This window comes from Coenobita brevimanus, chromosome 40 (genome assembly GCF_032717465.1).
Source record: "Coenobita brevimanus isolate Jiangsu-jjx chromosome 40, ASM3271746v2, whole genome shotgun sequence".
In the NCBI taxonomy this organism is placed as follows: Eukaryota; Metazoa; Arthropoda; class Malacostraca; order Decapoda; family Coenobitidae; genus Coenobita; species Coenobita brevimanus.
The window spans coordinates 5,968,233-6,040,321 of NC_136993.1; the positions used below are offsets into that span (position 1 = coordinate 5,968,233).

At 40.8% G+C, this 72,089-nt stretch overlaps 1 protein-coding gene across 1 annotated transcript; it reads left to right on the top strand.

Annotated features, from left to right (window-relative positions):
* The first annotated feature begins 9,063 nt into the window (after positions 1 to 9,063).
* On the top strand, positions 9,064 to 58,686 carry LOC145397267 (ionotropic receptor 21a-like). The gene is made up of 8 exons (XM_080270464.1): positions 9,064 to 9,287; positions 24,614 to 24,742; positions 30,036 to 30,222; positions 42,457 to 42,693; positions 49,396 to 49,661; positions 57,601 to 57,738; positions 57,954 to 58,140; positions 58,441 to 58,686. Exons 1-8 carry the CDS (start codon positions 9,064 to 9,066, stop codon positions 58,684 to 58,686), a joined length of 1,614 nt encoding a protein of 537 aa, XP_080126590.1.
* The last annotated feature ends 13,403 nt before the right edge of the window (positions 58,687 to 72,089 follow it).

Here is a 72,089-nt window from a genome sequence, read left to right on the forward strand (position 1 = left end):
ATGTGGCAGCCATATGTTAATGTAAATCATTTTGGTATTAAGGCTGAGATATTATTCAAACTATTTTGTACAGTGCGAACAAATTTCCACTCAAATAGTCATTATTCCTGCACACGCGAATTATCTATGTTATGTCTTGTCAGATATGTGTGTGAGTGTGTGTGTGTGTGTGTGTGTGTGTGTGTGTGTGTGTGTGTGTGTGTGTGTGTGTGTGTGTGTGTGTGTGTGTGTGTGTGTGTGTGTGTGTGTGTGTTTGTGTGTGTGTGTGTGTGTGTGTGTGTGTGTGTGTGTGTGTGTGTGTGGACATCTCAGATCCAGAGTCTTTGAAAACAACTCTAGAATCAAGGCTATATTGTCAGTATACACAGCTCTGTGCCTCTCATCCCTCTTATAGGAAGCTGAATCCTTGATTATTTACCAGCGTCACATCAAACAGCTTGAGTCGTTTCACATCCGATGCTTATAGCGCATCCTTGGACTCACATGGGGGGGATAAAGTCCCTCACACACAAATTTTCCAGCAGGCAAAATCAACCTGCACAGAAATCATACTGGCTAAAAAATAACGGAGATAGGTAAGACAGATATTCTGCATGCCTGAGCACCGCCTTCCCCGCTAGGTTCTTTATTACAAACTCCCTGCAGCATGCCACAACCCAAGGGGGTAGAAAAAGAGGTATAAAGATCATCTAAGGACAACTTTGAAGAAATGAAACATCATACCATAAGATCTTTAAACCAGTGCCTCTGACATAAAACAATGGAGTGCTCTCTGCAGTGAAGAAACCATTCATCTCGAGGAAGCTCTGAATCGAATCTGGCCAGAGAAGAGCGTAGACAGTGGAGGCACAACCAAAACAGACTTCTACCAGCAAACCCGGACTTGATATGAGAAGTTTGTGTAAAGTTTGCGGATCCTGGATTGGTCTGCACAGGCACTGCAAATTTTGGCACCAAAGACAATGGAAGTACAACAGATGTCATCTTCTGTAGCAAAAGGACAGCTTTAAGTCAGTGTGTGTGTGTGTGTGTTTGTGTGTGTGTGTGTGTGTGTGTGTGTGTGTGTGTGTGTGTGTGTGTGTGTGTGTGTGTGTGTGTGTGTGTGTGTGTGTGTATGTGTGTGTGTGTGTGTGTGTGTGTAAACAACACTGTCTGATTGACTAAATAACATAAAAATGCTGGTGGCACAACTACCAGGGTTGTATGCCTCCTGACAACAGTGAAAAGGCGACAATAAAAAAATTAAAAGGAGAGAAAATGACAAAAACTACCTGGTTGTATGCAGCCGTACAACAGTAAAAAAGATGACAATTAAGAGAATAAGATCGGAGAAAACAACAAAATAAAAAGGCAGAGAAAATTACATAATGTCACAAAAGAACACTAAACACTAAACCCCACATCTCACAAGGGAGTTCAGGTGCCTACACAATGGAGAGGATTATTCCTCCTGTAAAACAGGCATCCTCTCCAAGCACCGACGAAGGACAGTACAATCCGTCACCCTCCCGGTGGCCAGAGAGGTACTGACAGCTTCATTTCCCAAGACTGGAGCACTCCATCAGCAAGTGTCTAACAGTCACGGGGACAAAACAATCCTCACACAAGGGAAGAGGAGCTCACGCCTCTGAAAATCCATGTGAGAACCGAGTGTGACCAATAATTCAGAACCAGTATAAATCTGTCACCCACCAGCGAGACAACACTTGGTAACAAAGGGAGCCCACCTCACCACAAATAACATGCATCTTGTTGTCCCCTCTTGCATCCGAGTGTTCTTGCCAACAATGCCAAACCTGTTCATCAAAATAATGGGAAAAAATCAGATGCACTCATCTGATCCATGGGATCCCATGGCAAGAGGGCGGGCTGATGCGGCCTTTGCCAGCTAATCAGTCTGCCCACTCCATGACAAACGCCCCCCCCCCCTGGAGTGGAACCCCACATAACCTCACACGACGGCCAAGAACAAAAGCCTATCTAAAATTAAAAAGAAAAAAAAAAACAATAGCTGAGATGAACATCATTTCTCCATTGGTATAAAGAGCACGGCACTAGTTACTGAGAGTCACAAAATTTGTCTAGAAGAGAGTAAAAATTATTTGATGAGCAAATAAACCTGAATTCTGTTCTGTCATAAGGACATTAGAAATACTAGAAACCTTAGCTGAAGGATCGAAGGACAACACCAAAGCCCACCGTGGTATCAGTATAGACAGGGTTGGAGCCCTCATGAGTACAAGCATGGTAAAAAATGAAAGAGGGGGACATCTGAAAGGGAAACGAGCTCTTTTTACGAGCAATGGACCTAAAGAATGTTAACTGAAGGAGTAGCCTGGGAGTCAATATGGACAAACTGTCAGTTAAAGGACAGAGAAGGCTGACAAAAGAGATCAGACCCTGCAACCAAGGGCTTCAGGAAACTTGGGCGAGTGGTATTAACATAAGACCAGGAATCTCTGGAGAGCAAGATACAGAGCACAGACTTCGAGAGGAGGCGAAGGTGATACCAAAATCTTATCATCAACAACTGATTGTGTAGGTTCCAATGAAGGGGATCCACATCCAACAACTATCCTGAATGCCCCAGTCGCAAGACGAACACGAGCATGATGCACCAAATCTAACATGCAGAGATGAGCATTCATAGCAGAAGAGTAGACCTCACCCCCATATTCAAGTTCAGAATGAAAAAGAAAGCTGTACAAAAGGATGAGGGTCTGACCCTCATCACCCTAGGAGATATAAACCAGAATCTTCAGGACTTCTGGCCATAGTACACGCCGCCTTAACATAACGGAAATGAGGAGCCCAGCTTAGCCATCTATCAAATATAAGACACAAAAGTTAAGTCTCTTCCACACAGATTTTGTGACCTAAGAGACATTGGTCTGGATTTGGATGAACCCCATGAAGACCACAATAATGCATAGACTCATTCCTGGTAGAAGGAAAACAAGACTCACGAGACTCAGCCCACTGGGAAGATATTAGGAGCGAACCGCATCTTCCTCTCAGCCAGAGACATCCAATCTGCAGCAATGCATATAGAAAATTCATCGACATAGAGGGAGCCACACACACCATCCAGGAGTGCACTGATTGTAATGTTGATGCCATAGCAAAGAGAGTGACTCAAATGACATTCCCTTGTGGTACCCCATCTTCAAGTGGACTGACATTAGAAAATATACGCCCACTCGGACCCTTACTTAGTGGTTAGATATAAACTACTGAATAAAAATTGGCAACTGGCTACGAAGACCAAACTCATGAAGAGAAAGTAAAATGCCATGATGCCAGGCAGTGTCATATGCCTTCTCTGGATCGAAGAAGATTGTGACCTCGTGCTGGATTAACGGAGAAAGCCTCACGGTCAGAAGATTCCAGGGATTGTAAGGCAAAAAAAGGTAGACCACATTTTATGAAAACCATACTGGACGGGGGATAAGAAGTCACTTTCTCCAAAAATCACATGACTTGGTAACTTGTTGCCTGCAAGCAGGGAAACCACCGATACACTAGGTCCCTTTATACAGTGACAGCATTAACGGGGACCCATCAGGTATGTGACAGAAAAAGCCATAAGTAATATTATCACAGCCAGGATGAACAAAACAGAGGTAAATCGTGGTTTCCAGATGACTAATACCCAAAATTTCATTTCTCCAAATTGCCTTATTTTGCACCATACTCCAATCGTCAGATCAATATCCTCATCTGTTTGAACTCTCTGTACCAAGTTTCATATGAAACTTATCTTTTAAGTCACTGACTGCTTCAGTAGTGTAGGACTGACAATTCCAAACCACAGTCACCGTTAAACATGCTCTCAAAACTGTTCGAATGAACCAAATAAGAAAATCTGAAGATCGCTTGAAAAAGAACATAGTATCTAAAATACTCTCAGAACTATGTGAACATCCCCATAATATCACTAGATTTCTTGATTCTGTAAAAAAATTCCCATAATACTGCTAGAATTCTTGCCCCTAGGCATTAAATATTGCTGCCAGATAGATGTGTTCGCTGCTAATTAACAATCTGGTATCAGTACATCATTGTTTTGTTTTGGCTGCACGATCATCTCAAAATTTTCTTATATATTCAGCTATGATTTTTATGTTGCTGTTCAGCATACATATCCATTGCTGGTATTGTGCTTTATATGCTCAGTGGCCATATTATAACGAAGTTATCACTAGTTCAGGAACAGTCTCTGAATAATCCCAGTTTCGGGATCCCCTTTTTATATCAACAGGGCAACTGGCTTAATTATGAAATCAGACCTGGGCCAACAAAGGCACGAGTTCAGACACACTAATTTAATGTTGTGTTACTGTGTATAGTATGATGTTTGTTGCAAGTACAGGGTATTGTGCAGCTATACCTGCTTATTGTATGACTTCTGATGAGGTATTGCATTGCTGAAAGTGAGCAATGGGTATAATATATTTGGATATCTACTTGTAGGTTGAGCAAAGTCATACAAGTGTATTCCTCTGTGGTTGCCTTATCGTACTATTTCTTGTATTTCAAAATTAGTCTTTTCCTCCCAAATCATTATCACCAAAGCCTGTAACTTAACTACTAAAATTCATACTCCACTGTCCCTCTCACGTTACCCATGACCAGGGAACAACTAAAGGCATATATTAAAATTATAAACTTATTTAAAAAATGCAAAACCTTAATCTTGATATCTAGAACCCCCCGGTACTTGCGTAGACTCGGTCGACGTGTCCTCCCAAGGAGCACCTGTGTCTGTATCTACTTTCACCGTGCATCACCCGGGGACGATATTTATCAGAGCTCGTAAGTCCTAATGACTAGTCATAAGTCGTTATTAGTTTTTAAATGTGTGCGAGAAATCCTAATAGCTATGTACGAAGCTCACAAGTGCAGGGACTTTTCACAGCTAGGGGCCCCAGAAAAGACTGGAGGGCAGCTGTCACAAGAAATTTGAAGTTTCTTGCAATCACTTGAGGAAGCGAGATGGCCAACCAAAAATAATCTAGAATCCCTCATATTTGCCATTTTTTACCCTTGTACTGACAATTTTGGTGTATACAATGATGATAAACTAAAAAAAAAAAAATATGATCATGGTGCTCCAGTGTAGTCTTTATGCCTGAATTAGTTCGAGAGCGTATGGTAACCGCTCTACTAGGAGTCAGGATTTAAAAAGAGATACAAGTTGCTTTAACATTGAGATATTTAGCCACTGAAAATGCAACAGTGCACCGAAGATGAAACCATTGCATATTCTAGAGGTTGCCATAAACATTATTTATGTATGCATACATAAGCGGTGTATTTCCAGAAGAGAGTGAGTGAATGAGTGATGTAAAATGCAGCAAGGAAAAGTCTCCTGACACCCGTAAGGCCGACCTCACCGGCTCTACAGGATTAATTTGAACTTTCTCATCACCACCAATAAATGCCGTCTATAGGCAACCTCTTTCAAACATAGTTTAACACATACTACTGAAATTTGCATTGAAAAGATCATAATCTACAGAAATTCATTTTTAAAAATCGAAAGTGAATGGAGCAAGGATAAACCAGATAAATTTTAATATATCCATACACCAGATGACAGGTGCTCTCCATTCATTAATAAAAAACAAATCTGTAACAGTTGGCCTTGAACTGCTGTAGACTGAAGTTTGGAAAGAAACTGTGGAAAGAAACTGTTCCGGGGAAGCGAGTTCCAAGAGATGCAGTTCGGAAATCAATATGATCTGATTGGGAGAAGTTCTGCAATAGGGCAGTGTGACAGTCAAGTCATGAGAGCTACTAGACACCCATGCAGCAAGGAGAAAGGAATGGAGAGGTTACACACTGGATGCAACTTCGACTGAGCATTTGCCATAAAAGTATCTGTAAAATATTGAAAAGGAGGCAACATTATGTCTTACTTGTAGGAGAGGTAGTTCATTTGTAATTGCTGGGTTACAGATTTTTCGTATAGCTTTGTCTTGAATTTTGTCCAGTTGTTTTAGTGCAACCTCTCCACATCCACTCCACAAGGGTGAACAATATACGAGCCGAGAGTGCACATAACTCTCGTAAACAATGGCTATCAGCTCGTCGGTGAAGAAGTTACGGATTCTGTACAATAACCTGAGTTTCTCTGAGGCAGTTTTTGCAAGTAATCTAATATGAGACTTCAAGCTGAGGGTATTATTAAATGTAGCACAGAGAATTTCTGTACTTTTAGAGATATAAATATTAGATGTGCTGAAGGTAATATAGGAATCGGGCAATACAGGTCTACTAGTAAATTGAATTTATTTATTTTTTTCCTACAATTAAATGAGACACTGTTATTTTGTTCAATTCAGTGATTTCTGATAAGGTCAGACTCAAGGAGATTGCTTTGTTGAGTTTGGATATCAAATTTTGTGAATATGTTTTCTAAATGTGAAGGAACTGTGAAGCATTGAACCATCTGCATATGAATGAGTAGGACTAAAGGTAAGAGACAAGTGACGTTAATATGAATGAGGAACGAGGCTGGAGGTGGGACTGATCATTGTGGCACGTGGGTGTAAACTGAGTGGAAATTGGAATAAATAATATCATCTACCTCTAATCTTTGCCGTACTTTGTACCAGCCACCAAGAAACAACTTACCTACTGCTTTAAGAATGGTTCAAAACTAGAGGACCCCCCAAACGGGGAACCACACCACCCGCTAGCCGATACATGCTAGCTCGGCTCGGAATATGACTTTAACCTTGACCTACTTTCACCAACTTCGAACTCGTTGGAGATTTTAATCCCTTCTACACACCTGTAAAATTTTGTGATGATATCTTGAGCGGTTGCGAAGTTATCTTGCTAACAGACACACCGACCATGACCTACATTCACCAATTTCGAACTCGTAAGAGACGTTCTTGCTTACTAGACACCTGTAAAAAGTTGTGATGATATCTTGAGCGGTTGCGAAATAATCGTATCTAATAGACACACACGTTATCCTACTGTCACCAATTTCAAACTCATGGGAGATTTTCATCCCTGTTACATACCAGTAAAACTTGGCGATGATATCTTGAGCGGTTGCGAAGTTATCGTGCTAATAGACACACAGACCCTAACCTTACTTTCACAAATTTCAAACTCGTTGGAGATTTTCATCCCTACTATACATCTGTAAAATCTTTTTATTTCTTCTGCGGCGGCAAAGTCATCATGCTAACCGATACACAGACAGATAGGCAAATTGAAAACAATACCAGCTTCGCTAGCGCGACTGGTAAAACTGAAACCGGTAACTATTTAATTACTCCTATTTGACAGGTACGGATGATTAAGGGCTTATCGATATAAGTGAAAATATGCATATCAATATGTTTACCTATTTGTATTTCAGATTCATTATTCCTACTAAATAACAGTCAAACAAGGTAAACTAGCCATCTACAAGGCCAACTGTAGCACATTTTCAATAAAGGTGCTCCTAATCACAGCTGTGAGGTCTTCTGAGAGCAATGATAAATGAATTCAAATTTTTTCACAACTGTGTGAGATTTGGGGAGATGTTTGTGGTCAGTTGTGAAAAATCATAGGAACTATGATAAATACAGGGTCTGATAACTACAAAACGAATTTAGAAAGGCCAGACGTGAACTCTGATATTCGAAGTACGTCTTACATACTCTCAGATGTAAGTACAGACAGATAGTCAGGGCTCAGTGAAGAGAGCTTCCTCAACGCTGGTCAGCAGCAGCAAGAGACCAATTTTCGAGATTTCATTCTAGAGGCCTGAGAGACGGAGGCTGGTTACTACACTACAATGAAGCATGAATACTTCTGCTACCAAAAACCGAAAAAAGATTCACTATTAAATACATGAGGTATAGGAACATTGCATAACACATAAGATACTAAATTTTACTTGTTAATAAAGTTAACACCCAAACCGCATTAACTTTGAAGTCCATTCCAAGTCACTGTTGGTGAAACTATGAAGTCTGAATACTCGAAATCCACAGTTTCTAATGGAATGGAGATATAGCTCCTGATTTCACAAATCATTATTAAATTTAACAAACTAGTCAGCAACACATTTAACATAACTTTGCCTGATCAGTGCTACAATTATTTTGGTATTCAGTAACTCAGTATGCGAACTACATTCCTTAACTCCTCTCGATACTGGAGGTTGTCTGTAACACGGTGTTTATTCGAAAAAAAAAAAAAAACATGATGGATGCTTTGAGAATCCGCCAAGACGTTAACTTTTTATTTAGAATAACAGGACAGACTTCAAGGTCATAGAAATAGGTCAGCATATGACCTAGCAAGGTCAATCTGAGTAGCTTTTTTCCGACTTACACTAATATTGATGGTAGGCTTGACGTTAAAAAAAAAAAAAAAAAAAGTATTCGAATTTGAAGACGATAAAAGGTCAAGATTACAGGGCAAGTTCAGCCTTCAGCCCATGTGTCTGTGTATGTAGAAAATAAGTAAGCCAAGAAGGAACACACAAAAACTACAAAACCTGAACCTACCAATTGATCTATTTGCTGAACATTTGTCTCTGCCAAGTGACCTGGACCTTTAATTGATAGCTCATGCAATCAAATTACGTTATTCTTGCGGCTTGCCCCACTCTTAACTATACTACGAAGTTTGCCGAAAATCGGATCAAAATTCTTTCATTTGATCTTGCCATGTGACTCAGAATTTTGACCTTTCCAAATTACTTGACCTTTGACTGATATCAAAATTGATTTCCTTTTTCCTCTTCCTTATTGGGATAAAGCTGGGTTACCATCATGCACATGTGATATACTTGCATAACACAAAAAGCTCGAAGGATCTGTGAAGATGGTTTATGGCTGTCGGCTGAAGATGATTTACCAAAATGAATGGGAGTGTGGTTTGCTCAATTAAAATCTATAAAGATTGCCAATACTCTAATAGATGAGATAAACCAAAACGACTGGTAAATTAATCAAACAGCTCTTTCTTAAGGTAGACGATCTTTGACGTTACTGCTAAGATTAATTCGTGTTGCACTAACGAAGTAATTTCCAGCTGCGGCAGATGTCGTGGTGCGTGACGGTGGTGTTGGTGAGTGACGACCCAGCCTTCCTAGCCGCCTTCGCCGACGCATCCCTCAAAGGTCGCCTCCTACAATGGTCCACCAGGCTCATCGTCATCACCCGCCTAGCACTCCAGCAGCTGAGGCCACTGATGTCCACTAAGTACACCTTTGCAAACATGAGCGTAGCTTTGGTGGCTCCATCTGAATCGAACAATAATTCCGGGTATGAGTAATATTTCCATGTAAAGCTGTTTTAATTAGATTATTATAGGTGTTTCAAAAGTGACATTACCATGCAAAAACGGTCATAAGACTGCACACGACCTTAGAGCCACCGGATTAATGAGGGATCTCTCTGAGGCCGTTGCACGAAGCACTAACAGGAAACTGGTGGTAGGTGGTGGCTTTATGTACTGTTGTCTACCTCTTCCTTCACCCTAACTTTTCTCTCTGTATGTGCCTTCCACTCCTTTTCCTCCTATTCCATGTCACTTTTTATTACCGTACTTTCACTTCAGGTGTCACTACACTGAATGATAAGGGTAATGGTTTCCTGTACACAGGAAACAAATTACAATGCTAGTTGGTAACTACACATAACCAAATAACAGGATGATGTGGAGTCTACTATGGTGCTCATGTTAACTGGGTGAAGAAACGCTAATCAGGGTCCATCCAGGAACCACACCTTCAGACTCTCTCAACTCGCTGCATCAGGGAGCTGTCTACCACAAGGAAACATCGGTTCACTACATGGAACGGCCCAGTAGGAACGTTTGTTTTCCTGTGGTTAAAGAATTAGCCTGGCCGGACTGACCGGGTTTATTCAGCAACAGCTTAACTTACAGAAGGCTAAAGCTGACTCAGTTTCAAAGGCGGGAGGAGCTGCCTTAATGCTCATCATAAGGTATTGTCTATTTTTCTCTCAATATCCCGACGTCTTAATCAATGAAAGGGATGACTGCAAACGAATCACCTCCATGTCACTCTGTCCTCCGCCAATAGGGTGCCCTCTCCCCAACTCACACTACGGCACCAGCCGTATATTTTCAATGGCAAAAACCATACCAAGCCTTATGTTACATCTATTGTTGCATCTGCTGTAATGTCATATCAGGGCAGTCAGTGTCATCTCATGCTATGCCAGACCTATCACGTCATCATGTGTCAAATCAGTGCAATCATGTCGTCAAGATATCTCAGGTTTCTGACTCAATGCTTTCATGTCATGTCATTTCATTGTTTTCATTACATTTGTGCTGTCATGTAATGTCACGTCATGGCAGTGATCCCATGCAGTGCCATATCCGTGATGTCAAGCCACATCATGCATGTAATGTCGGTGCTGTCTTTTCATATCATATCAGTGCTGTCATGTCATATCATATCTTATGTCATACCAGTGTTGTCATTTCATGTCATTTTAGTGCTATGTTATAACCTTGCTGTTATGTCATGCCAGTACAGTCTTGTCAGTTGTGTCAGTATGTCAGCCAAACAGGATGTACACTGTTGCAGTAGTCGAACAGGGCAGGACTCACAAGCTGGATGGGAAGCTGATGATAGGAGAGCTGGAACTCCCGTTTCATCAGCCCTCGGGACTAGCTTCTGATCTCCTTTGCTGAACTTTTTCAGTGTTTCAGTAACACAGAGTAGGCCAGCGTACTCTCCAATACAATTTCCACAAACTGTCAACACCAAACGACACGCATATTACACACCATACTTCATTTACTAAATAAAAAACGGCATCTCATCACCTAGCCTCTTAGCTCCCCGGAGGGGGGACCAATAAAGCCCCCAGTATCCCGGTGACGACCAAGAGATGTGCTTGGAACCACTGTCTGACACACTTCGCCTTCATTTCTGCAACATTTGCGGCCTTTACCTAAATTTTTTCCCTGCTGAACACCACCTCTCATCCTCTAAACCTCACCTTCTCTTCCCAAGTGAGGCAGCAGTCCCTTCTCTGTATTTTTTTTCTTTTTTCATGCTAGGAAGAGGGAACCAAAGGCCATGAGCCCGCAATAACTGTTCCTTCCAAGAGAAAAACAAAATACAAGAGAGAGCCAAATTCAAGATCCGATCATTTTGAGATGCCTGAACACACTGCATTTGAAGACTGAAGATAGTAGGAAGTAGGAAATACAGACAGAGGGAGACAGTTCCAGAGTTGACCTGTTGCCTAAAAGAAGGACTGGGAATAACGGTTAACTCTTGCATTAGAGAGTTGGACAGAAAAGGGATGAGAGTTTGCTGCTAGACGGGTGCTACGTGCCCGTCGTAGAGGTGGAGGAATGCTAGCAGACAGTTCCGAGGAGCAGTGACCATTGAAGTAGTGATAGAAAAGAGATAAAGATGCAACAGGCGAAGAGACAGAGGTTGAAGGGAGCCAGTAAGAAGAGGAGAGTTAATGAGACGAAAAGCCTTTGACTACACCCTATTGAGAATATCCCTACTGTCTCTATATTCACTTCGAAGCCAAAGGTGGATGTTGTGTATATGTACAGCTGCGGACATATCAGACAGAAACACCCTGTCCACCAGCAAGGTGGTGTAATGCTCTCCGCATCTGGATAACACTGACAGGTATGGAACTTCACCAGGTTTCGTTTGGTCGCTTGGACGAACAGAATGCAATGATCACTGTCGCTGTGCGCAGTTATTGGTGGTAATTTAATGTATATGCAATGTTCTGCCAGAAAACATATTGATTATAATAGTGTGTCATGAGGTGGTTTGGCCATGTGGAGAGGACAGACAGCAAGATGCTAACGAGGAGTTGTTTTTGTGAGTGAGGTGGAGGGGGGAGAGGGAGGGGGAGGCCGAGGATGACATGGAGGGATGGAGCGGAGAGGTATGAGAAAGGGGGGTGTGAGCTGGCAGCAAGGAAGTGAAATGGCGGGTGACAGGGCGACATGGAGGCGATTTGTTTGTGGCCACCCCTTACGGGATTAAAGGCAATAGAGAGATAGATATAATATGATAAAATTTTAAGATTATGTCACACAACACACCTACATAATGTGAATTATTATGAATGACATGGATTTCATTAATAGTTTAGTTTCGAGTCATGACCCATACAACAGTCAACAATTCATCATATTTGTCATAGTTATTAGCTTCCCACAACTATCAATGAACAGAATATTATCGTGACGCCCATCCTCCCTACCGTGAATCTGACATCGGAAGACCTTTGAAATCATAGCAAATTCACTAAATAAAGGAGGTGGTGCCACAGGAGGCTGCAGGGTGGGGGAGGGGACCTGGGAGACAGAATGAGGGCAGTAGGTGAGGAAAGTGGCAATAGTGGCCGAACTGGGCTCTAGAGGAAAGGGGTGAGAGCGTAAGAGACAGTGAACTTTGGTAGACAGCAGGAACTACAGTGGGAGGGGTAGATTACAACATGCAAATCATAGTTTCAGGGTGAATATGAAATTTTATAGTCAGTCCATGAAATGTTATGTTGACGTTACCATGTGTTGTAATTGACCTTCATGGTCTGTAAAAATTCATGACACACTTTCCATTGGGTGGCTCAGTACCCCTCTGTTATGAGTATGGTGCCTATTTGTTAATGTGCAAATATATGACACGGATCTACAGTTTGTCAGACGTTACAGCTGTTGCCATAATGAATGGGAATTACTCTTGTAGCCTAAATCCCCATCAAAACTAGGGGGCAGTGACTGGCAGACTGTGTCCACACTGGGCAGAGTCTGTCGGGCACGACTGTGATGTTAAAACTGTATGGAGTAGCTAGTTGCTGAGTAGGTAGTCAGCAGTGCTTGAATGCGATATGACATTGGCCAACACAGTTCATATGAGAAAAAAAACACCGTATCGCACAATACTTGTTAGACTAGTGTAAAAGAAAAGAGTGAAAAAAACAAAAAAAAAACAGACACTGTCAGACGATTTCACACAACAATGGGCACTGACTGCCCCCAGGTTTGCCCATCAAACTTTCCACAAATTGTCAAATGACGAACTTCTTACTTGTGCCAGCCAGTCACTGTCCGCTAGTGTGGACTGGGATTTACGTAATATCATTATGGATGACCACTGTGTCACAAAAGGAGTAGGGATAGGCCTATGTTTATTTTACCTTTATTAGCAATTAACCCACCGCGTGCCAGTGCCATTTTAAAATGGTCTGACATAATGCCGCGGCCAGTCCCAGTGCTGTTTTAAAACGGTTTAAAATAAAAAACTTCACTGTGACCGCATTTTTCAAGATTCGCGGGTAAAAATTGGCAGGCATGTAAGGTAACTGTTCCTCTACCATCACTCAGGCTGTCAAGGCCATACATTCACTCCCTCCCCCCCTCACACTCTCTCTGCCACACTCTGCCTGTGTGCCTCACCCAGTGCTGTACATAGTGAAGGCATTTTGTAAATATTTTCATGTAAGTGTAAGTTGTAAATATTTTCTTGTAAGTGTAAGGACTATATAGTGAAGTCAAGTTGTAAATACCTTCTTGTAAGTGCCAGGACTGTAGTTAATGAAGTCAGGTTCTATCTATCTTCAAGTAAGTGTAAGATAATGCATTCACAGTGAGAAAGACACGCAAAGTGTGACAGATGCTGAAGTAATAAATAAATCAGAAATGTTTACTGAACATTGCTATACCTTCCTGCATAAATACCTGAGTATACCTTACATAGAAAACGGCTTTCTCTCACGAATGTGGTGAGCATAAGAGAGCGGCTATACCTGAAAATGAATATGCAGGACTCAAGAAAACTCAATTCCGATCCTCGGTGAGCATTTTAATGGCTAAATTCGTAGTTTGCACATCAAAATCTATAATTTTTTCCTTTTATCTTTTTTTTTTTTAGCCAAAAAGATAAAAGGAAAAATGGCCGGCACTGGGGTGACTCATAGAGCTAAAAATAGCTGGCACGTGGCCAGTTAACCCTTCCCTGGCCATGGGTTTGGAATTTTACGTGCGCCCCTGGCTGACACTGGGGCCATTTTGTGAAGTTTCGATTTTTTTTTCTTGCCATATTGAAGAGGAAGTTCCAACGCACCTGGCAGAGCAAATTTCAGCTTCCTAGACCCATCTTGTGGCGTGCAATCGAATGTGGAAGTTGCGTAAATTTAGGCATCTGGTACTAGTCATACGTAGGTACTGCAGTGATGCAATATCGCACTTACTTTAACCAACATTGTCAGTGGTGCTGGAAAAGTGTGAAATAACTATATATGTCTTTTTTTTTGAAAATTTTCAGTATATAATATGCGAGGTTTGATTGTAAAAAATTATATTGTGCATTTATTTTGCATTTTTCAGTGTTTACTGTGTTTATGGTAGTATCGACCTATTTTTGTAGTCTAGGTGGTGGAGTTTGTTAGGAAAGGGAGGCGAGAGTGTCTGTTTTCAGACCTAAATGAGATAATCGTCATTCCTTGAGTGTACAGGCTGGACAGTGAGGACTGATGTGAAAGACGACCTGCCATTCACACCTCGCACGAGCTGATTAGCAGAAAGGGAGGGGAGGCTTTTCCACCCACGAAAGCAACATGTGAACACAGGAAACTTTCATGTTATGCTTATAAAAGGCAAAGAATATGCAAAATGATTCAAAACAGTATAGTACACCTGAGCAAATAAGTAAAGATACCAAAGAGAAAATAATTTTTCTTATTTCCATGTCTTTTTTGTTTATGCCTGTGTTTATTTATAATCGTAAACAGGGCTGTCACGTGTGTTCGCAAGCGAGGAGAAAGATGATATTTTCTGTGTAGGTCGAGATAATGGATGTAACTATGTGTGGTTAGGCATTGCCACGAGCAAAAAAAATCGTACATCCAATCGTCACGGCAGCGGGTTGTGAACTGACAAATGAGGTGTGAGACTGAGAGCATGAAGTGATGGTCAGTCTCATGTCCCAGATGTTCGTTCATTTCCCGGAAGTTTTCACAGTTTTCTACAAGTCGCACTGCTTCAAATGATCAAAACCAATACAACAAACCTGAGCAAATAGGTAAAGATACCAAGACAGAAAAGTATTTTTGTCTTATTATCATGTCTTTTTTCTTTGTGCCTGTATTTATTCATAATCGTAAACAGGGTGGTTGTGTGTGTTTCGCAAGAGAGGATAAAGATGATATTTTCTGCTGGGTCGAGATAATGGGTGTAGTTGTGCTTGTTTAGGCATGGACACGAACGAACAAATCGAAAATCCACTCATCACAGCAGCAGACTCTGAACTGCTTGATAGTATGTATGGGACTGTAGTGTAGGTCAGTTTAAAGACATTCAGAATGTTCATTCACTTCCCAAAAATTTTTGCCGTTTTTTATAGGCTGTGCTCAAATGACGCCTGCGGTCATTTATCAGCTAAACGTTATTCGACACCAGCGGCCACAGAGGGGTTAATATGAAATCTGAGAGTAATGATGATCCCTATGGTTCGCACTAAAATCTGAATGGCACTAATGTAATATAATGGTAGATTTACTTAACCAAGGTTTATGTTACCGTTTTCTGTATGCTATGTTAGGCTGTTGATTTTACACATTGCCAGTGGTTATTAGTTATATTTATGTACATACTGAGCGACAGTCGCATGCCCCAAACGCTCCTCACAAATCCTCGAAGCAATAATGCTGTAACAAGGTTGTATGTCTGCAGTGATCCAGTCTGAGCACGTGCCTCTTACATCAACGATGCCACTAGTTACAGAAATCGCTTGTATTAAATGCAAACAGATACTTTATCTGCAGTGTGTTTTGTTATGCTAAACAATCGAGTAGGATTCACACTGCATGAAATGGAAAGGATAAAGATACAAGTGCTGGAGCCAAGTCAGCTTGTATTTATGATGTAGGTGTCCTCATCAGACTGTTTTAAGCAAAGGGTGCGTATACTGACGAGCATCAACTAGAACGTGAAAAAGACTGAAATCCAATTACTTCAAGTGCTGCAAATAAATTTCATGAATGTTTATGGAAACCAAGGCAATACGGCATGCTTGCGGCAGCAGACGATGGCAGCTGTAGTCATGCATTCCACATAAGTTTCTGTCTTGTGTTGCACTCTGCCACACCTTATAGAGTCACGGTACATTCCAAATCACACACACACACACACACACACACACATATATATATATATATATATATATATATATATATATATATATATATATATATATATATATATATATATATATATATATATATATATATATATAGGGGAGGGCGGTGGTGGTTCGGACAGTGGGATGGTTCGGACAGTGCATTCCCTGAGAAACGTATGAGACCTAGGGGCGTGTGATCTTGAGTGAAACTGGGAGTTTGTTTATTTTGACCACACGGAACTTCCAAGATAGAAACGCCTGCCTTTTTTATGCAAGTCAGATTTTTTTTTTTTTTTTTTTTTTTTGCATCTCCTATGTAATAATTTAAGTGTATATTGTAAGCTCCACCATTATGAATATGCCAAGCATCGAACTGTGCATTATCAGGGTGAATCTGTGTTGCATGTAGAACATAGTGCTATGAAAAACGAATGTTAAACTCTCTAGTGTAAAACTTGAGAGTACTCGTCAATCAATTACATAGATTCGAGATGATTGGGACAGTTGAGGAGGGGGATGGTTCGGACAGTCCAAACTATCCCTCCACTACTACCAAGTTATGATCTGATCAAATGATAACGCTACGTTTGATCATTTATATCTGAACACATCGTGAAACTCGATTCTTAATAGTTATAAGGGAATATATATTAATAGTTTTGGTTATTTAACCTATTCCTCAAAGTGTTTAAAGAAGGAAGGGGTAATACAACTTCTATTTCAGTTGTGCAGGCCGCAATGTGCATTCAAGGTCTTAAGTTAGTCCGTCTTAAATAAGGCCTAGAAAGTGATAAATAAATCAGAAATGTGTACTGAGAGAGAGAGAGAGAGAGAGAGAGAGAGAGAGAGAGAGAGAGAGAGAGAGGGAGAAGGCTAATTATGCATAATATTGTAGCAGAAAGTAAGAGTTTAAGTCATTTATTAATAAATCTGGTGAAGGTTATTTCAGTTATATATATATATATATATATATATATATATATATCAAGTAGTTCATGTGGAATCTGAAGTTTAATATTATATATATATATATATATATATATATATATATATATATATATATATATATCAAGTAGTTCATTTGGATTCTGAAGCTTAATATTGTCCTTTAGGAAACTGAAATCTCTTTGAATTAATAAATGTTTGTTTTTGTCCAATATAACTCACAAAATTTTAAGAAAATGCTGAGTAATACATATGGCCGAACCATCCCACCCTACTGTCTGAACTATCACCAGTGGTAGGAAGCTTAATATTGTCCTTTAGGAAACTGAAATCTCTTTGAATTAATAAATGTTTGTTTTTATCCAGTATAACTCACATAATTTTAAGAATATGCTGAGTAATACATATGGCCGAACCATCCCACCCTACTGTCTGAACTATCACCAGTGGTAGGGATGGTTCGGATGATTTAGTCACTTGTATTTCGTTAACTATAGCTTAAAGCTGAAAAGAGCTAAGAATTTCATATTATCAACCTAAAAAGCCAAATGATATGGCAACATTTGAACATAAACCAGATTACACTCCTGCTAAAACCTGAATTTTTATAAATATTTTCTTAAAAAATGTCCGAACTATCACTGCCCTCCCCTATATATATATATATATATATATATATATATATATATATATATATATATATATATATATATAAACCTTTTTGTACACAATGATGCATTTTTCATCATTTGGGTCTTTCCTCGTAAATGCACAATGACGACTTGCATGTCATAAAACCATTAAAAAATTCTCCAAATAAAGTTTTCGGTCAATTTGCATTATTTTTTGAGAGGTCATAGCTTGCCCAGCTCACGTCAAAGGTAATGAGTTGGCAACAATGGGTCCCGATACCTGTGACAGCACATACAGGTTTTTTGGTACCACACAAGCTGTCAGCAGGGAAGGTAGCATGTGGACCCTTGTCCATTTAAACTCCTCTATTACCCCCATCCTGGTTGTGCGACATATTTTGCCATGCTAATAGTGCTTATGTATAGTTTTGGGGCAGTATTGTGATTAGATTTGGTGTTTGCAATAGGAAATTAGGTGTTTGTGAAGCATTCGTGGCTGTTATCAGCCGTTGGACCAAGGAAGATTTTGCTGCTGTTTCTAACCCTGGCCCCAGAACTACACTGCCTCTACCCTGCACCAAATGTGAGTATTCAGCAATAAAAATAGTGACAGTGAATCATGTGAATACAGTGTGCAATACCTAGTGTGCAAGGAAATAGTGAAACATGTGCAGCAGCTTAATGGGAGGCAGGAAACCGCCCTACAGTCATGACACAGCATTGTCATGAACGGAATAATTGCTGAGGTGTTGATGAAATCAGTGTTTTATTGTGATATATCTGGGATAGTGTTATACTGCAATTACTAGGAGTACTGTACAGTGCAACGAGTGTACGTCATAAAATATTGGCTACGGCATGAGTCACATACACCCCACAGCCATGGCACGCCATTGTCAGGAAGGGAATAAAATAGAGGAAATTTAAGGATATTAATTATTATTGTTATATTTATTCTGTATGCTTGTAGCGTGAAAAAAATACATATGAGTATTATAGTGATATATGTATCATATGCTTGTGTGAAGTGATATATGTATCATATGCTAGTGTGAAATAACGTAAACAGTGCGCCAAGTGTTCATAACAAATTATCGTCTGCAAGACATGAGGTAGTGCACATGTGACCTACAGAGCACGTTCATATACCGTAGTGTAGAAAATATAATGTATATCTCATAAATTGATAGAGTGGGTTATGTCTCTTGTGAAATAAAAAAACGTAAAAAGTGCACCGCGTGCTCGTCAGAAAATATTGTGTGTGATACCTGAGGCATTGCGCATGTGACCTACAGAGCACATTCATATACTGTAGTGCTGAAATATAATATGTTTCTCATAAACTGAGCAGTTGCACAGCACAGGGACGTAAGTGACAGTATCCACCATTTTGACTTACACACGGCTACCAATTCGTCATCCCATCCGTTATCACGTGGTCTGATTAGTCAAAGGAAAAGCACCTATCTGACAGGTGTACACAAAGGTGAGCATCACTTGTTTTTGTCCCAAAAATCTAACTGGTAAATCCAAGGTCCAGGCATTACAGGGGAGGAACAGGCAGGCGCTGAGACCCAATGAGAGGAAGCGTAGCACACCACTTTGTTTTGCCTGGCCCGGGCAGCCAGTCACAGGCTGCGAACTATTCCTCTATACATCAGTCACGTGCTGCTGTCGCGAGTGGGAGAATATACTTTTAAACTCACCTGATTTTCAGTGATTGTACGAGGATTTATACATCAAAATAGACCTCAGCAGTTCCGAGAGTGATGACGAAGACCTGATTCAACAAAGGGAGTGACCAAGAAGGCCGGAAACCTGGCAACAGAACGTTTAAAAGTAATAAGAGAGGTAGAAGTCAAGCATACTAAGTCGGAAAACCAAGAACCTTGCGAAAGGTCATTTTGTTGTCCCGCCATGCGAATGTACTGAGAAGTGCCATCATAAAGTAGGCCCTGAGAATGTGAACATAATTTTTGCAAATTATTGGGGTTTGCAAGACTTTGATGCACAATCACATTACTTGTACAAAAAAATTATCGTAAAAACGTGAGGAATATATAAATACAATTATTAAAAATCATCTAATAGGAATATCAACATAAAACTGTCACAGTTTATTATATATAAGGTTTTCTTTCTTCTGAAAACTTTATTTTAAACATATATATATATATATATATATATATATATTTATATATATATATATACGGTATATGGAGTGTGAGATATTATAAGTGATTTCTAGTAAGTGCTATTATATAAGTGTCTTATAATAAGTTCTACAAGTGCAATGCAATAAGTGTTACTGTTTATTGGTTATTGATGACAAAATTATTGGAAATACCTTGAGTCAGCCTATCTGTTACATGCAAGAAAACCACTTGTGAGTTGGCCAGAAAGAAAATTACCTGGTTGGCTATAACGAATTTTTTTTCTCACGATACTCAGGAAACAGTGCTGAATACGTTAGCATAAGCATATTTGTGATGTGAAGTACAAGTAATGTAAGTTTTGTATAACATTTGTAAGATTTTCGTGATGCTCCTGAGTAGTACAAGTCAGTCTGATTTATCGTACAAGTAATAATCTCATACTCAACCATACTGACACAGCACTTTCTTGTCAAAGTGCAATTAGCTGTAATCGTGGTGTGAAGTTCAATTATAAGTGTCGTAATAGAGGGAAATTATTATAACTGACTCAAGAAGTGAGTACAGAAAATGAAAGAGCTAGTCTTTTCCTACACACCCATGGGGCATAGTGGCAATATGAAATGGACAGAAAATCCTTTGGGGAGCCACATGGACAGGGTGATGACTCATCCTTAAGACACTGAGTAAGGAAAAGTCGAGGAGTGAGTGGAATTTTCCACATTCCTTCCAATAATGCCCGGGCAGTGTTACAATCACCACTCCAGTCAGTGCAGCTCTTCCCAACAAAGAGGAATCAAAGGCTTTTTGTCTCATTCATTCTCCTTCCCTTACTGGCTACATTCAGCCTCTTATCTCTTTACGACACTGTTGCATCTTTATCTCTTTCCTATCGCAATTTCACTGGTCACTGCTCCTCTGAAATGTTGCACCCGTCTAGCAGTAGACTCCCTTCCCTTTTCTCTCCAACAAGTCCTACATGTATGCCACAGGTCAACTCTGGAACTGTGTTCCTCTGTCTGTATATTCTATTGCCAGCGGCCTGCAATTTATTTTAAATGTATTCTGTCCAGGTTTCTGGATATGAGCGGATCTTCATTTTAGCTCTCTGTTACTTCATTTTTCTTGAAGGGAACAATTGGTGGCTGGTGGTTTGGTTCCTTTTTCCTTGCCTATGAAAAATTATATTCAGTCATTGGTCTCTCATCCAAATGACAACTTCAAGCAATGTGATTGGTCAAATATTACAGACTGTCTTAGGCCTACTGGTCGAGATATCTTTCACAAATCATCTCTTCGTCTTTAAAAAGTTTTTGTTGACATACATGATCTTATAACACCTGTAGCAATGGTATTAGCTGGCAAACATGATTATTCTCTCTGACAAGAAGAGTATGTTTCCACCCCTGTGTATTTGTTAGTTTGCTTGTCTGGATTACTCAAAATCTAAAAGAGATATTAGGGCCAAATTTGGCGAATAAATAGCCCACGTCCTAAGGAACAATCTTTTAGCTTTTGGAACCGATCCGGATCATATTACAGATTCTGGATCCGGAAAACTTTTTTGCGAAACCATAATCAATTATCAAGTAGTGGGGCAGTCAGTGGAGTGCATCTCTACGACATGTGCAATGTAATTTCCAAGCCACTCTTCATAATGGGTTAGGTTTTCTCATCATTGATTAGGGTTTCGCAACAAGTGTTTTCTGGATCCAAACTCTGTAATACGATCCAGATCGGTCCCAAAAGTTAATCGATTGTTACCTGGCACATGGGGTATCTTCCCACAAAATGTAGTCAAATCTCTCTTTTTCTTTTTCAGTAATTCTGCTAGCAGACAAACAAACTAATAAACATCGGTCCCAAAGGTTAATTGATTGTTCCCTGGGACATGAGCTATCTACCCGCCAATTTTGGTCCTAATCTCTCTTTTAGTTTTTGAGTAATCCTTCTAACAGACAAACAAATTAACAAATAGACAAACAAACACGTGTGAAAACATACTTCCCATGGTGGAGAGAATTATGAGAAACCAAACCCATTACGAAGAGTTGTTTGGAAAGTGTGTTGCCCTTGTCAGAGATATGCACTCCACTGTGTGCCCCTCTAGTACATGTAATGAAATTGTAAGGTGCTATTGTATTCCTCTAAGAGTATGTAATTATATGAATATTATAGACATACTGTATGCAGCGTTGTGTTTGCCTTCAAAGTAGCCTAATTTACACTTACATTTCCTATGAATTCAAAATACTCAGCTGGCGCACTTCTTTAATTTCCGAGTCCATTCATCTATAACACATAGAGAACGCTAAGCTGTTGCAACCCTTCATGTGATCAAGCACATACCCCCCCAACTCCCTGCGCACGTAACCAGACGCATAACGGTCCTCCCCCCCCCCAGTCTTTTCTTTTAAAGGTGGGAGTAAGGAGAAGGCCTTGAGAACTCATAACCTGAGCCGCAGATTGCATTGAAATCTCTAGATTTTTATTCTTTTACTTTATCATCATTAAAAAAATAAATAAATAAATACTTAAGACATAACATTCTACCTATTAAAATGCACCATTTCACTATAAGACACATAACTATGTGAAATTTCATGACTATAGTAAATACTCTCTGTCGCCAAAGTCTAATAATGGACACCTGTTGATCCCTGTGATAACAACACCCTCCTCTGACGAGGTCAGTTGGAGGGTGAAAAGATTCCCTCCGGACATGCAACTCGTAGTTTCCTGGTGCATATGCGTATGTGTGGTCATTTAGCTCACCTCTGTGTATTAGTATCTGTATGTGTGCAATGATGAATCATATTCTTAATCGCACAGGGGGATTCGTAACACCTCCCACTAAGCAATTTACTTTCCATAATACACTTATAAAGTATCGTCTGTGCTGCTTACTTCATTTTCATTTCGACATTACTTTGCATCAGTGACACAAAAGGATACTGAGGTGTAAGATGCAGAATAAAGAGCTGAGTAACAAGTGCTACGCAACCTACAGTGCCACATAGACTTCAGCCCAATGATCAACAGATATCTTAATGTAAAATATATGGTGAAAAATACATTATCTATGGGTACAAAATCCTCTTTAATTCGTGTTTACTGTTGGTTCATCGGAGTTGTGAAAGCACTTTTGAGTAATTACAAGCTACCCACATTGTAAGATATAGTACAGAACGATTCCACTAGCCTCTGTAGTCTGATAAGGTACTTTCTATGACGAGCATATTCTTGCAGTTTTCAGCCAATTTATTTTTCAACATAGGATAGACTTCATGAACTGGAGGGCTTAGATATAGACTCCATTAACGTTACCACTCCAACTTATCTCTCCTCTAAACTGTATTAGACCACTGGATGAAAACGAAGGACGAAAAGAAATATATATCATCGGCCTGAAGGGCTGAAAACTATGACTGCACAAATGAGCGGAAGTATATTAAGTAAATGATCGTTGTCCTGGCTGTTGATGACCAGGAGTCGAAGGTTTCACGTCCTCCCCCCCTTTCCCCCTTCTCTGTGTGTGTGTGTGTGTGTGTGTGTGTGTGTGTGTGTGTGTGTGTGTGTGTGTGTGTGTGTGTGTTGTTCGTGACCACCACTGCGAGTCAAAAGTACTCGGCCTTCATCTGAAGTTTAAGTGGATGAGCCAAATTCAGTAGTATCTGTGTGAACAACTCTGAGCAAAAGCACGACGACAGATCCTTACCCATCGTTGTGTCCATCCCTTTCTAGTTCCCGCTCCTCCTCAACCGACAGAGAGTGTTCCTCCTTCTCATGCCCTGATGCTGTGTGCTCCATAATACTATGACATAAAATAATTTGTATAAAACCTTCCATTCTAACAGCCGGCAAAGAAGTGTCGACGAATTTTTGCCCATGGCTGTACATTCATGGCTGTGATAAATAATAGGGAAGTAATCACATAACTAAAGAGTCATTGCACGAAGCTATCTTTATTTCCTATCGAATGTATGAAAGGGAAGAGTGGACTTTGCTAGGAGGACAAAAATCATGAGTGAGAGGCTTGGAAATGAGTTACCTGAGAGGAGCTTTGAAGCTATGTAGTGTGATAAGCAGACCAATAAGAATGTTAAGGAATATTTTTGCGATGAGTTGGATGTGTTGCGAGAATTAGAAGTATCCTTAGATGTTTCGGCCAAGTGAGGAAAAAGGAGAATGTGAGATTAAACTGAACAGGCAATACAAGATGAAAGGAATGGGGGGGGGGGTGATCAAGAATGAGTTGGTGGGACGGAGTGAATAGGTATATGTAGGAGAATGGTGTGAGTTGGAGGAAGGAAAGCCTGATGGCGAAGGAAAGGGTGAAATGGAGGCAATTTCGTTTAGCTACCTCATCTTGGGCGAAGGCGTTTACCTATAGACTGATAGATCTCTGTCTTTTTTATATACCAGTATCTATTTATTCCCAGACGACTTAATCCCAGAAGGGACAGCCACAAACAAATCTTCTCCATGTAGCCCTGACCTCTGCCATTTGGCTGCCCCCTTTCCGATTCACACATATCCCCACTCTCATATATCTCTCCACTCCAACACTTCATCTCATCCATGGAAATATTAATTAATGGTGTATTTTGTTAGATGATAAGGCCAGAGAAGAAAATTCATGCTTCAAAAGTCTGTTAGCATACTGTACTCGAGTGGATAGAGAGTATGTAAAATAATATGGATGGAGCTTTTTTTTTTTTCAGATATGATATTTATGCGCACCTTCCATACGGACCAAGTGGAGCCCAAGTTGTACATGTAGCGTCCTGGAATAGCCAAGAAGGCCTCAGTCTTGAATCGCCTTATCCAATTTTTCCAGAAAAATACGAAGAGTAAGTAAATAACAGTATACTAATATAATGTGATTACGAAGAGTCAGTCTAGTAATAAATGGAAGGGCCAAATTAAGTAACATTAACTTCAGGAACTGTTGAACATACAGATTGAAAGTAATGCGAGTATAAGTGGCTGGGAAATGACTGGGAGAGGGAGGGATGTAAGAAGAGAGGAAGAAATCAGTAGGATGGAAGTTGTGGAAGCCATGAAGAAAGTTAAAATGGGGAAAGCCCAGGAATTGATGGAGTGTGTGGTGAAATGCTGAAGCACGGGGGAGAGATAGTATTGCAATGGATGTGGGATATGTGCAGATTGGCCTGGGAGGAAGGTAAAGTCCCGGAGGATTGGAAGTCAGGTATAATTATTCCCCTGTACAATGGAAAAACAGGTGGGTTAGTGGAGCGTTAGTGCCCCTCCCCGGAAAACAACTAACTAAAAATACGAACAAGAAGCCTCGGACAAGGACTGACAAAGAGTTGACTTAGGGCCGAACACAGGACTTGTTACGGATAGCTACATGGAATGTAAGGGGTGCAAATGATGAGGTGAAAGAGAGAGAGATTGTCCAGGTGCTTGAGGGTGCGAAAATGGATATATGTGGATTAACTGAAACTAAATGGTGAGGTGAGAGTGTGAGAGAATGGGAGTATGGATGAGGTATATGCACGGGAGAATGAGAGAGCAAAAGAAGGAGTGTGTATTGTTGTGAGTAACAGAAGGAGAATATACGAGAGTATGGATCAATTGGCTCTAGGATTGTGTGGGGAAGAGTGAAAGGTCGACTACAAATGTGGGCAGTTCTGTGCGTGTATGCACCAACGCAAGATCGTGCAAATGGAGTGAGAGAAGAATTCTGGACAAATGTGGAAGTGTGCTTGGAAAAGTTTGAAAGGAATGAGAGAGTGATTTTGATTGGAGATATGAATGGAAAAGTAGGGAATGTGAAGGTAGATGGAGTAGTTGGTGAGTGGGGTGTGCCTGCAGAGATGGATGAGAACGGCAGGGCTTTAGTGGACATCTGTGCCGGGAGAGGGTTGGTGATAGCTAATACCCACTTTAGGTACAAAATGATCCATAGGTAGCCTATACGTGGCGAGTGATGACAAAGGTGGATGGTGAACTGAATGAACGGAAGGCAATGATTGATTATGTGTGTCTGGATCAGAGGATGAGAAGGTGTGTAATGGATGCAAGAGTAAATAGAGGTTGGGGGAGTGGACTTTTGGACCACCAGTTGGTGGTGGTCAGAATCAAAGTCCAAACAAAATGGAGAAATAGAAGAAGGGAAGGACAAGAGGAAGTAGTTCTTTCAAGGAAGGTAGAAAAGTTACAAGAGGATGAAAAAAAAGGCAGTATATAAGAGGGAAGTGGAGGTGCAATTGGACAAATATAGAATGGAGCAGGTGGGGGACGTGGAAGGTGTGTGCAAGATGTTCACAGAAGAAATCCGTGCAGCATGTGAGGTGGTGTGTGGTGTGAAGAGAAGACGAAAGGGGATGCGGGGAACAGCATGGTGGAATGAAGAGGTAAGAGAGGCTGTGGCACAAAAGAAAAAAGCATTTAGTGAGTGGATGAGAAACAGGGGCGTTGAAGAGGTTGAGAGATGAGAGAGTTATATGTAGAGAGGAGAGAGAGGTGAAAAGATTATTAAGAGAGAGTAAGAAGAGAGTGGATGGGGAATTTGGAAGGAATTTGATTGTAAAGTGGAGGGAATGTAAGAAAGTGCTCTGGAAAGAGCTAAAGAGCGTTAGACAGGGTGCCAAAGAATTTAGCTGGGGAGTGAAAGATATAATTGGTAGATTATTAGTGGAAAAGGGAGAAAAAGTGAGGAAATGGAGAGAACACTTTAATAAATCGTTGAACATAGAGAGTGAAAATAATGCAAGCACAAGTGGCTCTGGATGGCTGGGAGAAGGAGGGATGTGAGAAGAGAGGAAGAAATCAGTAGGATGGAAGTTGTGGAAGCAATGAAGAAAGTTAAAATGGGGAAAGCCCCAGGAATTGATGGAGTGTGTGGTGAAATGCTGAAGCATGGGGGAGAGATAGTAATAGAATGAATGCGGGAGATGTGCAGATTGGCCTGGGAGGAAGGTAGAGTCCCGGAGGATTGGAAGCAGGTATAATTATTCCCCTTTACAAAGGAAAAGGGGAAAAAGAAGTGTGTGGTAATCATAGGGGCATTTGTCTTCTTAGTGTAATAGGAAAAGTATATGGTAGGATACTTACTGACAGAGTTAGGGAAATAACAGAGGAATTAGTTGGAGAAGAACAGGGAGGTTTTAGGAAGGGAAGAGGTTGTGTAGATCAGATATTCATTCTTAGATCTTCAGTGGAAAAGTTTCTAGAGAAGGGAAATAAGTTGTATGCGACCTTCATGGATTTGGAAAAAGCATATGACAGGGTGGATAGACATGGATTGTGGAAAGTATTAAGAATATATGGAGTAGATGGGAAGCTGTTGAAGGCCATGAAGAGTATGTATGATGATGCTAATGCTGCAATGCGTGTGGATAGTGAACTGAGTGAATTTTTCTATTTGAAGGCTGGATTGAAACAAGGATGTGTCATGTCTCCATGGTTGTTCAGTCTATGTGTGGATGGGGTTATAAAAGAGATACAGGGTAGGGCAGTGAATGTTGGAGCGGCCCTAGTGAGAGAGGGCAGCGTTTGGAAACTCCCTGTACTGTTGTTTGCAGATGATACTGTGTTGTTAAGTGCAGACGAAGGGGAGCTGCAAGGCTTGGTGGATAAATTTGGGAGAATGTGAAAGAAACGGAATCTAAAGGTGAATGCACGGAAGAGTAAAGTTATGGTCTTCGAGAGAAATGAAGTCACTTAATGTACAGTGAGACTGGATGAGGAGGAGATGGAGAATGTGAGAGCATTTGAGTACTTAGGTACTTTGATGAGTAAGGATGGAATTTTAGGGGATGAAGTGCTTGAAAGGGTACACCAAGGAAGAATGGTTGCTGGTTCTTTGAAAGCAGCGATAAGAAACAGGGAAGTGAGCATGGAAGTGAAAAAGTTACTGCATGATAGTATTGTGATACCAACACTAACGTATGGAAGTGAAGCTTGGACCTTGTTGGAGGGACAGAAATCAAGGGTGAGAGCAGTGGAAGTGAGTTATTTGAGAGGAGCATGTGGAGTCACTTAGAGAGACAGACTTTTTTTTTTTTTTTAAATAAGAGAACAGAGGAAGGAAAAACAAATGAATAAAAAAAATATTTTATACACCAGATTACTGGTGTCACCAATTAATAAAATATCTGTAACAGCTAGACTTGAACAGCTGTAGGTTGAAGTTTGGAGGGAAACAACTCTGGTGAAGCGAGTTCCAGAGAGATGCAGTTCGGGGAATGAAAGAATTCTGATAGGCAGAAGTTCTGCAATATGGCTGAGTGACATTCCAGTCATGAGCGCTACCAGATGGCCGTGTAGCATGAGGGAAGGCTTGGAGAGGTGGCATCATGGACACAACTTCGTCTGAGCATTTGCCATAAAAGTATGTGTAAAATATTGCAAGGGAGGCAACATTCCTTCTTACATGTAGGAGAGGTAGTTTATTTGTAATGGCAGGGTTGTTAATAATTCTAACAGCATTTTTCTGAATTTTCTCTAGTTGTTTTAATGCAACCTCTCCACATCCATTCCACAAGGGTGAGCAATATTCAAGCTGAGAGCGCACATGACTCTTATAAATTATAGCTAACTGTTCGTCAGTGAAGAAATTATGGACTCTGTACAATAATCCAAGTTTCTTTGAGGCGGTTTTAGCAAGTGATCTAACATGAGAGGTCCAGCGAGGGCATTGTTAAGTGAGACGCCAAGAAATTCAATACTTTTGGAGATGGGAATAATAGTAGCACTGACAAATGAGGAAGTGAAGGAGTGTTGTGGTGTGGATTTGGATGTGATAGGAAGCGTTAGAGAAACGGATTGAGGTGGTTTGGCCATGTGGAGAGAATGGAGAGAGAGAGACTGACGAGGAGAGCGTATATGAGTGAGGTGGAGGGGGGAGAGAGAGGGCGAGGCCTAGGATAAGATGGAGGGTTGGAGTGGTGTACAGTATGAGAAGGATGTGTGAGCTGGGAGCAGGACAGTTAAATGGCGGGGGACAGGGCGACATGGAGGCGATTTGTTTTTGGCCATTCCTTACGGGATTAAGGCGTCTGGCAATAAACAGATCGATAGATAGTAATGTTTGTCGTATTCTAACTTCCTCCAAAAATATTAGTGTGTAGTGAACTAGACTGCTTCATGTGCTAATGCAAAAACTCCACGGGCCAGAAATGTTGATTTGTTGTCCCATTTCTCCAAGAAACAGGGGAGCGAACGTAAGTTTTAAAAATACTACAAGCATAAATGCCTATGTACAGTATACTGTAAACTTTGCTCAAGCAGCGAAGCTTGCAAATAAAGGCTGAATTTCAGTACTGAAGACATTCCTCAACTAGAGTATATTTTATCAGTACTTCAGAGATGGACATAAGCTGTCTGACTTAATCCATGGCATTATTCATCTATCGCACTCATTGTACATCGACTTTCTTAAATAACTAATTCGCCTACGTTCCAATAAATCCATTCATTTTGCCACCATAATCAATAGGTAATGTTAAATGCATAAACTTCAACAGTAATTCAGTGTTTTACAGCTCTCCACTTAATACCTGTACCTTTTGATTTATTCAAACCAGCCTTCCTCAACTCTAAACAGTCACCCGTTTTAGTATGTCATCATTCTTAACTTCATAGCATCCTTGGCAAACAGTTTGTAATTTCAGCCTTCCATGACTCAAAATACCGCCGCTGTGTTAACCAGTCTTTAGCCCCTCCGTTTTGTTACCTCAGAATTATCACAACCTTCACATACTGCCAGTTCTTTCAGCATCCTGACATTCCCAGCTTCATCTCTGCTGTACAGTCAACATCCTCAGCTTTTCACCTTCCATACGATCACTTACACCAGTCTTCGACCATTTGTAATATCACTTTCTTGTCATACCGTAAGTAATCCCAAGTATCCACAATTCCTCATTCTAGTGGTAGCCTGATTAAAATGCGAAATACTTCACCAGATACAAAGGGTTTACAGGCTATGACTGTGCTTTACAGTTTCAACAGCACTGCGGTCCAAGTAACATTTACGACCTATTACCTTCGATGGGTGGTGAATTTAATAAATCCACCAGGATTCAATAACACTATTAAAGGACAGACAATGTCCTTGTACTAAACTGGTGGAGGGCTTAACGTAATATCTATGGCAACATTTTTCTTTAACAGTTTTCACGGTGCTACGGTCCAGTTGGCGGCCACAACCTACAAACCCCTATGGATAGAGAAACAAGAGATCAGCCCAGATGGCAGCATAGTGACCCATCGCTCAGGGATTGATTACTTGCTCCTTGAAACTGTGGCTAAGGCTATGAATTTTACCTATGACGTCATACCTATCAAAATCTGGAAGCAGGTAAGAAGGGAAAGGAAATTTTGTGGCTGTTGCCTTAATCGATTCGTGAACCAACAAATATAAAACACTGGTAGTGAAAGAGATAATTTTGTTGGGGACGGGATGGCAGGAGGGAAGAGAGATGATTTATATCGGCGTATGTTTTGATGATACTTTGTAGACACATCATGCATTGCAGATGTTTGCACATATGAAGTGGACAGGGTTCTTGGGACACACACACACACACACAGACACACACAGACACACACACATACACACACACACACACACACACACATATATATATATATATATATATATATATATATATATATATATATATATATATATATATATATATATATATATATATATATATATATATATATATATATATATATATATATATATATACACACACAGTGTCCCGGAAGGAAACGGCATAACCTTGGGAAATGACAGATGAGTAACTTCTAATCCAAAATGTTATATCAACATATATCCAAATCTCAACCATTACGGAACTACAGCTACAACGACCTTATAAATGAATTGGAAGACCACTTTCTCTCATAAAGTCATCGGTAAGTGTAGCTACGCAACGTTTGAGATGTGGACTGTGTTCATATGACATCTTTTGCTAAGAATTGTCTCATCTATCATTTCCTAAACTTGTGAATTTTCCTCCTGGAAACTCACCCCCAATGTGTGTGTGTGTGTGTGTGTGTGTGTGTGTGTGTGTGTGTGTGTGTGTAAAATCTATTTTATTTGTAAATTCATTTCAAGTGCCAGTGAAATGCATTTTCAACAACTTATAAAGAGACAAACACATGTTCTCAGGCGAAATAACCGTTTAAAATTTTTACCCAGATAGCCTGGCTTTTTTTTTTTTTTTTTTTTTAATTTCCGTGTACACTGTTGTATACGTGAAAGCGTATAGAGATAAACTGATAGACAAACATACTGATTTCAGTGGGGAATATCCTTCCATCAAGGTTTATGCCACAAAAACTATGATAAAGTTGGGAGCAGACACCATGAAGCACTAAGCCGCGGTGCTCTTCTCCATAACACACGCAGCTTTGAAACTGAAAGTTTATTTACTCAATACTCTTGGATACAATACTACTTCATCATCAAGGTTCCACAGGTACTCCCCCTAGATGATTCCCTAAGTATTCATTTTACAAACCCACAAAAGGTGGATGGACGCCCGAGTTGTGACACCAGCTGCCAGTACCCGTATTCAAACCCTGGGGCCATACATCTTGCAACTTTGCATTCAGGGAAGCTAAAGGCGAGTCCACACGTGTACTCGAACAAGTGTTGGGAACATGTATGCAACACAATAACGAACACGCTGCAAACATGTTGGGAACAGCAGCGTCCAGATCATGTTGGCAACATCATGATGAAGTCTTAGCTGCCTGGTATGGACACTCATATCCCATCGCCTCTGCTGCCAGTATTCAAAGTTGCACTGAAACATGTATGCATACATCTGTCCTAATACTGCTGCAAACATGTACCCAAACATGTTGCCAACTGTGTTGTCAATATATGCTCTAGGGCACGTGTGGACGCGCTTTAACCACACAGCCGTCGCAGTTGTTATATATACTGTGTATATATATATATATATATATATATATATATATATATATATATATATATATATATATATATATATATCCATCCATCCATCCATCATCCAATCCTACGTTGCCACATGAGGAGCGTACATTGTTTGATTGTTTGCTCCGGGCAGTGCGGAAAAGTTGTCATTTCATGAAATAAGAATCGTGTTAAAAGCACTTTGCTCTAGAGTGATATCTTTTACTTCCCCAAGCTGACTGAAGTTTGAAAATTCACCCTCGGAAATAGGCAAAATATGTGATATACCCCGATTTGATATTTTGATATATTTTCCTTTTGGGTCCTGCTGAAAAATAGTGTTATACCTTGTAAATGACGCATGGAAGGCGGATTGATGTATGATAATATCTTCTTCTGCCTCAATTCGTCTGAAAAAAAAAAAAAAAAAAAATCAGTAGTTTTTAAAAAATTCCTAAAATTCTATTATGATGTCTATAATTTAGGGGTAGCTATAATATGAAAACCAAAAGCCTATATATCATTTGTGCAAAGGTATATCAATATACAATAATATCTTCCACTGTCCCAATTAAAATAAATATTACTTATTTTCAGAAACTTGGTCAAAAACACTGCATCTATGACTGCTTGCCAGAGTTCAGAATATATATTTTCTGTTTTTAAGCTATTATTTAGTTGAATAGAATTTCATATACAGCTCTTTGCGAGGAGGTGGCTGTATTTCATGTTCCGCCCTACTCCAGCCCAACCACCCTGCAGTTGCTGGAGCTATATACGTGCTAAACTGCTTTTTAGTTTCAAATCGAGGCATTTGTTGGCGAGACAACAGAGTTGATTGAATAAATCCATCCCGGTTGCTTCTCCCACAAACTTTCTCAGAAGCCTCGGTAACAAGCTTGATGTAATGTTCCACTGCTTGAGTGTGACACGGAATATCCTTTGCTTGAGAACGTGGAACATCACCTGTATGAATGAATTCCATGATATTTTCTGTGTCTATGTTCCTTGTAAGAGGAGGTTCTGTCAGCTCCAAGGAATGCCAGTCAACCATGTCATAATATGATTCAGTGCTGAAATTTAGAGTGGGCAGAGTGCATAAGAGGTCACATAAGAGAGCTGGGTTGGAGAGATCTTGAAGGCACGAAGCTCAGCACCAGATTGTGTGAGAGCTTTAAGTCAGTAGTCAAGGTACTGGCAAATCAGAGACCGGAACATTAAAGAAACTAAAATTCATGATGATCTACATATACAGTGTAAGAAGCCTTGCAGAAGATTACAGAGCTGATACCTTAATGACTGAGTTAGATAACATTAGTTGGGATATTGTAAGTTTCAATAGATGTACAGGAAAAGAAGTAAAATTAATTGAGCTGCAAGACAGCAGCCTCCTATTTTACTACAAAGGAAGGCAAAATGAAAGAGTTAGTGGAGGAGGATTTCTAATACAAAACATGCAGAGATCATTGTTAAATTCAACAGTGTATCTGACAGAGTAGCAGGGTTAGTAATCAGACTAGATAAAGATACGCTCCAAAAGTAATACAAGTACTCGTATATGAACCAACTTCTCAAAGCTGAGATGAAGAAATGGAAAAATTCTATGATGACATCTAGATTATGGAAGAAAAAAGGCCAGATATTGTATAATCATGGGAGACTTCAATGCAAAACTTTGCACTGGAAAATGGAGAAGCATGTATGGGAAAATTCGGAATGGGAGAAAGGAATGACAGAGGTGAACTGGTGGTATATTTTTCTGAGATGTATAACATGAGAATATTGAACACATTCCTTCATAGAAGAACAGGGAGAAACTAGACCTAGAGAATTACAAATGCAGAAGCAATGAATGAAATCGACTTCATCATGGCAGATAAGAACATGATCATTAAAGTCACAGTTAACGATTATATATAGGAAGTGACCATAGAATGGTGAGTTGTACAGCCAAATTTATTTTCAGGAGTGGAAGAAAGAAGCCGATTAATACTAAAAATACATGCCCATCAAAGGTAAGTGCAAACAAAGCAGACTTTCATTTAGGAATTACGAACAGATTTCAGGCTGTAAGTTATGCAGAGTGTGACACTGATCAACTGAATGCTAGAGTAACAAAAGTGCTAAGAGAATCAGCAGAGCTAGTAGTAACCAGGGAGCTAGCCCCTCAAATTTTGGGAAAAGTGGCCCTGAAAGATATACCTTTGAAGCTTATATTTTTGTAATATGCAACATTGCAGGAGCAGGGAAAGTAAGATACTAATAAAAATCTCACTGCAAAAGTCATAAAATGATGCATAGTTTAGAAGTGAGTCTTCGTCCAAAAGCATTCAAGTAAGAAACATTTTATCTACAACACAGTAGTGCCATAACCTTATAGTATTAATTTTGCAGCTTGAATGCACTAAATACCCCTTCATTAAACCCACTGCAACATGGTAGTTCCGTAAAGCAAATATATTTCCAAAATTTCTTGAAAAAATTCATACGGAAATATGGGATTTACTGAACAAAATATACATGTTTCTGACTAGTGTGTCTAAAATAACTGCCAGGTACATTGTATCAAATCTTTCGTAAAAAAATATCAAACTACTGACGTTCTCTGAACAGAGAAGTACATTAGTAATTATATCTATGGCAACAGAGGCTCATAAAGTGAATCAACTGACTATTGTCTCAGACCCAGAACTTTACTAACTGTAGCCCATAACTTGAACTGACTTTTCCATAGTGGGTGAGTTTCTTTGTGATTATCATAACTAAACACATAATTGAATATGAAAAGTATAATGACATTATCTCAAATAACACTCAAAAATGAATCATCATATGACTATTGCCACAGACACAGAACTTTGTTATCTGTATAACATGAACTGACTTTGCCAGACGGGTGAGTTTATTATGTCTTTGTTAAAGTACAGTATGCTAAAAACATAACTGAATATGAAAAAAAAAAAAATGACATCATCACAAATCAACGAATATTCATCTTCAGATGATTCTTGGGCCTCAGTGCATAAGAATTTATCAGCCTCAAAGAAACTTGGATTTTTATACAGAGTCCCTAACTTCTACACTGATGAGCAGTTAGCTACGATATATAAGAGTCTTGTGCGGTCTCAGCTTGAACATTGCTCTCCCTCGTGGAGTGGATGAGAAGAGGTTGCATTAAAATAACTAGACAATATTCAGAACAAAGCTGCTGGAATTATTAATAACCCTGCTATTATAAATGAACTACCTCCCCCACAAGTAAGAAGAAATGTTGCCTCCCTTGCTTTATTTTACATATATTTTTATGGCAAATGCTCAGACGAAGCTGCGGCCATTGTGCCACCTCTTCATGCCTTCCCTCGTGCTACGCGGGCATCTGGTAGTCTTCATGACTGTAACGTCTATCTATCTATCTATTGCCAGACGCCTCAATCCCGTTTGGGGTGGCCACAAACAAATCGCCTCCAAGTCGCCCTGTCCCCCGCCATTTCACTGCCCTGCTCCCAACTCACACCCCCCTCTCTCATATACCTCTCCACCCCATCCCTCCATCTCATCCTCGGCCTCCCCCTCCCTCTTTCCCCCTCCACCTCACTCACATACTCTCTCTTCGTCAGGCTTTCACCCTCCATCCTCTCCACATGGCCAAACCACCTCAGTGTGTTCCTCATAACGCTTCCTATCACATCCACATCCACACCACAACGCTCCTTTATATCCTCATTCGTCAGCCTGTCTCTCCATGTGACTCCACAGGCTCCTCTTAAATAACTCATTTCCACTGCTCTCACTCTTGACTTGTGTCCTTCCAACAACGTCCAAGCTTCACTTCCATATGTTAGAGTTGGTATCACAATACTGTCATGTAGTAACTTTTTCACTTCCATGCTTACTTCCCTGTTTCTTATCACTGCTTTCAAAGAACAGGCAAACTTTCTTCCCTGCTGTACCCTTTCAAGCACTTCACCCTCCAAACCTCCATCCTTACTCATCACACTACCCAAGTACTTAAACGTACTCACATTTTCCAATTCCTCACCATCCAACCTCGCTGTACATTCACTGATTTCACCTCTCTCAAAGACCATCACTTTACTCTTCCCTACATTCACCTTTAGATTCCGTTTCTTACACACTCTCCCAAACTCATCCACCAAGCCTTGCAGCTTCCCTTCGTCTTCACTGAACAACACAGTATCATCTGCAAACAACAGTACAGGGAGTTTCCAAACACTATCCTCTCTCACCAGGGCCACTCCAACATCCACTACCCTACCTTCTACCTCTTTTATTACCCCATCCATGTACAGATTGAACAACCATGGAGACATGACACATCCGTGTTTCAACCCAACTTTCAAAGAGAAAAATTCACTTAGTTCACCATCCACACGCACTGCAGCCTTCGCACCATCGTACATACTCTTCACAGCATTCAACAACTTCCCATCTACTCCATATATGTTTAACACTTTCCACAATCCTTGTCTATCCACCCTGTCATATGCTTTCTCCAAATCCATGAAAGCCGCACACAACTTCTTTCCCTTCTCTAGAAACTTTTCCACTAAAGATCTAAGAATATCTGATCTACACAACCTCTTACCTTCCTAAAGCCTCCCTGTTCTTCTCCAACTAATTTCTCTGTTCTTTCTCTAACTCTGTCAACAAGTATCCTACCATACACTTTTCCTATTATACTAAGAAGACAAATGCCCCTATGATTACCACACACTTCTTTTTCCCCTTTTCCTTTGTACAAGGGAATAATTATACCTGACTTCCAATCCTCCGGGACTCTACCTTCCTCCCAGGCCAATCTGCACATCTTCCACATCCATTCTACTACTATCTCTCCCCCATGCTTCAGCATTTCACCACACATTCCATCAATTCCTGGGGCTTTCCCCGATTTAACTTTCTTCATTGCTTCTACAACTTCTATCCTACTGATTTCTTCCTGTCTTCTCACCTCCCTCCTTCTCCCAGCCATTCCCCAGCCACTTATACTCGCATTACTTCCATCCTCTATGTTCAACAATTCCTTAAAGTGTTCTCTCCATCTGCTCACTTTTTCTCCCTTCTCCACTAGTAAGCTACCATTTTTATCTTTCACTCCCCTGCTAACTTCACTTCCACCCTGTCTTACTTTTTTCACCTCTTTCCAGAACATTTTCTTACAGTCCCTCCACTTTACACTCAAATTCCTTCCAAATTCCTCATCCACTCTCTTCTTACTCTCTCTTACTAATCTTTTCACCTCTTTCTTTCTACATATAACTCTCTCTTCCGCCTCTCAACTTCTTCCACGCTGTAACGTCACTCAGCCATATTGCAGAACTTCTGCCTATCATTTTTTTATTCTCCGAACTGCATCTATCTGGAACTCGCTTCCCCTGAGTTGTTTCCCTTGAAACTTCAACCTACAGCAGTTCAAGTCCAGCTGTTACAGATATTTTATGAATGGAGGACACCAGTAATCTGGTGAATGGATATTTTTTTTAATTCATTTCTTTTTCCTTCCTCTGTTCTGTTACAAAAAAAAAAAAAAAAAAAAAAAAAGCTTTACCGAGGCATGTATATCCTATAATAGCAGGGTACCTGTGCTTTTGAGCGTAGGCAGTTAGGCAAACACTTTGATACTTTGCACTTGCAAGAAGCTGGTTTTGCTGATGTTGGTTTTGCTGGTTTGGTCATCATTATGGGTCGTAGTATGCTACTGACAACACAGCTGCCATACTGGGTGGCAGGTGGCAGAGACAAATTGCACATGTGGGCTCGCTTGTAGACAGTAAGTTGTAGTGCACGAAGCAAATGATAATGAAAAGCATCTTCAGTAGGAGGTAAGTTTAGCAGATCTGTTCTGCTTGATGCAAAAACATGTTCCCTCGTCACATTTAGGTCTTCAAATATTTTGGCAACATTAGGACTGACCATACAAGCTCTTGATTCTTCAACAACGCCGTCTGTTAGATCCAGATCAGCACCACTATCACCGTAACATGATATCTCTGAAAACTGTCCAGCTTTCTGTAAAGCTATGTTGGCTGCCATCCTTTTTCCATGTCACCTCGAGAAATCACGGAAACGAATATCAGTGCACGTGCAAGGGTCTGTTTTTCTGTATGGTATTTATATGACAACTGTACAAGTTCATGCACTGATAAATAATTATCCAGCTTCTGGATCCACATTTCTGTCGGAGACTGTAAATGACAGTAATAGTACATGGACAGGACAACAATCTGTGTCTGTTGCTTGGACTACAACACGTGACTCTTCATGAATTCTAGTTGCATACGCAAGATGAGCTATTATATGGGTATCTGCTTCTTCGTGTTCCTCACATCTGAGTTCTTCAGTTTCATGAACACAACTCTACTAATCCTTACCGTCGTATCTTTGCTGGAAAATGTACCACTAAAGACAAGGGATATACATTTTGGTATAAGGGTGTCTTTTTTTGGCACAAATCAACTGTGATATGAGATCCAGCAGACTAGCCTTGTTCCTAGGACTTTTCATAAGAACTTTCCAGTTGGGAAAGCTAACATTTTCTGCTGGTAAAAACTGTGGTGTGCTGATGTTTCCACAAAGAAGTCTTTCATCAGCCTCAAGATTTTTTTCACTTGAAAAATCATAACGATCGCCAATAAAATGGATTTCATTGACTCCTTTTGGCTTCATTTCCATTATCTTTGCTGCATATCGTTCGACTAAATTACCAACAGTTTTAGCACCAAAGGTTTGGAACCTCTGTATAAATGCCATGGCATCTTCTTCATTTTCCGATTTATAAAGTGTGTCATACAGAATCTGTGATACCCAAAATCTTTAGCAATCATGTCAACTATGACGTCACAATTCCCTTCTATTTTATTAAAATGGATTAATCACCTAATTCCTTTGCTTTCTGGTGAATTAAATGTTGCATATCAAAAGAGCTTACTAACACAAGTATATGCCTACCTTTAGGATCGTGACTCTTTTCACAAAGAAAACAGCAAGTTTTTGCATCCATCTTTGTTGGTAGGGTTGCTCGTCTCTTTACACAACCAGTTGTATCCATTGGCAACTTGCCACTCGGTTCTCCTGCTTCTTATTCCTGTCTGCCTCTAAGAGATTCGATCTTATTTTTATATGTATATACGCTTTTACGTTACAGCAAGTTTTAGCATCCATCTTCGTTGGTAGGGTTGCTCATCTCTTAAACCAGTTGTATCCATTGGCAACTTGCCACTCGGTTCTCCTGCTTCTTGTTCCTGTCTGCCTCTAAGAGATTTGATCTTATTTTTATCTGTATATACGCTTTTACATTCTTTGTGACATTTACGATCTTTCTTGAGGAAGCCCTCTTCATCATCAATATATTGGGATAATCTGTGGTAAACGTCATCTTCCCTGATGAGCAAAGCAGACCTAAAACTTGGAAATCCTCTTGCTGTTAATTTTCTGCGAGGTTTTGAAGATTTTCTCTGGCACATCAAACATTGCTTAAATGTTAAGTCAATACCTGTTTTTGGACTGGTTTCTGTTTTCCAAACAGGAACCAATTGGACTGCCGCCAATTCCGATGTAGTTGTTTATTCTGAAATAAGAAGAGTATTTTTTATAGTTTTCTCCTGCAAAGTCTTGTCATATATATTTTTTATTATCTACTCACAAATCTGAAGTATATGAAGAAAAATAATAATCCCTCTGTTGAGGTACAATTAGGTGAGAAAAATTCTGAAATGTCATAGTCTTTTCATAGTTCTCCCTTTACAAAAGTAATTTTTTGGCATAATTTGTGTTGTAATTCATATGTCCTTTTTCAATTTAATATGTCGTATCTACAGCCCAATCGGCGGTAGTGGACCAAAATTTGGCTTAATCTAATCATTCAAAATTAAGCTTTTAGCAAATTTTTAATTATGGTTTAAAATCAAGATTTTTGCATTAAACGGTTCAAGAAAATAGTTTTGCAATGCGATTTTGAAAAGTATCTTACTTTTTGATACACCTTAGATATCCTTTTTAACAGCCAAGGCACTGCAAACAGATTACCTGTTGGGTCCAACAAAACCCCTTTTTTTTGCATGATAGCCTCAAGTGGCTCTCTGACTATAGGGAAAGCTAATGCAACGAAAGCCAACATGGTCTCAAAAATTAACCTTGAGCTCATGAAAAGAAGGACAGAGATGAAAGTTAAAACCAAGAAAAATTATATAGAAAGCAGAATAAATAAACTACTCAACAAGAGAAAGAAAGAAGGAAAAAAAAAAGGAAGCTAAACATGGATCAGATTAAAGAAGCCCATCAAAAAAGAAAAAAAAAAAAAGGAAAATCCTGAAAGAGGTCCGAGGTAAAAATGGCACTAGGAAAGCCACAAATCATTTCACTGAAGTTGTTAAATCCAAAGATAGGATGGTCAAGAGAGGTGAAGAATTTTACAGAGTTGATGAATGTTACAAAGATAGGATGGCCAAGAGAGCTGAAGAATGTTGGAAAGAATTGTAAGCATCAAAGATAATATTAATAGTAAAAAAATTTTCAGCTGACCCAAGGAATATACCAAAGTAAATTATTTCTTTTAAAATTATAAAAAAAGGAAACGCCCTAGATGATGGAATACTGGCAAATTTACTGTCGGATGCAGGAGTAAAAGTACAAAACAGGTTTGCCCACTTATTTACTCGGTGTATAAAGAAGAAGCAAATTCCTAAAACATGGTGTAATACAATAGTTGTTTGCTTTAGACAAAAGGCGACTCAAAAGATCTTAGTAACTGTCGACCTATTTGCTTACTACCAGTTTTTTACAAACTCTTCACTGAAGTCCTTACAAACAGAATAACAACAAATTTGGAAGAAAACCAACCAGTGAGCAAGCAGGATTCTGAAGCGGGTATTCAATTACTGATCATCCACAGGCAAAGAATCAGCTAACTGAGAAAACTACAGAATATAATAAAGCCACCGTTCTTAGGATTTGTTGACTATGAAAAGGGTTTTGACTCAGTGCAGCACAGAACAATTGTAAAATTATTGCTGGAAAAAAGAATAAATGAGAACATTGTAAATCTGCTGGAAAACATACAGTATATAAAGTAAGAACGCTACAGTTAAATTACATATAGACTAGGAAAAAATTAAGATTTACAAGGGCATGCGACACCGAGATACAATTTTACCAAATTATTTACAGCATGCCTAGAAATTATTTTCAGAAAGCAAGACTGGGAGAACAGTGGACTAAACATAGATGAAGAAAACCTACACAATTTAAAGTTAGCAGCTGTCGTTGTGCTAATCTCAGAAACAGCAGAGATATTGCAAGGAATGTTAAATGACCTAAAAGTAAAAAGTCTCAAGGTAAAGCTAAAGATGAATAGATTCAAACTAATGTTTAATCCAAATACCCCAAAAAGAGTCGTCAGAATAAGAAGAAATTCTTGACGAAGTCAAGAAGTCCAGTTATTTGGGGTATCTACTGAAAGTAATGAAAGACTGATAGCGAAATAAAAAGATGCATTACAATTGGATGGAAAGCTTTCGGTAAACAGAGACATTATGAAAAGTACTGTAGCTTGTCAATATGTATGAAGCGAAAAGTATATAACGAATGTATAATTCCAGCTATTAAGTACAGTTAAGAGACCTGCAGACTGACAAGGTCGATGGGAAATCAACTAATCCATTTTAAAAGAACAATAGAATGATCGATGTTCGGAATATCTTTAAGAGACAGGAAAATATAAACTTGTGTGAGAGACCAAACTTAAGTGAAAGACATTATTGAAAATATAAAAGAACAGAAATGGAAGTGGACAGGTCATGTAGTAAGAATAAAGGATAACCGATGGAGCAAGAGGCCGACTGACTTGACTTCAAGAGAATGTAAGCATTGCAGAAAAAGGCCAGACAGGAAATGGACAGATGCAATATAGAAATCTACCAGCAGAACGTGCCATAGATTGGCTCTGTCAATATATATATATATATATATATATATATATATATATATATATATGGAGACTTTCTGGTACAGTGTGCGTTTTCGTACATGAGAGAACCAGGGTTCGCATCCTGCCAGGGTAATAAATATTCAGAGTGTTCACCCGGTCATGTATGGCTTTGACAGAAATAAGGGGTGCTGTGGTTGGGCCAGTGTCACATACTATAAAGTATGCTTGCACCCAGTCAGCTTGCGCTGGCTGGTTACACTTGGTTCGCAGACTACACACACATCCATAGCCACTCCAACATTACATTCACACTTACAAGCACTTCTCACCCAACATAGAATCTCTACCAGACAGCCTAAGCCACTTGCTAGAGATACATAAGCTGTATCGTCCCCACTTCGGTTGGGATAGGCCGATCCTGCAGTGGATACTCAAACGGCTGATGATATATATATATATATATATATATATATATATATATATATATATATATATATATATATATATATATATATATATATATATACACTCGTGTATCGCTTTCCATACTACTGCTCTAATTACCTTGATTTCAGCATGGATACTAATAGGTAAACTGATGCAGATATATATATATTTTTCCAGAGAGAGAGAGAGAGAGAGAGAGCATTGCTGCCTCCTTTTAAACTGTTGATAATTGTAATCCTTGGCAGGGTCTTGACCTCACCTCTCAGCGCAAGACCCTGTTTCTCCCAGTATATCACACCTTCCTCTACCACCGCTTCGCGTACCTTGATTTCACCATGGGCTACACATATGCCTTCTTCTGCTTCGCTATGGCCAAACCCAAGCTCGTCACCAACTGGCTTAATCTATACTATCCACTTCGGAAGCATGTTTGGGTCGCTACCTTAGTATCCCTGCTTTTAATGCCAGTCATCATGTATGGTGTAAGTTAATCTAACCACTCAAATGTGTATTATAGTTCATTTAATGTACAGTAGTGGAGAGATACTATTATATTTGATAAAGTAACTATTCATTTCAATGCGATATTATTATTTATATTATTTGCTTTACCAATTTTTTGGTGCGAGACTTTAACCCACTGACTCCCGTTGCCGTATATATATACGTCCACACATTTTGTCACTGTGACTCCCATTGATGTATATAAATGCGCAGCAATTGCAAAGTCCCTAATTTGCACTATTTTCAAATTTTGCGCATGATTTTTGGTACATATACACGGGACACCTTTCTCTACAAGATGCCATGCAGGGTCAATGCCTTACCCCGCATGACCTCCCCCCCTCACACACATTGTCTCGGCAATTCACCTGTTACCAGTGACCTGCCCAGTAAAGACATGTCGTGCCACTGTATGAAATTCAAGGCCAGAGTGATTCCCTAATCAAAAACAATGTGGACGACAAAGTTTACGTAACATTAGAGGAAGAAACAGTTAGAAATGATGATCAGGTAATGTCACCAAAAAACAGTCAGGTATGTTGATGTGTTTGATGAGTGAAACAATGCTTATATTGCCTATATTACTGTGTGAAAACCAATATACTCTTGTACTACAAATAAATTTGTACGAAATAAATAAATAATGTTTATGAGTGGTGTGGAATAGTTACCCTCCCATAAAACTCATTTTCTTTGGAGCCAGCCTGATAGAAAACACAGTAAGGTAAAGGGTACTTCTACCTGTATCCAGGATTGTAAACATCAGTTCAGCGATTTCTCTAATAATTTTCGATGTTGCTCACCAAAAGCAGATTGTTTGAGGCAAAAAATTTTTTTTCCAAAATTGGTCAGGATTGGAAGGGGTCAGTGGTGGAAAATCAGTTGGTACGGGGCGGGTTAAAACTAGACAGACCTCTATATTTAATATAGTATTTTCATTACTATTTTCATTTCAGAACAGCCCTGATATTTTATGTCATTAATTAATATGAATGAGTCACAATGGTGATTACCTGTCTTTTCAACAATCAAAATCCACTAGTTTTTTTACAATATTCCATTCTATGCGGCCGACCCTGGGTACAGTCCAATTCTAAAGTTCGTTTTCCTTTCCAGTCCCTCTTCCAGTGTTGGGTTCATTGGTGCTTGAGTGTGATATAGTGGACATAGTTGCCTTATTTCATGTATCTGTATGTTGTAATTTGCACCTTTGTCCAGTAAGTTTCATTGAAGTGTCCAACAATAAGAAGAGGAAAGGGAGGCAAACCGACTTTCAAATCAGACTGTACAGACTAATCCGTCTGTTCCTGTAGGTCATTCAGTGCTTGTTTTCACAGTTTTCTAACAAATGGTATTACTGTGTGCCACATCAGTAATACTATGCGAATAAGCATTGTTTTTGTGTGACCCCATTGGATTTCGACATGACATACATCAAAAGACTCGGAAAGACGAAGTGACAATAGTGATGCAAATTATAACTGCATGAGGTTAGTTGCACGAGAGCAAGGTGCATTTTTGTGCCCGATTTTTCGCCAGACACAGGAAACCCTCTACAGGTAGTACCACTTGGTGGAATGAGCTGAAACTTTGCATGGGTATGACTGGTATATTAAAGCAGGTCAATGTCAAGTTTGGTGTCAGTATGTGTCATGGAGGCAAGTGCTTAGTGGCCAAATATGGCCACTAAGTGCTTGTCACTCACTAGTACTACCAACTTTGGTGCTGCTTGTTGCTCACTATATTCCATGAAGCTGGGGATTCTCATGAAATACTGGCAGTAACAACAGTATGTTTTTTGGCTTATTGAGGATCTCTGAAAATAATGACATTTTGAGTAATAATAAAACTTTGTTGTTTACAATTAGATGAAAACTTATCAGTAGCACCAGCTCAGTATTATGGTTTTTCGACCACACATAGGCCACATTTTTTCAAAGTTGGACTACTCATTATGCAATAATTAGATAATTTCTACCAAATTTTAGAGCCTTTCAGATATGACCTCAGTCATTCTCCAACTTAATTTAGATATTTCATCCGGATATATATTAACGTTTTATACACTCCACACTACTTTATAAATTGTCTCTATAGATACCAGTGATGGAAATACCTTTTTGACTTGAATGTAGTAATAATACTAAAAATAAACAAAAGTGGTGATATACTCTTTCATTATTAACGACAGGTTGAATAACATCGTGCCGTTAACCTACTTTACCTGTCTAGGGCTCGATCAGTACGATGTTAGTCATACTATTTAAGTGGTAAACTTAACTCAAAGAACGAAACATTTGATGAGAAGTGTCATATTCACAAGATGAGATACTGATGGTTTGAAATGGTTAAGTGTTAGAATTTTGTATTCACAGACAAAATACACTAATAACAATGCTGGTTCACATAATTAGTTAGAAGAAATATGAGAGAAAAGCGTCGTTTGGTTCACAATCAGAAGGACAGAATCGATGTTAACATTGCTGGTTCAGCAGTCACTCCATTCTTTTCGAGGGTTATTATTCAGGCTTTAGGCAAAAATGTGGGTGTAAATTGTGAGTTCTGAACCAATCAACAGTTATTCCCAATTATTTTTTATTTTGTTATTCATAAGTTAGTCATTGCGTTAGTTTTATACACTAATTTACTATGATCAAGGAGGTGTCGCTGTATAGACCTTTTCCATTGACGTCAAAGAAATCGCGTGGTTTTGCTTACGACTCCATATTGGACGGCATACTCCTCGCAGTAATGGCTGTCCAGACAGGGCTGTCAGATATATGCAGAAATGTGGATCAACGCCACCAAGGTCTGTACAGGAACAAGATAAAGTGTCTGAGGCTGGATGCTTACACCATATCTACAGTAGGAAGAAATTCACCTATTTCAAGTACAGAACACTGAAACCAGATCTCAGATATGGCGATCTCTATCACTATTTGGTGAACACCCCGTGAAAGTTTACCAGGGCATCTCTCAAGGTAAATACATGTAATATACAGTATCTAGCTGGTATTAACATACAGTACATGTAAATCATCTTGGTAATCAGTAAATTATTGACCTGGGGCCAAAGGGGGTGGGACTGTATACACTGACTGGGAATTGAGTAGTTGATGCACGAGTGGAGGGTGGGGGCATGGGAGTGGGGGAAGGAGGTGGAGTGAGGGTGGGGGGTTTGAATGGTGGGGGTGTGTGGGGGGATTAGGGTTGGTTTGAGGGTGGGGTGTGGGGGAGAGTTTGGGATCTGTGGTAAGGGGTGGAACAGGTAGGGGGTGGAGGGGAAGGGCGTTGGGTGGTGGGGGGATGTGGGCGGCTGAAGGGCTTGTGGAGGGGAGTTGGGGTGTGGGGTGTGGTGGTGGGGGTTCGAAAGTGGGGGTAGGGGGTTGTTGGGGGGTGGGAGTGAGGGGTGATGGGGAAGGTGGTGGGGTGGGGGTTGCGGTGGGGGAGTTGGGGTGACAGTGGGAGGGTGATGGGGGTGTGTAGGTGGGATGGGGGGGTGCGAGGTGGTTGGGTGGCAGTTGAGGGATGGGGGTAGGGTTGGAGGGGGTGAGGGTGGATCACCTGATATGAAATGCCTGCTACAGAATGGGGTGTAGGCGGTCGGCTGCCAGTTCTCCCTCTTCATGGCAGCTATCCACTTCGGTTGCCTTTCCTCATTGGCTGGACACCGGCAGAAGTTTACTCCACTTCCACTTTTCTGCCATGTCTTACAGCCAAAGGCATAACAGTGGAATACCATTGTGGAATCTGCAATTCTCTCTCTCTAGACGTCCAACAATTTGCCATCCAGTATGGTGTCATAAACAAAAGTCACATGACCCGTGACATCACGTGGAAAAGATCTTATAGACTTTTTCCAATGACGTCACAAATCATGTGGTTTTGTTTATGGCTCCATATTGAATGGCAAACTACTCGTAGTAGTGGCTGTCCAGACAGGGCTGTCAGAGATTGAACTGTCTGATATATGCAGAAATCTGGACCAGTGCCACCAAGATCTGTACAGAAACAAGATAAAGTGTTTGAGGCTGGACACTTGCACCATATTTAGGGTGAAATTCACCCGTTTCAATCACGGGAGATCAAAACCATATCTCAGATATGGCGATATTCATCACTGTTTGGTGAACACCCCATAGAAGTTCACCGGGGCATCCCTCAAGGTAAATATGTGTAATATATCTAGCTGGAATGGACATACAGTACATGTAAATCACCTTGGTAATCAGTAAATTATTGATTTGGGGCCAAAGGGGGTGGGATTGTATACACTGGGAATTGAGCAGTTGATGAATGAGTGGAGGATGGAGGCATGGGAGTGGGGGAAGGAGGTGGAGGGATGGTGGGGAGTTTGAATGACAGTGGGGTGGGGGTGTGGGGGTGAGGGGGTGGGGGAGTTGGGGATGGGTGGTATGGGGTGGGATGGGTAGGGGGTGGAGGGGAAAGGGGTTGGGTGTGGGCAGCTGGGGGGCTTGTGGAGGGAAGTAAGAGGGCGTGCGGTATGGGGGTGTGGGGGTTAGAAAGTGGCGGTAGGGGGTTGTTAGGGGATTGGAGTGAGGGGTGGTGGGGGACGGTGGTGAGGTGGGGGTGGCGTTGGGGGAGTTGGGGTGGCAGTGGGAGGGTGGTGGGGGTGTGTAGGTGGGGTGGGAGTGTGTGTGAGGTGGTTGGGTGGCAGTTGGGCGGATGGGGGTGGGGTTGGAGGGGGTGGGGGTGGCTCACCTGATATGAAATGCCTGCTACAGAGTCGGGTGTAGGCCGTCAGCTGCCAGTTCTCCCTCTTCACGGCAGCTATCCACTTCGGTTGCCTTTCCTCATTGGCTGGACACCGGCAGAAGTTTACCCCACTTCCACTTTTCTACCATGTCCTACAGCCAAAGGCATAACAGTGGAATACCATTGTGGAATCTGCAATTCTCTCTCTCTAGACGTCCAACAATTTGCCGTCCAGTATGGCGTCGTAAACAAAAGTCACATGACCTGTGATGTCACGTGGAAAATATCTATTTGGCTCTCGACACAGGTATAGCAACTAAAATGAAAAAGTTCTTCATTATCAGGTATCCAAAGTTTAGACTCCATGAAATGTTTGCTGTTTCTGGTTATCAAAAATTGTACAAGGGGTAGGCTATTACTGATTCAAATAGATTTTTTTTTTTTATGTCCTCGACTCTGTGCGTAGGCTTCACAGCCTGCTCCCAAGGCCCAGTAGTCCTCCTACATATCATACACCTCTACATGTCACCACTTCGGTGCTAACACCCACCGTCCGTATTGAATACATGCTAGGGCTGTCTCATACAGGACTGGTGTATTGGTATTAGAGGGGATATTTTTACGACATGTCGGCGGTTCTTCTGGTAGATCGGTAAAGTCTGCTTTACATGAAATTCAAATCCTTAAACTGTTCCCTGTCCCAGCGGGGATTTGAACCTGGGTCCGGTAGAACCGCAGGCCACGTCTCTACCGATTGAGCCACTGCCTCCCCCAGTATATTGGTTAGTACTTGTTTCTCACTCTAAGTAAGCATTTCACTATTTTTTTTTATTATCTTGTTATATCTTTAAAATTATTTGTAATCCAAATCTCAGTCCTGTTCGATGCAGCTGATGTTACAGCTGCATCGAATACTGTTCACTTGCAACAATGATGTTACAACTGCATCGAATACTGTTCACTTACAACAATATGGCATATCTTCTTATACCTTTATAATTATTTATCAACCAAATCTCAGTCCTGTACAGCAGGGATGATGTTACAGTTGCTTCGAATACTATTCACTTGTAACAGTATCGCATATTTGTATTAGTAGAACAAAACTCGGCAAAATCATTCTTTACAGTTTCCCCTAATGCTTCGTGTAGCTTCATCACATCATCCATTTTTCCTGTATCGGTAAGCCAAGCAACTCAAGGACAAATACCTTTGACAGAAACGTATTTGATTATCTCGAATCGTCAACATAGCTTTATCATTGTCGTTGTGGTTTATGAAGAAAAACTTCGTTTTCTTTCATGCTGTGCAATTCCATACTCATTACAATACATCAACACCATATCTAACTTTTTCACACACATCTCACGTTATGTACCAATGATGACAGTATCGTCCACTAATAGGAGCACATGCAAAGCGCCTAGAAAATCATCAGATGTAATTGTTTGTTTCAGTATCTGAACCAATTTATCTGGTTCTATAAGGAAACGTATACACACACACAATATATATATATATATATATATATATATATATATATATATATATATATATATATATATATATACAAACTTCCTGACCACAGCCGTAAAAGATGAGCCTGACACTGCACACACCTTTATTATGAAAGTACAGTTTTTAAACCACAATGTCGTGCTATCGCTTTAACTTTGCGATCATTAATTAAAAGATATACTCTATATCCGCTTATAGTTTTTGCACATAAGTAATGACTGTAGCACCACATCTTGATTATTAGGGAAAACTCTGCATTTCCTAGCTGAAGGCTTAACTAAGAATGAAATAAATGAACCAAGAACATACACAGACATCCAAATTAAACATTTCACATAAGTATCAGTTTTACTGATTTCCATTCTCTAAGGATGCCCTGTCTCAATTTCCGTTATTGCTTAATTATGTAGCACATTATTCTCGCATTAATTGTTGGTTACCCTCAGATGATGCGTATTGTGGCCCATATTGGGAAAGTTAGAAGTGTGTCTGGAGTGGACTGTGCAAACACTGTGTTAGCAATACTGATGGACCAGTGGGTTTTGGAGAGGCTGCCAAGACAAGACTCACTGAGAACTCTATTGCTGGCTTGGATGGTCGCATCATTCATCTTGGTTACTGCCTACAAAGGGTCGCTTATCGCCTCCCTCACTCTGCCTACATACCCTCCAAGAATAGAAACGACAGAGGATTTGGTAAACACAGTCAATAAGTAAGTTACACAGGATCACTTATTCACCCCCTCACCCACCCAAATACCCTCTACAATAAAGGATTTCGTAAACACAGTAGGCAAGTGAGTTAAGGAGGTTTGCCTTTTGTCACCCTCATGCTACCCAACCACCCTCTACTAATGACGACAATCGAGCTCGATTAGGTAAACACAGTCGATATGTTGAACATATTCTGCCCAGGTACCCTACATGTATAGAAACAATCGAGGATTTGGCAAACTCATTCGATAAGAAAAGCTCTTAACACTGTTAAAAGTGCTTTATCAGCATCTGAACCCCACTCCCACATCTCTTATTATTAATAAGCTCCCATGTCTCACTGCCAGCTGTATATAATCTTTTGCCATCAGCTGAAACAATATTAAGTTTCTGTCCGAACATAAGTGTTAGTGGTATGTGTGCACTTCATGGACAGCCAACACATAACTCCCTAAGGACAATGATGTTGGTCTGGGCGGAGGTCAAATTAGTGCCGGGTACTGGCTATGGAGGTGTGCTTATTGCCTCTCACTCTAGCCAGTTGGCCACTTGCGAGTTTTGGGCTACAAAGAAGTAGAACATATCGACAATACTAATTTTCATAATATTAGTGCAAATCACGCTTACACTAGAAAAAAAAAATATCATGTGAATATAGCTTTGGCATAATGTCAGGTATAGCTTTGCACTGTTATCATTCGACTTACCCGTAAATAGGAAGAGTAGAACGCGAAAGACCTTCCATCCTTTCATAATTTGAGAAACTACTTTTCATTCTTATATATAGTTAAAACGATTCATAACTTCATGCAGCAAGTATCTGACATTTTGTCAAAACCATTCTCATACGTTATTTATTTATTTTAAATGCTATTAATTCTGACTGTACAAAAATGATCGTCGTCGATTTTTTTAACTTCCCTGTAGCCCAAAACTCGCAATAGACCAATTACTCACAACGACCAGAGACAATACAGGAATTGGTGAACACAGCCAAGAGAAAGTTGGTTAAATGATATCGTAGGCGTGGTAATTTTGTCTGTACTTCAACTAAGAACGTTTTCATAATCCTAATCAGTTTTTATAAAGAGGATGGGAAGGATGATCATGTCAACCTATGGCCACAATAATTTGTGAAAACGTCTGTGACTACAATAATCCGCGCTAAGGTCAGTTAATACATCATGAAATGTCTGTCTGTGTACTGCCAGGCGCCTTAATTCTGTAAGGTGTGGCCACAAATAAATCGCCTCCCATTTAGCCTGGTCCTCCGCTGCTTGGCTGCCCTCATTCCAAATCTTACACCCCGTTTCTCCACTCCATTCTCTCATCTCATCTATGGTCTCCTCTTCCTATCCTCCTCATCATTTACATACACTCTTCATGTCGGTCTCTCATTTTCCATCCACCACACATGGTCAAACGAGCTCAAAGTACTTCCCAGCACTATAATTCATTCAATTTCTTGGCCTTTAGTTGAAGATCAAGAAACTTAATGTTCCTTATTCTTGAATTGGATCATACAAGAGTGGTGAGGAATTATTTTCTTAAGTTACTGACATACAAACAAATGATTGATTATAAACAGGACATCTCCCTGAATGATATGTGGGACAAGCCCAAACGAGTATGGATCATCATTCTCACTCTCCATCTATGCTTCATAGTGAATTTAATTATATTTATGCATGTGGAACACTATCTCTCTCACCTTCCATCTATACTTCATAGATAATTATATTTATGCATGTGGAATACTATCTATTTATCTATCTCTGGAAGATGCCTTGATCCTAAAGTGAATGGCAACAAGCACAATGGAACCGTTTCATTCTCTCCTCAGCCACGAAGCACTCCTTCAGGGCCAGATTTACCAACTTGTGGGCTCCAGGCTAAACTCATCAGTAGGCCCCAAGATTTATAGAAATGTTTGCATGTATCAATATTCAATTACATATATATATATATATATATATATATATATATATATATATATATAAATAATATACATACAGTAATCCCTGTAATATCCGGACACCCATTTTCCAGACATCCCCAATAACCGGACATTTTCATCCCGGGATCCAATATTCCCAAAATGGGCCAAAACCCGCAAAAAAAAAAAAAAAAAATCTGATGTTTTCCCGCCTGTAATTTGAAGTTGGTGCGTGTGGCGCGGGCCAGCTGTGTTCTGGTGTGTTGTTCTGCTGATGTCTGCTAGAGTGCCCCTGCATCCTCCCCACTTACCGCCAGTCTCTTGTTGTGTGTGCACGCTCGTCGTCATGGCCACCCATGTGTCTTACTTGTTGCAGGCTCTCCTGCTGCTCTCGTGCCTCTCCTTCATGTGTGTGATGATGGCCCCTATGCCTGAGAAGAGGAAGAGAGTGGTTTTGACTCTGGAGAAGAAGAGGGAGATATTGGACAAGGTGGATGCGGGATGGTCTACCTCACGCATCCTCCGTGAATTCAACCTGGCCCAATCTATTTTGTTTGATATCAAGAGATCCCGCAACAAACTCATGCAGTACACGGCTGACTTCTCTTCAAAAAGCAAACACAACGTGGAGAGGAAGGCGATGTATACTCCAAAGTATGCAGAAGTCAACTGCTCTACGTTGATTTGGTATCAACAGCAACATGCGCTGGTGTGATGGTGCATGGCACAGAGCTGAAGGCTGCTGCTGAGAAGTTCGCAAGGCTTTACGACGCCCTAGACTTCAAGGCATCCGAAGGTTGGCTCTTCGCATTCAAGTTACGACATGGCCTTACCAACCGTAAGTCTCATGGTGAAACTTTGGACACCAGCGAGGATGGAGCAGACAAGTTTCGGCACAAGGTGAAGTGCTTGATCGACAGGGAGGGCCTCACTCTCGGTCAAGTCTACAACGCTGATGAAACTGGTTTATTCTATCGCTCTTTGCCTACGAACACTCTAGCCGAGGAGACGGAGAAGAGTGTACCTGGCGGCAAGCTCTGCAAGCAACAGATATCCGATTTGTGTTGTGCCAATGCTAACGGCATGCACCGGCTCAAGCCCGTTATTGTTTCCGTTCAAAGCAGCCTCGGTGTCTTCATGGGGTGATGGATGTCCTTCCTGTCGTCTGGTACTATTCCTTGAAGGCATGGTTCACAGCCCAGATCTTCAAAGACTGGTTCCACCGCCATTTCGTCAAGGAGGTCATCCAATACCAGATGGAGAAACTGGGAATCCCACGTGACCAGGTAAAGGCCCTCCTTCTCCTCGACAATGCACCTGCCCACCCATGCGACAAGGAATTGGTGGCTGAGAATGGGCGCATTAGGTGCATGTTTCTGCCACCTAATATTATTGCTCTCATCCAATCAATGGACCAAGGAATGATTGTGGCAACGAAGAGGCTGTACCGCCGGAAGTTCCTGGACGAGGTGATGGTTGTTCTTGAGGACGAGGATAAGTGCAGGGAGGGACAGGACACATGAGGCCAGCGGACTTTGGAAAACCTTCGCCGCTACAACATCAAGTCTGCCATCTACAACTGGGCCAGTGCATAGAAGGAAAACCCTGTCAAGACTCCAGAAAATGGTTGGTCTCTTCTGCTTCTCGGAACGGATGTGGAGCACGATTTCCTAGGTTTTGACATGAATGACTTCCATGCACATCTACGTGCGCATGGGGACGATGTTGATGTGGACGAAGTGCGTGAGTGGTTGGATGACGACGAGGGCGATCCTGGGTATCAGACATTGTCTGATATTGAGATGGCATCTTCAGTTGCAGGTGTCAGTACCCAGCTTGAAGATTCTGATGAGGACGGCGACGATGATGTGGACTCCTCTCAGCATGACACTACTCCAGCCATTCCCAAGCTGAGCGCACTCCGGGAACACCTAGAGTTCATTCTGGACTGCCTGGAGCACCTGGACTGCGACAGGGAGATGGGGTCTTGGGACTTGTGGAGGACGTGCACACTTTCAGGCAGCGCATCGTTAATCATCAAAATCGTCGTTCCTTGTGTCAATCAACCATTGACAGCTTTTTCAGGCCTATGACCCCCGCTGTGCCCAGCCCTGGCTCCACTCCATTGCCTCACCAAGACAGGCCCTCATGCTCCGAGCCACAGCCCAGCACATCAAGGCACGGTGGAGTCACCACTCGACGTGAGTTTGCTCCTCTCTTCAGAGTCGTCTGCAGTAGGTACACCATCACCACGACCCAGCGACGCACCCCTACGTCACCTGCATATGCTACTGTCAGACTCTGACAGTGATTAGACGCCAAGAACTTCTCCACTAGACCACACGGGAATTTACAGTGTTGTGCAGTGAAAAAAAAAACAGTGCATAGTGTTAAGGAATTTGAGTTCTGAGTGAAAAGACAAAGATTTAATGGACTGTCAATGTAACGTAAATTAACTAGAGTGTGTTTTGTTTAGAAAATGGTTTTATGAGTGGAAAGACTTTAAGTGCAGAGTGCAACACTTATTAAGATACAATTGAGCACAAGTAGGACAAGCGTGCACAGTGTTAAGAGAATGGAATTCTGAGTGCAAATGACTAAGTTCTGTGCAAAACTTCATGAACAGTGTACTGCAAGTGCTTCAGGAACTCCTTCTTACTGTGAGTCTGAGAGGAGGCAGGTTATTCACCGAGATGGCCAGGGACTTGCTGTAAGTGCCCAGAATGTTTCATATTGTACTGTACTGTATTTTCCATACTATACTTACCTCAAATACCTCATTTCACTCTTTTATGTCCCTTTTTGGTGTGAATATGTAGTGTCTTAGGTGCTATGCATGTGCAGTAGGGAGGTGTTTTTCTGAGTTAGGCTAGGTTCGAGTCCATAACTACCAGTCCAAGAGGCAGGGACTTGTAAGTAACCAGAATGTTTAATATTGTATAAACCTACCTCTAAAACCTCATTTTATGGTTCTTTTGCATTTATTTCAGTCTTTTATGTCCCTCATTGGTGTGATTTGGGTCTTAAATAGGTGCTATGCATGTCCAGAGGGAGTTGTATAGGTGTTTTTCTGAGTTAGGGTCCATAAGTACAAGTCCAGGAGGCTGGGGCCCAATATCCGGATTACTATCCAGACATGCCTTTGGCTCTATTATATTGGATATTGGAGGGATTACTGTATATATATATATATATATTACTGTAATTATTTTACTTGCTTTTGTTTTATCCTATTCTATAGGGCTTAGTCCGTGGCCCACTGAGAACCACCCCATGGCCCATCGGTTGAAGACCACCGCGGGCCTATACTTGTTGTACAGGGGCCCCATATTGCGGGCCTCATACTTATTTTACCCGGGCCCTTATGGCTGTGAATATATTATATAATGAAATACTCGGTGTAAACTTGAAACAAGGTTATACGCTGGCACACAGTGCGACAAATTAGTTTCAGTGGGCCCCCAGATACCAATGGGCCTTAGGCCAATGGCCTACTTGGCCTACTGGTAAATCCGGCCGCGCTCCTTGCCCCATCTCACACCTCCCACATTCATATACCTCTCCACTTCATCCATCCATTTTATCCTTGGTATCCCCCTCCCCCTCCACCTCATTCACATACTCCCTCTTCAACAATCTTTCATTCACCGTTTTCTTCGCAGATAAAAAAATCGTAAGGTACTTCCACAATTTTCAGCACATCTATTTTACTCCACCTCCTCCTCTGTCTATCACTCCACTAGTCCACTCAGTCCTTTCAAATAACTCATAACAGCTCTTCTCTCTCCTGATTCATTAGGTGTCCTTCCAACAAAATCAGAACATTTTATTCGTTTGAGTGAGGATCACAGCACTACTGTGCAACAGGCTTTCTTCTGTTGTCACATTAATGTTCTTAATTACTACCCTTATTTTACCAACATCCTTCATTTCTTTCCCTTCCATTTACAGAAAATGAAAATAGTAAATAGAAACAAATTAAATTTAAAAAAAAATATTCGAACATCAGATTACAGGTGTTCTTCGCTTATGAAAAGTCTGTTGCAGTAGAATATGAACTGTTGTAGTTTGAAGTTTGGGGAAAAATTATTCTGGGGAAGCGAGTTCCAAAGAGGAACAGTTCTGTGAATAAAAGAATTCTGATAGATAGAAGGTCTGCAAAATGGCAGTGTGACAATCCAGTCATGAGTGTTACAAGATGCCCAAGCAGCATGGGGAAAACGTGGAGAGGTTGGTCAATGGATGAAAATCAGCTGATCATTTGTAATAAAAGTATCTGTAAAACAATGCAATGGAGGCAACATTCCGTCTTTCTTGTAGGGGTGAAGTAGTTAGTTTGTAATTGCTGGGTTGTTAATTGTTTTGAATTTTGTCCCACTGTTTTAGCAAAACTTTAACATCCACTCCACATGGGAGAGCAGTTTTCGAGCTAAGAGCGCACATGCCTCTTGTAAATTATAGCTAAGTGATCATCAGTGAAGAAATTTTGGATTCTTTATAATATTAAAAGTTCCTCTGAAATGATTTTAGCATGTGATCTTATATGGGAGGTCAACTGAGGGTACTGGCAAGTGAAACAATGAGGATTTCAATATTTTTAGAGATAAGAATGTTGGTTTCATTGACGGTAATATAGGAATCAGGTATTATCTGCCTGTTAGTAAACTGGATATATTTGGATTTCGTAATATTTGATGAGACATTGATATTTTGTCCCCATTCAGTGATTTTAGGTAAGTCTTGATTTATAGAGACTGCTGTACTGAGTTGGGAGTTAAAGGTATCAAATTCTGTGACTGGGTGTTTAAGTGTGAAGGAACTGTGAAGTGTTGAGTCATCTACACAGGAGTGAAGGAGATTGTGAGTGATAGACTAGAGATCATTAGTATGAGTTAGGGATAGGGTTCGAGGCAGGACTGATCCTTGTGGCACGCCGGCATTAACCGAGTGGAAATTGGAATTTACATCATGCACTTTTTATCTTTCATTTCATAAGGTATGAAGAAATTAGTGGAACAAAAGATCACAGGCCATAGTGAGGGAGTTTGGATAGCAGGGAACGGTGCCACACTATGTCAAAATCTTTGGAAATATTTAGGGCTACTGCATGTGTTTCTTCATTGTTGGTCATTTGACATTTTCTTCATTGTCTTATCCGCGCTCAGAGTCGCCCACCCATTTATCGGTTCCATGAAGTCTTGTCATCTCCCATTCCACTTCTGTGAATCCCAGCTTCCGCATGTCCTTTTCTTTTCATCTCTGCTCCACAATCGTTGTTCCATGCTCAACCATCTCTGCCCTCACTAGCTCTCTCCCACCCAGTGCTCACTGGATCTCCTTCCTCACTGCATGTCAAAACCAATTTAATCAAGTTCCCTTGGCTTTATTTGTGATAACGGCAGCTCCTGCCCTATTCCATTTATCCCCATTTCGTTGCTGCTTCCCCAAGAAAATTCTCATGTTCTATTAAGTCATTCTCATTCTTGTTCTTTTCAGTATTTCCTAACCCTTCTTCGTTCCCACGTTTCTGCTCTGTGCGACAGAATTTGTCGGAGCTTTGTCTTCTACACTCTTAGTTTTAGATTCTCTTTAATTTTTTCTATGACTGCGTCGTGGACCAATTCTGTTCTGTTTAACCCATCTTCATTTAACACTCCCTTACATCCGCTTTGTCCTACCTCCCTTTACTATTACTGATCCAGAATAATCATACGCATGCATTTGTTTTAACTGCTGACTGCATCATTTCCAGTGGTAATTATCTCTTCCAGCCATGAGAGTTTATGGTGACCGTAAAACACTCAGGCTCCTACTGACTCGCTTTTAGCCGAGTTAACTCGTCTAACACAACTTGAATTTAAATATGTTCCTTAGGTAATATTTTAGAAAATACATATGTTCATGTCATCATCATTGCAGGCCTTGTACTTCTCACATAAGAGATTACAACGCATCTCTAATTCATTAGAATATATGGAATTTCACCATATATTTCCTTATAGAATGACTGTGATGCCGTGGGGAGATGCCTTTGTCGAGTACTTCAGGCAATCAGGTTCACCTCTATTTACACGTGTGGCGGACCTGTTGGCGCCGGGCTTGGACACTGTTGAAGGTCTCAGGGAGGCACTGCATAAGAAGTGAGTAATCAGAGCTCTTTCTCCCGTATTTTGTATTAGATGTATTATAGTTCGTCGTTTTTAAAGGTCATACTCAGTCTTGCCGGACCAGAAAACTGAATGCAGTCATCTAGAGGTAACAAGAATATGAAGAGTCGTCATGAAGAGGTTTGAAAATATATCCTAACTCTTGCTATTTAATTGTTGCTGTAATCGCTTTAGTGTTTTCGCTCCAGCCAGGCTCACATGGAGACCATCCACAAGATGCAGCAGGACATCGCTGACCACTTCACGAGGGCTGACGGCACCACCAGTGTCTACATCGCCAGAGAGAAGCTGTTGCCAGGACTGTCCGGCTGGCCCATCCCACACGATGCACCGTACCAACCCCAGCTGGACAGACACATTACCTCAGTTATCACGGTGTGTGTGTGTGTGTGTGTGTGTGTGTGTGTGTGTGTGTGTGTGTGTGTGTGTGTGTGTGTGTGTGTAATTAATATTCACCTATATGGCTCTAAACCTTTAATATATATTGAAACATAGGCAAAGGTGTAATTCCCTTGGCCTAACGATATCCCTTTATCCTTAATTCCAAAATAATAACTACAGGATATGTTATAATATTTTTTTTTTTAAATTACTGGATGCCAAGATATATAACTTGTCCATGTTAGAACGTTATTCCTAAGAAATATTGAACTTTTAAAACATTTCACATTCCAGGCAGGTTTGTACGACAAGTGGAATGCAAACATACTGGAGCTGGCTCGGAAGGAGAGTCAAGTGAGACGGAGGGAGGCTGAGTTACGCGGTGAGGTGGTAGATGACCAGGATGAGCCAGACTCGAGTGACACCCACAGGCCACTCACCCTTTCACAGCTGTTGGGACCCATCGTCCTCTTCGCTGTCGGAATGGCTACTTCAATATTACTATTCCTTGTAGAAATTCAGCTACCTAATGCATTTTAGCTAGTAGCTCAACTGATAAAAGCTCTTCTGATACATTAACTCCTGTCTGATAGGTCTTTATTATATTCTTCGAAGTTTCCAGATAATTTTATTCAACCTGATAATGATATGTAGTAGTGAATGGGTTACTATTATAGCTTTATCAATCCCTTCAAATGGGAAAATTTCTTCTATACAGAACAGAATCGCCTGGCAGTATCTAGAAATTAGAATTAAATAAGTACTCGTAAGGGGGTTACTCGCACAAAAGGATGACGCCTTATATTCCTCTTACTTTGAGACAGTTATAGTCAGCATAGGCGGTACTGCCGTAGTAAAGGAGTTATAATCTAGACATTTCCATCCCTTCACTGCAAGACCTTCCCCGAAGTTGAAAATCGGCTGGTGGAGGCAACGGCCAATTTAATAGTACACCTTCATAATAATGGTGTTTAAAACTTCCGCCGATATATGTTTACCTTGCTGTGTTTAGTCTATCTGTCCATCTATTGCCAGACGCCTTAATCCCATACGGGGTGGCCACAAACAAATCGCCTCCACGTCGCCTTGTCCCCCGCCATTTCACTGCCCTGCTCCCAGTTCACACCCCCCCATCCCTCATATACCTCTCCACTCCATCCCTTCATCTCATCCTTGGCCTCCCCTTCCCTCTCTCCCTCTCCACTTCACCCACATACACTCTCCTCGTCAGTCTCTCACTCTCCATCCTCTCCACATCGCCAAACCACCTCAGTGTACTTCTCCTACCGCTTCCTGTCACATTCGCATCCACACCACAACGCTCCTTCACTTCTTCATTTGTCAGCCTGTCTCTCCATGTGACTCCGCATGCACTTCTCAAATAACTCATTTCCACTGCTCTGACTCTTGACTTGTGTCGCTCCAACAAGGGAGAAAATTATGATAATTTGCTCGTAAACTCTCCAGTACCTGTAGCTCCAAAATGATCAATATTTGTATCCATCATAATATAGCCTTTTTTGAGTGGAATTCCCTCATGTATCACGTCCCAAAGTTATGCATTTTCCTCCTCTCTCTCTCTCTCTCTCTCTCTCTCTCTCTCTCGATATATACAGACACATGCCAAATAATGTTCCTGTTAACCAGGAAACCAGTTATTATACTGCTTGGAGATCATTGGCTTCCTGAGTTAAGGCGGTTCAACTGGTCGTGTACAGTAAGTGTTTATATCCGAGGGTTAACTGGGGCTGCTGAAGGGCAAGTGACACTGTTCACCGTCGCCTTAAATGTCGGAACTGAGTAGTCTAGATCCAGGCTACAACGCTCTTGAGGGGGTGAAACAAGACTGGATGATGGACGAAAAGATTGTGTGTGTGTGTGTGTGTGTGTGTGTGTGTGTGTGTGTGTGTGTGTGTGTGTGTGTGTGTGTGTGTGTGTGTGTGACCCCCAGTTTTCTTTCTTTTCTTTTTTTTGTCAGCACCAACTCCACAAAAATGCCTTGCTTTTGGTTGTGGGCAGACCAAGTTTAGTGAACCGGGCAAGAAAGAGGATGTATGCAAAACAGGTTAGGTATGGACTAAGGTAAACAATGTGGCAAGGTACGAATAACAAAATGGATTAATATAATTTTACTTCATGAAGTATGAAATAATAGTTTTGCTCTAATTAATAATATTTAAATGCTGTAGTCACAACCTGATTATTTCCTAAACTTCTGAAAGTCACTGATAACATTCGTACGTTCGGTGGACAATCCGTGTCATTTTTTAATTATGATATTCTTTGGATACAGAACAGTATTAACCATACCTATATTATATAATACTTTGAAGATAATTACCCAATGAAAATACCTAGGAGGAATTTTCTCATTTTATCATGTCGTTTAACTGTGTACAAAAAAAAAAAAAAGATAAAAAATGTAGCGCCTTTGTCTCATCATGATTACTTTATCTCACTGTTAAAATTTATTCAATGATGAAGTTTACCTGTATCGGACCTACATTCTAGTCATGCATACATAACTGTCAAACTACCTTTACTTTCGTCTATAACCTAATTAGCAACAAATCATTCCACTGCTCAGTCGGAACAGTTAAAGTTCAAACAATCCAGCTTTAATAGCTAAATTTTGAGAGACAGTGTAATTTTTATTTTCTAATCTATTTGCTGAGAGAGAGAGAGAGAGAGAGAGAGAGAGAGAGAGAGAGAGAGAGAGAGAGAGAGAATGTATAATACTGTTTCAGAGTGGTGGTGGCCACGGGATCCATTGGCAGTCTGCTGTGTTTAATTTGATGGCTGACATGAAGGACGCCAATGTAACGGCTTCATATCTATCCCAGACAGAATAGCACACATGGTTAGTGGTGAGAAGCCTGTCGATAATGTGGAAAATTTGTGTTGAAAATATTATCCAAATATTTGCCTGTCCAGAGATTTTTTTTTTCCCACCATATTCTAGGTATCTGATTATTTTCATTCCTCTTACGAGAGATTTTCTGGAGCAGAAGGGATCATGCGAAAGTTTTTTATAATACCAACACTACTAAGGACATATACTGTATTGATTCGAGTTGACTAATAACAAGTACAGGTAAAATGTAATGATAGATGGGATACTTAAGACTGGGAAGGGGAAGTCTTTCAGTAGGTCTGGGTAAAATGTGATGCTGCATGATGGACGTGCATACTTCTGAAACAGAGATGAAGATGTGTCTAGATACAAATTTCCTCAAGCAAAATAAATTTTTTCCCTTTTCTCTGTTAAGAAATCATCCATTCATTATTAACCGCCTTCATTAAAAATCGTCGTTAGTTAACAGATTGACACTTTCTGGGAGACTGCAAACTATAAAACGATTTGATCACAGTGAACCAGTGACTGAAGCCCGTTTCGAATCATATGCAATATCATCTTAAGCATCATGGAATACTATCATGTGTAGAACTTCTACCCGAGGGGTACTATAGACTGTGGCACTAGTTGAGCTGAGCGGCACTCCCAAGGTGGATGGAAAGCTGTTGACAGGGAGAGCTGGAGCTCCCGTTTCATCAGCCATGGGAACTAGTTCCTGACCATCTCCCTTTGCTGAACTTTTTCAGTACTTCAGTAACACAGAGAGTAGGGCAGCATACTCTCCAATACAAGTTCCTCTAGCTATCAGCACCAAACTACATGCACATTACACGCTGCACTTCCCTCTAATTTATTTTTTATTAAATAGCATGTTATAACCAAGTCTCGGACTCCCCAGCGGGGGGGGGGGGGAGCATCAGAGCCCTCGCCATTTGCCCTCTCCCGGTGAAGACCCATTGAGATCTCTGGAACTACTGTCTGACTCACTTCTTCATTTCTGCAACATTTGCGGCTTTTCTTCTAACTTTCCCTCTGTTGAGCACCACCTTCTCTAAACCTCACCTTCTCTTCCTAACTGAGACTCAGCTGTCTGAGGACTCTGATAGCAATCCCTTCTCTGTATCCTCCTACTTCCTCTATACTCATTTCAAAGCCAAAAGAGCAAAAGAGGATGTTGTGTATATGTAAGCAACGACATATTCTTGTGTTCCTGAACTTGAATCTTCTGAGTTCTCGTCTCTCAAGCTTCAGCTTTCCTGTCATTCTCTGACTAAATGTATCTGTTTTGTTTACTGATCCCCTATTTCTACAGTACTGACTATGACAAATTCTTTGACTATCTTACTTCTAAGATGGAGCACATCCTATCAGTTTCTCCTTTCTCTGAAATCTTCACTCTAGATTTCAATGTTTACCACCAGCTTTGGAACTCTTCTCCTTTCACTGATCCACCTGAACAAGCCTACATCTTTTCTATCCTTATTGACCTAGAGTAGTTTGTACAGCACCCTACCCGTATCTCTGACCGCCTTGGAGAGAGTTTCAGCCACTTGGGGAGAGATGGAGAGAGTTGAATTCTTCCTCACCACTAATCCTTCTGCCTACACTCTTAATCTTTCCTCTCTGTTGTGCTCCTCTGATCACAACCTTATCACCTTAACCTGTTCTATCACTCCAGTATGGCCTGTGGACCCTCAAAACAAGTGTCGGTTGTAGCAATTTGAAGCTGCTGATTGGGAGGTCATCATGCAGTATGTCTTTGATTTTCCCTGGAATGATTATTGCTTCTATGGTCTAGAGCTATTTAAGTGTGCCTGTGCATCACTGAAGTTATTCTCCCACTCATGGAAGCATACCATACATTCCTTTCTCATATTCTTTGACTAATGCAAGTAAACCTTGGTTTAGTCACGCTTGTTCTAATGTAGTCCACAACAAGGAGAAGGCCGACAAAAGGTACTGGAGCCAACCCACCCAGAATCTTATCTCTTTCATATTTCTTCCGGGAATCATGCTAAGTCTGTTCTTCGCTCTGATAAAAATTTTATCCTTACTAAATGCTTTGAACTCTCCAACTCAAATTCTTCCCACTCATTCTGGCACATTGACAAAAACCTTTCTAACAACGTTACCTCATGATTCTTCTCTCCTTTCGTTTACTCTGATGGCTTTGTATCTATTTCTTCTACTGATAAAGCAGAACTTTTCGCTCAGACTTTCTCCTCCATTTCCACCTAAAGTGATTCCGATGCTGTCCCTCCATCACTTCCCTATTTGACTTCCTCATGGCTGACTTTAAAATTTCTTCAATAGATGTATTTTCTGCCATCGCTGGCCTAAATACTAACAAGGCATATGGGCCTGATGGAGTCCCCTCTATTGTCCTCAAGAACAGTGCTTCTGTGCTTACACCCTGCCTAGGTAAACCCTTTTGTCTTTGTCTGTCAACTTGCACCTTTAATTCTTGCTGGAAGTTTGTTCTCATTCAGCCTCTGTCAAAGAAGGGTGGCCATTCCCAGCCATTTAACTATCGGCCAATGGACTCGTTGACGGTCGTGTGCAAGTTACATAAAGTAATAAAATGGTCGCTTGTATTCATTGGAATATCATTAAATTTTCTCTCCGGTCTAATATTACTGAAAAAAAAAAAGTCAATCAATGTTAGAGACTATCGTATCTCACGCGAAACATGCACCCTCACTGTAGCGTCACAACCCATGCCAAGGCCACAGCTGACTGCCACTCACAACAATGTCTGGGATTCACACTCCAGTAAAGGGAAGATTCCTGTGATATTCAGCTGTAATTATCATGATAGGCATATAAGACCTAGTGTGATAGCTCTCTTAATAGTGAAGTATGCTATGTTTGTGCTTAAGTGAAGAGTTTTGTTAGTTTTAGAGACTAGTAGTGACGGCGAACCATGCGACAACCAGGTACACCTGTAGGCCAGTTCTGTAGCACCAAGATTACATTTGATAAAGTCATAATGATGTGATTTATGAAGTGAATCAGTACAAGCATTGCTAGGTCCTGACTCCAGGGGCATAAAGCCCTGAAACTGGGCAGTAATACATAGGGAAGATGTCACAAAGACCGAAATACTGTACTTGAATGTTTTTCCCTCCTAGATAGGCCTGACCGTGGACAACTAGACCTCTGTGGAATAAGTGGTTATCTGACTTCTTGGTCTTATGTACTGGTGATGTCTGAACATCATTTTAGCAACAGCCAGTCTGATCCGGTGTCACATGCACGGAGTGACTTTATGCTGGAAGTTACCGTTCCCTTCTCTATTAATCCTAGATTAACCTAACCTAACCATAACCTAACCTTATCCTAGATCAACCTAACCTAAATAAACCTAAACTAAACTAATCTTAAGTCACGAAATGACTCATTTCACAATGTGCCTGTAATATACTGTATATATATATATATATATATATATATATATATATATATATATATATATATATATATATATATATATATATATATATATCGACCTATAGTTGCCTACAGGTCGATAAGACATCCAACTATCTTCCTGACACATGTATTTCATACAATGTTGTTGATAAAAGGCACAAAATTTGAGATAACATGTGGATACTTTCAAAATAGAACCTAAACGGCCACTCAGCGCATGCGCACTGAGCGGAACGGTAACTTTCAGCAAAAGTCACTCCGTGCATACGACACCGGGGATTAAGATTTTCACATCCCTACCAATGGCTTAAGCCAAAGTTAGGAGTGATTTTGCTTGACAAGTGACTGTTAGGTTAAGCTGTATATATCAGGTTATTATAATTTATCACCATATAGGTTCATACACACCTTAATTATCTGAAGTCCGGTAAAAAAAAAATAATTTGACTCAATGAAAATTCAGGACTCAAAAGAAAAATTTGCTAAAGTTAGCAGAATTGTTTCACCTATACTATAGCTTGACAATTTACCTTGACAGACTTCAGTTTTGTGTACACATTGATAAACTATGTAAATACATTTATTTGTGTTTTAAATAAATATTTTTGCAAAATGGAAGTCTGTCAATGCGTGTTGATCTGAAGGTGAAATATGCGCTAACTTTAGCATGTTTTAGCTTTGAAACCTGCTTTTTAATTAAGTCATAATAAGCACAAACTTTTTACCAGATTTCAGATAATTAGGTGTGCATGAACCTATATGGTGATAAAAATTATAATAGTTTCCATTTAAAAGTGCCGAGTCGGTTGTCAGTTGTTTAAAAATGTTCAGCTCGCCACTACAGCTGCCTGGTTTTCGTCTCTTGAAACAGTGATGATTTTTTTTTCCTGGTATGATTTTACTTGTGTTCTTGCACAGTGGAACAAAGCACCAATGATAGTTATTTGCTGACTTGGCCATGACAAAGCCAAGCCTGGCTAATCAGCATATCACACAGCTGGTGATCACTGTCGTGTTTTGTCTCCAGGCTTGGCGGCCATAGGCTACGCTGCCATCAGCCTCTTTTTGTGCAGCTTTGAAGGCTTATATCTCTATATTTTTGAGAAAGACTGGTCGGTGGGAAACCAGATCTTGCACAAGAAGAGAAACACCAGAGGAGCAACGAACAGCATCTCTATTTGTTGTACCAACATTTCGGCACAGAGACTATGCCATTTTCAAGGTTTACTGAAAGTTAAGAAAAGTATTTTACAAAAACGTAATTCATGAAGATGATTCGAAACGGCTGAATGCAACAGGTTCGTGTCCAGCAGTCCTTTACGAACTCAGAAAGGTTCACAAGGAATCGGTACCGTTTCGACCCATTATGGCTGCCTATAACACTGCTACCTATCATCTGGCTAAATTCGTCGTTTTGCTTCTAAGTCCTTTTACCACCAACAAGTACTCAGTTTCCAATTACTGTGAATTTACGCAGTCTCTTTCGCAATTTGTTTTCTATAACGATTACTAGGCTACATGGTGAGCTATGATGTCAAATCCCTGTTTACAAATGTTCCACTAGATGAAGCCATTAATATTTGTATAGATGCAGCTTTTCAGGGCCTACAGGTATTTGCTGGCATGACAAAACCTGTGTTTAAGAATTTATTGACATTGTGTGCTGAAGATGGCCTATTCATTTTTAACAACGAACTGTTTAGACTGACTGATAGGGTAGAAAATGGGTTCCCCCTTAGGCCCCACTTTTGCTAATATATTTTTGGGCTTTCATGAACGGAATTGGCTACGAAATTGTCCGGATAATTTTAAACTATTATTTTACCGTAAATATGTTGACGATACGTTTGTCATTTTTTAAAACAAGAGTCAAGCTAATAATTTTTGGAGTATATTAATAAACAGCATAATAATATAAAATTTACTATAGACAGTGAAGTTAATGGTAAACTATCTTTTTTGGATTTAATGATAGGAAAATGTAACGGTAAACTAGAATTTAGTATTTTTCGTAAACCGACATTCTCGGGACTTGGCATTAGTTATTTTAGTTATTGTTGTCATAAATTCAACATAAACGCCATCGAAACCTTGCTACATAGAGCTTATAATCTAACTTCAACCTATGACAGATTTCACAATGAAATAAAATTTTTAAAATCTTTTTTCTTAAAATGGCTTTCAGACACATGTTTGCAAATTTTTGAATATGAGGTACCAGCGAAAGCCTGTGGTTCATACGGTTCCGAAGCAATCTATGTTCTTTAGACTGCCCTATTTAGGCGATGCTTCTTCGGAGATGAAACATCACCTATGTAATAAATTAAGTTCTTTCTACCGTCAGATCGACTTTAAATTAGTATTTGTCAATGATTTTAGAATAGCTTCATTTTTTTAATTCAAGGACTGCCTCCCGACAGACCTAAGGTCATCTATCATTTATTAGTAAATAGGCAGCACAGTGCGAGCCTATAAAAGCAGGACAGATGAACACTTGGGCCATCAGCAGGATGTAATTGATGCCAGATTCATCACTCGTTATCAGGAAGGCGCAAGGACGAAGACAGCCACTGTTATCCTCACTTTTGGCAAAGTTTTGCTACTTACAAATGTCAAAGTAGGATATGAAATTGTAAATGTAAGACCGTACATCCCGAATCCCCTTCGTTGTTCAAAATGTCAGCTCTATGGACATCATGAAAAGGCTTGTCGGGCTTCTAACATCGTGTGTGGCAAGTGTGCGGCTGTAGGTCACTCTGCTGACAACTGTACATCCGAGACTGAGTGCTGCTTTCACTGTAAGGATGCTCACTCCACTTCCTCGAGGGTTTGTCCCAAGTGGAAGGAGGAGAAAGAGGTCTGCACTGTGAAAGCGACTGAGGGCATTTCCTTTTACGATGCAAGGAAGAAGGTGAAGGAGTTGCATGCAACTCCCAAGCCTAATATCTCCTATGCATCGGCGGTTGTGTCTCGTCCCGTGATGTGCACCGTTGAGACACAGACTGACCTAACATTCGCTCCTCATGCCCCACGCCCTACTTCTCAGTCTAAGCCTCCTGTACGTTCCAACTCTCTTACGGACATCCCTGTTTCTACATCATACTCTCAGGCTGCCGCTGCTCCTTCGCAGTCAGTGCGGCCAAAACAGAAGCCTGACAAGTCTGACAAAATTAATTTGACCACCTTCACTAAGCAGTCACGTCCTCATGTCCTTCCCGCTCCTGGCCCAGCGAGGTAGAGAAAGAATAGCTCTTCCTTGGTGGAGTCCGGGAGCCTTATCATTGATGAAAATATGGAAGTCTCCATGAACAAGAACCGGGAACGGTCCCCCGGTAGCCACTCGCCCAGACGTGGGGGGCATAAAAAAACTAAGCACACTGGCCACCCTTGAAAATCTTAAACCGCCGCATTCACTATACTACAGTGGAATTGTAGAGGTATTGGGAATAAGTTACATAATATAGCTATCTTGCTTTCACTACACAGGCCAGACGTTGTTTGTTTACAGGAGACGCACCTGGAGGATCATCCTGATCCTCCACAGTTCAGACACTACCACTCGTATAGAAGATATGAAGGTCAAGGAGTTGCCATTTACACCCACAAATCACACCCACAAACGGAAGTGATGCTAAATTCTACTCTGGAAGCGGTTGCGTGCAGAGGAAAATTTAATAACATGTATCTGTCTATTTGCTCTCTGTACTGTCCTCCACATGGCCCCATTGATAGTGATGCTTTAAATTCACTGGTGGAACATCTCCCTGGGAATAAGTTAGTGTTGGGCGATTTTAACGCCCATCACTATCAATGGGGTAGCTTGAGGATTGATGGTCGTGGGGAGCAAGTAGCCGACCTAATACTACAGTCCAACCTCTGTCTTCTGAACGATGGTAGAGCGACTCGTGTAGATGATCGTACTGGTAACTTTTCGGCCATTGACAAATCTTTGGCCTCCCCTGGTATACATCAAGATCTCTCATGGGGCCCTTACGACGACTCCTTGGGAAGTGATCATTTACCCATCTGTCTTTTTATACACGCGACATCATTTCGGACCCTCCACCTCCAAAATTTAACTATAAGAAAGCAGATTGGGGATCCTTCTCGGATTGCCAATTTAGATATATCTGGGGAGACCATAGATGTTAAGGTCGAAAATATAACTACTTCCATCTTACACGCAGCTGAGGCTGCTATTCCCAAGACTTCTACAGTTCATGCGAAGCATAGAGCACATTGGTGGACGCTGGATTGCCGACAAGCATTAAGAAAACGCAATAGGAGATACAGGATTTTTGATAGTCAGCCCCCTGAGGAAAATTTTATTGCATACAAACAGGCACGGGCTGAGGCAAGGAGAATAATAAAAAGGGCTAAACGTGACTCCTGGCAGTCCTTTGTGTCCACGGTGACTCGTACAACACCTTTACATAAAGTCTGGTCCACTATAAGATTATTAAATAATAAACGCCCATACTTCCCTGTAACCACCTTGCAGGTGAATAACACCACCTATGACGAGCCCGTGGACGTTGCTAACATCCTCGCCGGGAGTTTTTCTCATGTAAGTAGCTCAGCCAATTATGACCCGCGTTTTCAACATCATAAGTGCACGGCTGAGCTACAGATATTAGACTTTGCCACAGAAGACGTAGACTCCCCGTACAACCAAGAGCTTACTCTAGATGAACTGCTCCTTGCCCTTAAATCCTGTAAAGACACCAGCCCTGGACCAGACACCATCACGTACGGTATGATCCAGCATCTTAATCAGGACAACCTGATTAAGATGTTAGCATTGTGCAATGAGATTTGGGCGTCTCGAACGTTCCCAAACTCATGGCACTTTGCACACGTCATACCGATACCCAAAGAGGCTGGTTGTCTTATTAATCCCACTTCATTTTGTCCTATTGTGTTGACTTCTTGTCTATGTAAGGTCATGGAACGAATGGTAAACAATAGGCTTCTTTTTGTTTTAGAGTCGAAGAATTTGTTAAATGATCAACAATGTGGCTTCCGTAAATACAGAAGTTCACTAGATCATTTAATGAATTTGGAGCATTGTATTGCAGAGGCATTTGCCAATAAAGAATTCATGATAGGGGTGTTCTTGGACATCCATAAAGCCTATGACATGACATGGTGACACGGTATACTAATGAGGCTCTATGCTTATGGTTTAAGAGGAAATTTGCCTATTTTTATTTCAAATTTCTTAAGGGACAGGACTTTCTCTGTCAAATTACCCCGTAACGTAACATCGGATATATTTATCCAGGAAAACGGGGTGCCGCAGGGAAGTGTGCTTAGTCCTACTTTATTTAGTATTATGATCAATGATATTCTGTCATCAGCTCCCATCCCCAGGAATCTTAAATACTCGCTCTATGCTGACGATTGTGCAATATGGCACTCCTCCCGTAATGCACAATTTTCGGCTGGACGGATTCAAGCAGCCCTTGACTCCGTCCACCAATGGGCCTTGCAGTGGGGATTTAAGTTTTCCGTCCGTAAGTGTGCCGCTGTAGTTTTTACAACTCGTAACGTCCCCGATTTGCGTTTATTTTTGGATAATCAAGCGGTACCTTTTCAAAATTCTGTAAAGTTTTTGGGCCTCCACTTTGATCGCAGAATGAATTTTAAACTTCACGTTAATACTTTGCTTGCTCGTTGTGGTAAACCATTAAATGTCCTTAAGTACCTAGCGGGTACTACATGGGGTGCCGACAGAAATTCTTTATTGATGGTGTATAAGTCCCTTATTCGATCGAAGCTAGACTATGGCGCACAGGTGTATGGCTCGGCATCTGATGCCACGCTGAAAGGATTGGATGTGTTGCAGAATAAATGCTTGCGAATGTGTCTTGGAGCTGTCCGGTGTACCCGTGTAGCTCGTATGGAAGTGGAGGCGAATGTGCCTCCCCTCCGTATTCGCCGTGACCACCTGGCATTTTCGTATGGGTTACGAACATTAAGGAAAAGTAATATCGGCAATGTGGCCTGTACCCCCCTGCGTCAATACCACCACCTTCTGCGGGGGGTGCGTCGGCCACTTGCCGCTCGCCTCCACTTACTGACTCAGGAGCTTGGTGTGGACTCCAGTGACTGTGACAAGTTGGTGCTAAAAAATATAGCGCCTTGGGAGCCACCCAACTTTACAGTGGATGTATCATGGCTCCCAGCACCAAAGGCCAAGGCGCCGGAGGCAGAGGTCCACCACTTGTTTCGTAACATCATTGTTCGTCACTTGGGGTCCCATCAATTGTACACCGACGGCTCCAAGTCGAGTGAATGTGTGGGTGCAAGTGTGTGGTCGACTGAATGTGCCCTCAGGTATCGGTTGCCGATTCATACATCTGTGTTTAATTCAGAACTTTTTGATATTGACAAAGCCATAGACTATGCTCTCAATTCTAGGCATGACTCATTTGTCATATTTTCAGATTCAAAATCAGCCCTTCAGGCAATTGCATCTTGCACTACGGACTCTCACGAGATCCAGGGCCCCATTATTAATAAATTTCATTCGTGCAACAAGTCATTCACACTGATCTGGGTGCCTGGTCATTGTCGTATCTACGGCAATGAGCAGGCTGACTTACTTGCAAAGTCGGCTGTAGAGCTCGAGGAGACTTGGGACGTTCCTCGTGATCTACGGTCCAGTCTCTCTCTCGGAAAGAAATCAATAAATCTTCTGTGGCAAGGTCAGTGGACCAGACTAAATATTCCAACTTGTAAGCCGTACCTGGGCGACTGGGACACTGCCAACCGTCCCAGTCGCCTAGAAGAAAAAGTGTTGGCACGGTTACGGCTCAATGCCACCATTTTAACCCACATAAAACCATATATGGAAAGACGCTTCCCACCGCACTGTGACATCTGTAATGCGGTGTTATCTATCAGTCATATCATCCTGCGCTGTCGGCGATTTATTCGTGAACGTGCTTCACTTATAAATTACTGCGGCACAGTAGACGTCCCCTTCACCCTTTCCACCATCCTGGGTGATGGGGACATTGTTATGACTGATAAATTGATGGCTTTCTTGAGAGAGACCGGACTGATCAGAGTGATGTGACTTTTTTAATGTGTGGTTATGGTTTTTATGAACAGTAAATATGTATATATTGTAATATTAATTAGGGTTGACAGTTGACATATTTTAAATAGTTCCTCCTCCCACCGATCTATTTCTAATATAGATGTCCCCTACATTAAGCCAAGTTCCTCGCCTGACAGTCACCAGCTGATGAGTGCAAGTGTGCAATATAGGAAGGTATTGGGCACGTGCAGTCGATGGTGGTCTGCTGGGCGAGGTTCTTCACTTTTTGTACAAATTATGTAAATACATTATACTATCTTGCTTAAGTTATTCTAATTAGGGACGACAGTTGACGTATATGGAAACGTTCCTGACTCGTCTGGTTCCCTTTCATATATTGATGGCCCCTATATTAGGTTGTCCCTCGACTGACAGTCACCAGGTGATGGGTGCAGGTATGTCATGTAGAAAGGCATTACATATCTGCAGTCGATGGTGTTCTGTTAGTCGAGGTATTTTTACCACTAGTGTAGAACCGACCCAATACAGAGATGGTAGACTCGGCCCACCAATTTTTTATTCTATTTCAGCCTCTCTTCCTTGTAG

Bases quoted from the DNA above. Each gene is read 5' to 3' on its own strand.
- LOC145397267 (XM_080270464.1), top strand. From the start codon at position 9,064: ATGTCGTGGTGCGTGACGGTGGTGTTGGTGAGTGACGACCCAGCCTTC. The intron at 9,288-24,613 runs GTATGAGTAATA...TTTTTTTTTCAG, and splicing joins GAATCGAACAATAATTCCGG to ATATGATATTTATGCGCACC. The intron at 49,662-57,600 runs GTAAGTTACACA...ATTTCCTTATAG, and splicing joins TTGGTAAACACAGTCAATAA to AATGACTGTGATGCCGTGGG.